Source organism: Ylistrum balloti, unplaced genomic scaffold, assembly GCF_031769215.1.
Source record: "Ylistrum balloti isolate Yb309-2 unplaced genomic scaffold, AGI_CSIRO_Ybal_v1 Utg371076, whole genome shotgun sequence".
Taxonomy (NCBI): Eukaryota; Metazoa; Mollusca; class Bivalvia; order Pectinida; family Pectinidae; genus Ylistrum; species Ylistrum balloti.
This window is the reverse complement of record NW_026782594.1, coordinates 284063-356151: the sequence shown is the minus strand read 5'-3', so window position 1 is coordinate 356151 and position 72089 is coordinate 284063. Positions and strand designations below refer to the sequence as shown.

Sequence of the window (72089 nt, the reverse complement as noted above, 5' to 3'; positions counted from 1 at the left end):
GAGTAAACTTTCGATTTATGAACCAATGAAAACGAAGTACTGATACTCAGGGCCAGGGGCGACAGCAACATGCTGAAGAGCATTGAAAATGCTCTTAGCATAAAAAGTATTATAGTTAATGCTTATAATTTAATTTTAAAGGATAAAAAAAGCTTTCATTAAATTCCCAATGTTTATTCCCTACAAAACAAGTAACCATTCAAACTCGATGACCGTTGTAACAAAATAGAGTTTAGATGTACTGTTACAAAATGTGGTTTCAATATTATACATAATAATAATATTATAATATATATATAACAATTTTTGACTGATAGGTTGAAATAAGTTAGCTTAAACAATAGTTTGTTTAATGTTCAATGGTAAATCAATATAACACATATAGATAGTTCACAGGGGTGTGGATAATTACTTGCATATATACACTTAGGTTGGTATAGTCTGGGCCCCGAGAATCTTATCAGTGGGTGTACAGCTTCGGCCAGTTAATTAATTGGAGACCATCTAGTAACAAGTGAAGTCCATATTGGGGGATGGATGGACAAGCTTGGTCGAGAGTAAGATAAAAGAGTGGGGGGGGGATCTTTAGGTTAGAGCACGTGACCTTTGGGGAGCACACCAGATGGACAGTTCTGATACGAGACAACACAAAGTACTAGTATGAGTATATGAACTCTGTATGTTGATGAGATGTTGCTTTTGTACATTAACATTATTATTATTCAACATGTAGTAAACATGGCTATTACCAACAAGTATGTGTGTTTACGCCTACTGTGTTACACCGTGTGAAAAATATTTATCGACTGACAAATGAACACAGTTGTTTTTGTTTGCTGCGACCAATAAAAAAACAGCATCAACTGGCGCACTTCCATTCATAGCGAGCTGAGGCAAAGTTAGCCAAGTGAGTCGGATTTAATGACCAAAATGAAAGGTACAGTTGTTGAAACTTAAGTGACACATTACAACAGACGATGAAATGTTACTTGAGAGTAAAAAGTCTTTTTATTCCTGATAACGCGAAACTGAGCGACCGAGTTGAAAATGTCGTTCACGTACTTTTCTCCCCCATGAGAATTTCAAAAAGTTGGCAAGTATGAAAAGATAGTATTTTTTATTAAATTATAAAAGGGGTAAACGCAGGCTATTCTTGTTACCTCCCCTTGATCAATATTTGTTCACAATGTGAACTTCTGGTAGAACCGAATGTAGTTCATACTTTATTTTTTATGTTATGAGCTGATAACATGAAAACATGTAGCCAATGAAAATGCTTGTTACTTGTGAAATTAAGTTATCTCCCTTTGGATCATTGTCTTCCACCGGTAGTTGGCCCTAATGACCTATCTGTTGCCGGGCCTTTAAGACTAATAATAATATTTGATTTGTACAGGTATATGGTGTACTTCAAGGATCCATTTTCATCCTATAGAGACAACCACCGAGATGAAGTTGTCCTTGCCCGTCTTCGGATGGGTCATACATACCCTACACATTCATATATGTTGAAAGCCATTCACTGTTATTTTTTTTAACTGTAGTGACCTTCTGTCTACTCAAGAACATTTTTATCGTAACATTACATTCTTAAAACCCTTTTTGAAACTGTTGAGATTTGCAAAATTCTACATTACCTGAAAGATGTTGGTCTATATAATAGACTATGACATACCATTGAAATCTTTAGTGATAACATACCCATTTAAGATTTTTAACATTTGTATTTTACATTTTCGTTTGTTTAATATTATTTCCTTTTGGATCACTGTGTATTTTACCGTTTGATGGCCCTAATGACCTTTTATGTGTTGACGGGCCATTAAGAATGTAATAATAATAATATTAATAAAAAAAAAAAAATCTTCGTTATCAACAAAATAAATTGCCTGCAACACATATATATATATAATAACCTTTTAAAACCAACAAGGATATCTATCTTCTACTTGCCACAGAACATTTACATACAGAGAAATCCAGGCTAATCGTCTCGTCCTATGGAAGACCAATGAAACAAAATCTGTTGAACTACTGCTGTGGTATAAAACTGTTGCTGTTTTCTGTGTAGAAGTACAACACAAACAATAAGTAACTTTGTGATCATACATGTTTATTGTAGAAGTTTTAATCAGTATTCTGAGAAAATGACGGGTGTGAGCTGACATAGTTGCTTCTTTGCCATAACACATTTACTTAATTGCTTGGCATAACACATTAACTTAATTGCTTATCATAACACATTAACTTAATTGATTATCATAACACATTAATTAATTGCTTGCCATAACACATTAACTTAATTGTGTATCATAACAGATTAACTTAATTGCTTGGCATAACACATTAATTAATTGCTTGCCATAACACATTAATTAATTGCTTGCCATAACACATTAATTAATTGCTTGCCATAACACATTTACTTAATTGCTTGGCATAACACATAAACTTAATTGCTTACCCTAACCCATTCACCTAATTGCTTATCATAACACATTAACTTAATTGCTTGCCATAACACATTAATTAATTGCTTGCCATAACACATTAATTAATTGCTTATCATAACACATTAACTTAATTGCTTGTCATAACACATTAATTAATTGCTTGCCTAACACATTAACTCTCTTGCTTACCATAACACATTAACTCTCTTGCTTACCATAACACATTAACTCTCTTGCTTACCATAACACATTAACTCTCTTGCTTACCATAACACATTAACTTAATTGCTGTGGATGACATGTAATAGGCATCCAATATGTAGCTCAGTAACGGGTACAGTATGTACTACAAGGAGAACCTGCCTCAACATGACCCTGGCTGCTCGTAGGACGATAATCCAAGCAAAGAAAGAAGCAAATAAGCAGTAATGAGATAACATGCTGCAACACAGTGTATGTAAAAACATCACCATACTACACTGGAAACCTAATTCCTGCAGAGTTCAAATTTTGAAGCAAGTCATCATATGATCTTGACTGTGGAAATTGCATTTTCAATTGTTTCTATTGGTCTTAAAGCTTTAATAAATAAATGTAGCTGTATCCATATTTGCTGAATATCATTTTACAGATATTAAAGCAAGATTTCTAGGGGAGATAACCTCATTGAATATTGGTACAATTTCTGTAGAAATGCCATGATCCTGTAAATACAGTGCTCTGTCTGTGTTAATCAGCCCCTCCAACACTGGCTGCATAAGGTACTGAAGAGCCTGCAACAGAATGGTACACCTGTACATCAGAATGGTATACCAGGTAGCCCTCTTGGAATGGAAAGATAAAAAATACATCTATTCTTGGAGAGGAATTATCCAATTTCATATAATAAAGAGAAAAATTGAGGAAAGAAGGGGAAATATATGTAAAGAACAAAAGAAGATGAAACAATGGACGACACTAAGAACTGAGATCTTACAACCTTCGCTTGGAATTTGACCCACGATGAGGATGAATTTCTTCATTTTAATTATTGATCATTGTACATTTGTAAGACTGTTTTTGTATCAGGACAAGTTTTGTAGAAGCAAGTTTTTTCTCCACATAAACATTGGAAAAGCTCTGTTCTGCAGCCCAATTGAAGTATGATTTTAATGTGTCTGCCGAATGACGTGTAATGATGTTTTCCTATTAAAGTTCCCTTTGGAAACTCAACAGACTGAACCAAGTGATGTAAATGTAAATATAGTTATACCATTTCAGTGCATTTGTCACTAAGTTCAGTAATTATTGATGATACATCATTGTACTAATTTACCATGGAGAGATAATATATTCCTTAAGGAAAGAGTACTTACTGTCAAAGGTTCAATGTATTTCATTTTGTCTTTATTTTCCTCAAACAAGCGGAACAGTTCAGTCTTGTCTATTCCTGAAACAAAACATTTTTCCACTATCTTCAATGGAATAAAATTGTGAACAGTACATTTATATATATCTTTCGACTAAAATGAATACGGAAACCGTAGTCTGTCTTTGAAGAATAATTTTTTAAACCCCAAATAATCTATTTAGTATATTATGTTATTGTATTTATTATTTATTATATTTATTTAATCACAATTAACAACACAATACTGTATAAAATGTTTGTGGGTACTTTCAGGGTTGAAGTCCAAGTCATCATTTTGACGGTAACAACTTTCACTGACATCACACTTTTGTTTCAATGTAATTCTTGTTACATTTTATTATGATCATGTCTATATCAATAAAAACAACAAACCAGTGATACAGGCCCTATGGGTCTCTTGTTATGATTATGCCAATAGCAAAAAAAAAACCCATTAAACCAGTGATACAGGCCCTATGGACCAGTTGTTTCAGTTATATCTTTACAACAAATTGACTACAAATTTGGGCAGATGAAAATGGTTTTGAATTTTCACAATCAAAAACTGGATGCATTTTTGTCCAATGCGGAAACAACACGACGATCCAAGTCTGTCTCTCTGCAGTGTACCCATTTCAGCTGTTGAGCAAACGAAATTATTAGGTGTAACATTGGACAGGAAATTGTCATTCCTTCAACACATAAAATACCTTAAAGCCAAATGCCTTAAGGCAATGAATCTTCTAAAGGTTGTGTCCCACACTGATTGGGGATCTGATAGAAAAGTTTTGCTAAGACTCTATAGAGCCCTTATTAGATCATAATTAGACTACGATTCCATTGTGTATGGATCTGCTAGACCTTCATATTTAAAATTATTAGACACTGTTCATCACCAAGGTCTCAGGCTCGCTCTCGGAGCTTTTAAGACCACACCTACAGCAAGCCTCTATATAGAGGCTAACGAGCCTTTACTATATAGTCCTCAAAATAAATTGGCTTTGCAATACACCATTCAGCTAAAGTCAAATCCTGCCTTTATCCCTGTATTTGATCCCAAATATAACACCTTGTTTCAAGACAAACCAAAAACCATTCCTTCATTTGGTATTCGAAAATCCGCTCTTTTACAAAACACAAATATTAATGTAAACCAAATTCAGCCATTTGGAACGATAAATTCCACCCTGGCTCATGAATTCACCTGAAGTTGACTTTTCACTTTATGAAATGGTTAAATCAGACACAGACAGTTACACCTTTCGTTCATCCTTCTCGAAATTGCAGTTAAAATATAAAACATTTCTACATTTATATACTGATGGTTCAAAAGATAATGATAAGGTTGCCACGGCCATGGTTTCACCAGATGAAACCTATGGATGCTGACTACCGAACAATGCCTCAATATTCTCAGCAGAAGTGCGAGCTATCTACCTCGCCCTTGAATATATTCAAAGAAACAAACTAATGAGAGCTGTTATCCATTCAGACTCTCTTTCTGTTCTACAAAGTCTTAGCAATAGAAATATAGAAAATATTTTCATTCGTAATACATTAATACTATATCATGACTTTGCCTTTAACTTTCGTATTGCTTTTTGCTGGGTCCCTGCGCACATGGAAATACCAGACAAAGGAAGCTTCATTGCTACCACCTGTTGTTTTTAAAATTCATTTTACCGATTTTAAACCATTAATTAAACAAATTTTAATAGCTCAGTGGCAGAAGGAATGGAATACATATACCAAAAACAAATTGCACTCCGTTAAACCTGTTATTGGTGAATGGTCTCTTAGACTATAGAGACAACCACCGAGGCGAAGTTGTCCTTGCCTGTCTTCAGAAGCGTCATACATACATTACACATCATATATGTTGAAAGGTGAAGATAATCCTTTGTGCATAGGATGTGATGAACCATTCACCATTAAACATTTTTTATTGGACTGCACTGACCTTCTATCTACTCGAGAATGTTTTTATCATAACATTACATGTCTAAAATCCCTTTTTGAAACTGTCGAGATTTGTAAAATTCTACATTACCTGACAGATGTCGGTCTATATAATAGACTATGACGTACCATTTTAATCTTTTGTGTTAACATACCCATTTAAGATTTTTAACATTTGTCTTTTACCTTTTGGTTTGTTTAATATTATTTCCTTTTGGATCACTGTGTGTTTTACTGTTTAATGGCCCTAATGACCTTGTATGTGTTGACGGGCCGTTAAAAATGTAATAATGATAATAATCTTTACAACAAACATTTTGTGTTATATAACATACATATCAAAATATATCACAACTGATTAAGATGTTTTATCTAAAGTCATACAACTTATTTTAGATTCACACAAAGTTGAACATTAAGTACCTGGATCCTCTCCTGCTTGGTATTTAAGACGACTGCAGGCAGCATCAACATACGCTGTAAACGAGATATAGTCAGACTTTCTTGCTATCTTCCTGAACATTTTATCACATTTCTCTGTATCTGTAACAAAACATCACAGTCTGTAATACAACATCACAGCCTGTAACACAACATCACAGTCTGTAACACAACATCACAGCCTGTAACACAACATCACAGTCTGTAATACAACATCACAGCCTGTAACACAACATCACAGTCTGTAATACAACATCACAGCCTGTAACACAACATCACAGTCTGTAATACAACATCACAGTCTGTAACACAACATCACAGTCTATAATACATCAGTCTGTAATACATCACAGCCTGTAACACATCACAGTCACAGTCTGTCTGTAACACAACATTACAACATCACAACACAACATCACAGCCTGTAACACAACAACACAACACAGTCTGTAACATCACAGCCTGTAACACAACATCACAGTCTGTAATACAACATCACAGCCTGTAACACAACATCACAGCCTGTAATACAACATCACAGCCTGTAACACAACATCACAGTCTGTAATACAACATCACAGTCTGTAACACAACATCACAGTCTGTAATACATCAGTCTGTAATACATCACAGCCTGTAACACAACATCACAGTCTGTATTACAACATCACAGCCTGTAACACAACATCACAGTCTGTAACACAACATCACAGTCTGTAATACAACATCACAGTCTGTAATACAACATCACAGTCTGTAACACAACATCACAGTCTGTAATACAACATCACAGTGTGTAACACAACATCACAGTCTGTAACACAACATCACAGTCTGTAACACAACATCACAGTCTGTAATACATCAGTCTGTAATACATCACAGCCTGTAACACAACATCACAGTCTGTATTACAACATCACAACATCACAGCCTGTAATACAACATCACATTCTGTAACACAACATCACATTCTGTAACACAACATCACAGCCTGTAACACAACATCACAGTCTGTAACACAACATCACAGCCTGTAACACAACATCACAGTCTGTAACACAACATCACAGTCTGTAACACAACATCACAGTCTGTAACACAACATCACAGCCTGTAACACAACATCACACTCTGTAACACAACATCACAGCCTGTAACACAACATCACAGCCTGTAACACAACATCACAGTCTGTAACACAACATCTGTCTGTAACATGACATCACAGTCTGTAACACAACATACATCACAGCCTGTAACACAACATCACAGTCTGTAATACAACATCACAACCTGTAACACAACATCACAGCCTGTAATACAACATCACATTCTGTAATACAACATCACAGCCTGTAACACAACATCACAGTCTGTAACACAACATCACAGTCTGTAACACAACATCACAGCCTGTAACACAACATCACAGTCTGTAATACAACATCACAGCCTGTAACACAACATCACAGTCTGTAACACAACATCACAGCCTGTAACACAACATCACAGTCTGTAACACAACATCACATTCTGTAACACAACATCACATTCTGTAACACAACATCACAGCCTGTAACACAACATCACACTCTGTAACACAACATCACACTCTGTAACACAACATCACAGTCTGTAACACAACATCACAGCCTGTAACACATCATCACAGCCTGTAACACAACATCACAGTCTGTATTACAACATCACAACATCACAGCCTGTAACACAACATCACATTCTGTATTACAACATCACAGCCTGTAACACAACATCACAGTCTGTAACACAACATCACAGTCTGTAACACAACATCACAGCCTGTAACACAACATCACAGCCTGTAACACAACATCACAGCCTGTAACACAACATCACAGCCTGTAACACAACATCACAGCCTGTAACACAACATCACAGTCTGTAACACAACATCACAGCCTGTAACACAACATCACAGTCTGTAACACAACATCACAGCCTGTAACACAACATCACACTCTGTAACACAACATCACAGCCTGTAACACAACATCACAGCCTGTAACACATCATCACAGCCTGTAACACAACATCACAGTCTGTAATACAACATCACAGCCTGTAACACAATCTGTAACACAACATCACAGCCTGTTACACAACATCACAGCCTGTAACACATCATCACAGTCTGTAACACAACATCTGTCTGTAACATGACATCACAGCCTGTAACACAACATCACAGTCTGTAACACAACATCACAGTCTGTAACACAACATCACAGTCTTTAATCTAATATGACATACAGAAATATTCTAAGTATGAATTCAAGTGATATTAACTCACTTGCTAAACCTACAAACAATTAATTATCGAGTACTGTTCTTTAACTTTTCTGATAATTTGAAGTCACCTCATTATTACTTCATGGAAAGTCACTGAAAACAGTGACCTTGACCTTCACATCTGGAAGCATACCTACTTGTTATTTACATGGTTGACTTCTGTATAATCTACACTTGTACAAATTATGACACATCTGAATTTGACCTTGATATTTGACCTTACTTGTACATGTGTACAGCTCTAGGATAAATTAGGGACTGTATACTATTATCAATAACACAGTTCCTGAAGACTTACTTGAACTTGTGTACAGCTCTAGAATCCCTCGGTAACCAACATTCTTTGTGTGATAGTCATGATCTTCAGCTGTCTGTTTTCCCCAACGACCTCTAAAATTGTTTTCAAGTCAAAAATGATTGATTTACTAGATAAGAGGATGTGATACTAGCATCTCGTGTCGGTACATTCATTCTATGTAGTACAGAGGAGTCTTGTATCGGAGGAAATTTTCAGAATTTAGAAAATATTAAACGAATACAAATTAAGAAACAAATCTTTTTACTAAAGCATATTGAAGATTTTTGGATCATTATCTTATAACTTAAAAGTTATTATCTCAAATTTTTAGTAATCATTAATTTTGATTAGAATTTTGACAGCACAAATGGTTGATGGTTTCTCATGTGATGAATACATAAGGTTATTTTGTTTCAGTAAGAAAAGAAAAACAAAATACAAAAAAAACAAAAAAAAATCATGGAGTTTAAAAAAAATCCCATTTCGAAGCCTCTCTCTGAAGCCATGGTTCATTTTAGTAAACAATATTTCTTGTTTTATATATCTTATAAAAAAAGTTGCATCATTTTTATCAGAAATCAAATAACCTGACATTCCCAACATTACCTACCTGGTCTCCTGTGCTGCTAATCGCAAAGCAAAGGTGTTGATACCCCACAAGGGGTTATCCCCCTTTACTTTGTTGTATATTTTACTTGTTGCTGCACTCATAGGGAAATTGTACAGAGTCTCGTTTTCAGCTGAAACAATTATTATTGTTATAATTACATTCTTTACAACCCTTCAACACATAATAGGTCATTAAGGCCATCAACTGGTGAACAACACAACAATCCAAAAAGGAAATTAAACCTAAAATGTACAAGACAAGAATTAAAAATCTCACATAGTTATACAAAAGAACTACCAACAAATACATATACACAAGACATTAATAGACTAACATATATATTCTATTACCATCATTTGGGTCACAAAGAGAGAACTTTTTGCCCTTTAATATGTTACGGTTTCCAAACTCAATAGACACTTACCTTTGACCTTCATTCTGTGGTAACAGCAGCTGACACAACACAGCCCCCTGACAAAGTCCAGGCACCTAAAATACTCCATCATGGTAGGTGTGAGGTCACCACAGCAATGTAGGCCAATCATCAGTGCTCGTGGTAAGGTCAAGGTCAGTGGTTTATCCAGCTTTGTTAATGTCAGGTGCGAATCTGGCGTGTTGCCATCCCTACACTCACATCCTAAAGTTAAATCCTTGGACTGATGCATGGCATCAGCCTTAGTATCAGGTTGACTTGATTCACATTCGGGTAGAAACTCCTTCTTATGACTCAAAGATAAATTGTCAAGATCAGAATCCCAAGTTTCACATTTTTCACTGTACATGTCCCCTGTTTTAGTTTCATTGTGATTGTACTGAATATCAGATTTACATTTCTGACGATGTGTTGAAACATCCTCTACACACCTATGTCCTTCAACTGTCACTAATGGGGGTCGTCTCAACACCAAATCATCGTGAACTGTAATCTTGTGTTCCACTGGCTTGTTCTTGTCTACACTATCACATTCCTTGCTGTCTGTTGGTACTTGGTCACAATTTCTGCACACTTCTGATTTACTTACAGTGTCCTCACTACAACAATTTTGTAGTTGACAAGTGTTGTACACTAATTTTGAAAATTTATCCATATTTTCCTGGCCTTTTTCCAGCTCAAAGGTAACATTGTGTATTCCATTCTGGTGACCTGTAAAAGAAGTATCTCTTTAATCCATTACATTCATTAAACAAACCTTTGTTTATTTCACCACAATTGTACAACAAATTGATCCAACATGTACTGATCACTCTTGTTTGCCCAGATGACAACATGAAAGTGGTTTCACAGTGGTAAGAAACAGAAGAACCTGTTGAAAACTCCTATGGTGGGGCAGGTGACCATATACATTTTCATGTCTGTTTCAGGAATCAAACCCTGGACACATTTGTGAAAGCTGAGTACATTACCACGGCATCCTCTGACATATCTCAATTCAACTGATATAGACTATAAGACACACAATACGACTTCGCTACAGGACAGATATACATGTAGATAATGGAAGGGAATAACAATGTCTAGTAATGTTTCTCACAGAAAACTCATGCTTTATCTCACAATGTTACACAAGAAAAGTATGACTACACAATAATAAAAGAAAGCAAGTTATCCATTTCCTGAGTGATATATCATTGATATCAGTTCACAAAACAGTAATCAGTGACAGAAATACATTGAACGTCCTCTACTACTCCATCATCATTCTATATTTTTGTGGGTTTTTTTTTTTTTGTACAGTCTAACCTGTATTAAACGGCCACTGTGGGGAAATTATGAAAATGGCCTTTATAGAGAGGTGGCCTCTTAATTGAGATTCCTTATTTTCGAACCCAAGTTGCAGCAATTTGCACACTGATATTTGAATACAGTTTAATAATCAGGATTGTCACTGTCTTCCTGTACTTGGCAGTTTGTGGTTTGGTCTGAGTTCATTTGCTGCTCATATTTTGAAGTGATTTGCCACAATAGTGATAATATGCCTGTATTGTGTTACCAGTGACATAAATGAAATCAAACTCAATATAATATACATGGTGAATTGTGTTTACGTGCCATCAGCTGTTTTCTTTGTAGGAATGTTCACGTGGTCGCAGTCAAAAAAGCTCGTCAAATGACTTGTGGTCAAAACGGCCGTTTAAATGAGGTTTGATCACGAGTTTGGGGACGAAAAAGGTGGCCGCTGGCCGCGTTAGAAAGGTGGCTGTTAAATTAGGTATCATTAATGAGCAAAAACGATTGGGAGGGTCTGAATACGGCAGGTCTAACTAAGGTGGCCGTTATAACAGGTTAGACTGTATCTTGTAAAGGCAGGTAAGTCCATACATCAACCTATATATCATTAGTTACATTTATCACCCCGTGAACAGTCAGGTTTCAATTCTCATCAACAAGTAATGACAATGGGCATGAGCTTACTGACTAAAGAATCTGACTAAATTCTCTTACCTGTAACAGCCCTTCTCTCCGCTCCTGAAGTGTGACATTGCTTACTCTCAAATCCAATGATGTTGTAACCAAATTGTTTTTGTAGTATTTGTCCCAGGTAGCCCTGTCAAATAAAGGCTACAAGTATAAAAACATTTTGTTTGTTGTCCCTTTTATACATATCAATTTCTTTCATTTTGTTCAAGATAAATTTAAAGTAGCAGTTAATATGGTATAACCTTGATAAAATATTACGTAACTTTGATATATGTAGTGACCACTACAGCTAGAATTTAAACTGTTTATTCCTACAGAAAACACAAGGACCCAGTTGATTTAGAATTAATGAGTCTTTAAAGGAAACTTTCAATTATCAAACAAAATTTGGACTTCTTTATCATTTAGCAACTGTAGATTTATTATCATAATTTTTGTGTTTGTGTTACTTTGAAAGTCCTTTGACTTTTAAGTGGCAGAATCTAAATTTAAATTGAACTTGGTAAATTTTCAGCAAGCTTTGATCCATCCGCCTATTAGATAATTTTGTGTATATATTTTACAATAAATGTTGGTCATTTTCCAGACGTTTTTTTTTTCACCATTTCACTTGACATTAACCTGATCAAGAAACTTTTATCCCTGAAAAACAAGACAGGTGTAAATTTCTCTGCAACAATGTGCTACTAAAAGCTATTTTCATACTGGTACTATCAACGGTCAATTCAGGAAGTTTGCAATTATCTAAGAGCATCTGCAACCTTTGAATTTGCTTGGATGAATTAAATGGTACATAACATGGATTTTTTTCACATGCTTTTACAGAATATTTATGTTTATAAGCAAAGGTTGATCAATTAATAGTGGTACTATGACAAATCAACAGTCTGAACCAATATTTATGAAATTTATATGTCCTCTTATATTCAAATTTAAATATTTTATTTCTTCAAATTAATTTTCTAGTTTTATGTGAAAATTGCAGAAGTTTTGACCCACAAAAATAAGTAGATATACAGTAATGCTGTAAAAGGAGCTGTTTGGTATACTCCAATTTCATATTGTCCTGATTCAGTGTGATTATCAACATTTTGAATGGAATGTTCTACAATGGGTTTTCAATTTTAATGAATAAATATTATGTATCACATTTACCAGGCCCGACCCGATATCCAAGATGACATCACAATTAGCTTGGCGTGCCACATCATGCACCACTGCTGACATTAGAGACACCTCATGCTGTTTCTTTGGTGTCATGCCTCGACACATATCCGGGCTAATGATAACAGGGGTCACACCATTCCTCTGTGACCTTGGTAGGGATAAGGTCAAGGCTGTTCTGATGAAATTTTTCAGAGAGTCTGGCCATTCTTCCTGAACAAAATATAAAATTTAAAGTGTAACATAAAATATCAATATTGTCAAATGATTAGCTTTCAACATTACAGCATGAAGTCAAGACTGATGATAAGCTCAACTATATATTATATATCAACAGTTTCATTGTCCTGTAATAAGATGACACCCCCCTCCCCTCCCTCCTCTGTCCAATAAGTACCATGTCAACCTTCTGGGCTTATTACGGGACAAAAATAGTTATTTAAGTTATAAATGTAAAACAGTGACATGACTTTTCAAAAAATGTGATATCTGGCTTTAATTTTATCACATGATATTGTTGTTGAAATATTCAATGCTTTACAATCACTTGTTTCATTCATTGTCATCCTCGATACTCCGGTTTGCTACAATCACTTTCACCCTCTGCACCCCTAGAACTTGTCATGATAAAATTTAAGATTCCATGCGACACCTTGTGGACAGGACAAAATGACAAGTCTTTGATGTACATCAAATGAATATGGAGGTCACATAACGGTACATTGTATATTGAATGTTTCACATTGCTCCTTTATAATCTTTAAATGGAGTATATCCGCCTGTGATGGGTCAGTTTTTTTCACCTGAAACCAATTCAATTACTTTGTCTTTGCCTTCAAATTTGCTATGACATGTTCCAGGGGTGCAGAGAGTGAAAGTGTTCGTAATCCCTGTAGTATTGTATTCATTGTAGAGTAAAAATGTTTCTCATAATGGCTTCTTTTTATGGTCATAATGTGTATCTCATCAGCACTGTTGTTTTTTTATGTTGTGTCTGATCTGTATACATTGCATCTGTACCTAAATCAATGTAATCCAAGACATAATGAAGAGAATTATCAATATTTACCCTGATATATCCATAAGGTAATTTGTTAAGATCTTCTGTTGACAGTTGTAGCAGAACATCGGACCACTGAAGTAGAAATTGGTATAAAATAGTCTCAGACCTATGTATACTGTATAACAAGGTTTTATCAGATATCAAGACACCACGCTTAGCTACGAACTTCTGACATTGAATGATCTGACTCATACCAGTGATAGGAACCAAATCCATTTCTCTGAGGTGATAATCCAGGGCAGTTTAATTGCACCATTTTAGAAAACTCTGTGTTTGTCCTAAGATTACCCAATTCTCAACGCAAGCTTTTTCTGTAGGACCCTATGCACTAATGAAGAACAGCAAAAGCTAACCTGTTCACACTCAGCATCTGACAGGAAACTAAGGAATCAAACCTCAGTCTGTGCCTTGATAATCCACAATTCTACCAACTAACTCCATGAGTCACACTCCGTCAGCTGAGCAACACTGTTTAACACTATGTACATGCCATACTGATCTGATCGTTTTACAGTTTTTTATAAACACTTCACCAAGAAGGATTTCAATACAACTAAGTCTTGAGAAAGAAGCAGATATGTAGGGTTTATTTTAAATACTCTCTCTGTGGAGCATGTCTTTTTTTGCTCCATTTAATGACTGATCTGTTTAGTTAAAGGGTTTTGCATCCACTATTAAGTACTTTCGTCCCTAAGGACCCTATGAACTCAAGGCAGCTAGTAGCATAGACGGTCTCTTAGCAATTGAGCTAACTGGTCGTCTATGACCGACCAAGTCCACGTCCGCTGCAGTTGGTAAACGTCATTGATATATTCAGTACTCTATGCTGATTATCAGAAGACGTTTTAATTTGTCCACTGGTATGGAGTAAACTACCATGTCTTAAAAACCTTGAAACTTAACATTATTCAGTTATTGGTAGGAACACACGTGGTTTACGTCTCCTGCATCTGTTAATCGAGAAACAACTGTTGACCGAAATTCACACTTACCTCTCTAGGTATTTTGTCCCAGACTTTATTCACGAAGAATTTCGTCAGCTGGAAATTATAAACCCATTCGTACTCTACAAGAAATTTCAAGGCGAGTTTGTGATTGGAAGTTTCCATAATCTGTGTGATTCCGCTTGAGTCAGTGTGGTAACGTGTGTTTTCACGTGAGTCAATCAAATAAGTCATAAATACAGGTTTCTCGGTGTGTTATGTTTCAGGTACTGAAAGAAGTTGGTTATGCGACATGCTAGTGGGGAAAGTTAGCAGAAGAATTATTACAAGCGCCTGGCTGATGTAGATGGTGAATACTAATATATCAAGCCGGATAGTAATCCGGAAATATCTTATCTCAGTTCATTGATCGAATGTCACAGACTGTAACAGAAGTTTAATATCATTTGTTAACATTAATAGATGTTACTTCGTGATGTCACTTACCTAAAATTATCACTTACTTATATTTTGTTGAATACTAAATATTTCATTTAGTTTGATATTCAATTTAAGATGGGTGTAAACATACTGAGACGAACCCTCAGTTCGTTACCAAATAATTATATCGAAAATAACTCGTTTCAAAATAATAGCATAGTTTCGAAGTACTATTTGAAAATTGGGGTTATACTGACATTATTTTTATTTTTAATTTCCAGATTAAGAAAGATCGTCGATCCCCCGGTAGAACCATTTGGTAAATTTCCGATGACGTCACAAATGACATTATATATATATAAACAATAGTTTACTTTAAGGATGTACTCTTCTGAGAAGAAAAGAAAATTCTAGTTATATTCTTAAACGTTTGGTCTCTCTCTCTCTCTCTCTCTCTCTCTCTCTCTCTCTCTCTCTCTCTCTCTCTCTCTCTCTCTCTCTCTCTCTCTCTCTCTCTCTCTCCTCCCCCCCCTCTCTCTCTCTCTCTCCCTCTCTCTCCCTCCCTTCCTCCCCCACTCTCTCTCTCTCCCCCCCTCTCTCTCACTCTCTCTCCCCCCTCCTCATCCTCTCTCTCTCCCCCCCCCCCTCTCTCTCTCTCTCTGGGTAAGGATATGATACTTGGAGGTTTCGGGGAAAAATATGTGAAATGCTAAGTTTTCTTTTGAGATAACGAACTTAAAAACTGCATAGCGACCAAAAAATGAAGATGTTCTAAAGTGAATCAAATCCTTTATTTTACCATAATCTAGTATAGGCCATTTCAAACAGTTATGTTTATAAAGAGTAATCTTCAAGAAAACTTTTCATGATTAGAAAAGAGGGTGTCTCGGTGCTTTAATTTTTGCAATTTTTTTACCAAATAACCAGTTTTCCAAGAGCAAGAACCAAGATGAAATATTTGTTCTCGGACTCTAAAAATCCATGAAAATTGTCCAACTACACAAACTTTACGAATCTGAAAGCTGTGATTTGTGGTGAAAATTCATGCAACATTGATTTTCATTCTTTCGAAGATTTCCAGAATTAAACTCAAGGAAAGTACCTTGGCAACAGCAAACATGGATATTGTGCACGCTATTATTCGGATCTCGCCGTCAAAAATGTAACCCACGAATGAAATTTCTTCGAGACATCATGAAAATCGCTATTTTCAAGTTTATATTACGTACAGTTATAACAACGTGTCTAAGAACACCGACGACCAGATATTATGTTGAAATTCGTGTGATTGTTGAATTATTATTATTACTTCTGGATGTCGCGTCCTTCGAAATAACTGACCATCTGTACTCATATAAGAAGGTATGATCTTTTCATTCAACAGATACATTTTAACTGAAATGTAACATTTTTGTTTGTGATTTTTAACACGGATGTTTACGCTATCGCGGGTTGAAATTCGAAATAAGTCGATACCCCCTCCCACTTCTCTCTCTCTCTCTCTCTCTCTCTCTCTCTCTCTCTCTCTCTCTCTCTCTCTCTCTCTCTCTCTCTCTCTCTCTCTCTCTCTCTCTCTCTCTCTCTCTCTCTCTATATATATATATATATATATGTAATCATGGTTGTACGGGTCAACGAGTAAAAACCTACTAACTCTATATCAGTAACTTGATAAAATTACGCTTGATAAGCGCTAAGGGGATGAAACCCATAGTATCCAGTAGAAGGGGATGAAACCCATAGTATCCAGTAGAAGGGGACGTAATCCATAGCATCCAGTAGAAAGGAACGTAACCCATAGTATCCAGTAGAAAGGGACGTAACTCATAGTATCCAGTAGAAAGGGACGTAACTCATAGTATCCAGTAGAAAGGGACGTAACCCATAGTATCCAGTAGAAGGGGACGTAACCCATAGTAATCAGTAGAAGGGGGCGTAACTCATAATATCCAGTAGAAGGGGACGTAACCCATAGTATCAAGTAGAAGGGGACGTAACCCATAGTATCCAATAGAAAAGGACGTAACCCATAGTATCCAGTAGAAGGGGACGTAACCCATAGTATCCAGTAGAAAGGGACGTAACCTATAGGTAGCAGTACACAGTTTCTCGGTGTGGCCATGGGTGATTTTTTTGCTCATTAGAATACCCCATTATAAAGGTTTTAATTAAAAATGAAAAAAACATCCTTGCTAAAATTGGTCCTGTCATGTTAAAGTGGACAATGTGGGGTTTCATTTTTTTCAGGATAATATTTTAGCTTTGTGTTGGAGATTACTATTTGGGCAGTCTCGAATCTGTGTCTACGCACCAAAAACTAGCTTTACAGGAAGTGAAGTTTTCATAGTGTTTACATGTGGTCATGTTATGAAGAATTTCCGAGTTGGAATTTGCTGAAATGTAAGTACTTTGTTACCATGACAGTGTTGTTGATTGTAAGATAGGTGATTAGAATTAAATTTCTCCTAGAAAGTTGTAGTGTTAGGTTGGAATTAGCAGTATTTTGCATTTTTAGCATTTTTTCAGTAGGTAACCATGACAATCAAATGTCAGAAATCAGAGGAATTTTTTTTTACACAAATTTCATCTCTCTACTGTAAATGTAATTGTTATACAGTTTATAAATATATATACATGTAATGATGTATTTTTCATAACCAATCTGCTATACCTGTATATCTCAAACATGACAAATAATTTCAGGAAAAATGCAGTATCCAGTAGAAGGGGACGTTACCCATAGTATCCAGTAGAAGGGGACGTAACTCACAGTATCTAGTAGAAGGGGACGTAACTCATAGTATCCAGTAGAAGGGGACGTAACTCATAGTATCCAGTAGAAGGGGACGTATGTACATGGAGTCGTCTTGTTCATTGTGTATCCACACATTATATTACTATTATTATATTCCCAATTTATTGCTGGCCTCCAAAAGGGATTGTAAAGTTCTCTGCACATGTAACAGCTGGGTGCAATCATTAGTATGAAATGTGTGACAAATACAAAAAACATATTTTTTTTTTCATATTTCGTATTCAGTCTTTTAAGATAACAGGATGAAATTGTAGAATACAACGTAAAGCTCTCTATTTACTGGCAAGGTTCGGTGTCCTGCATAACATCAAACTATCGCTATCAATGTACTATCAATCATATTAAACCATTAAACAGTCTCTGTATGTTTTGTCTTATGTTTAGTTTCTGTGTGTTTCAGTTAGGTTTGTATCGTTCAACACCATTTTGGTATTTGCAAGAACTATTCTAACGTTCAATCCGTTTTTTAAACAAAAAGGGACGAAAAAGTAATGCTGACTAAAGATAGCGAGCTAATCTCTGACTGTTCATGTATGTAACCTATGTCGGTGTATTATGTATCCTATGTCGGTGTATTATATATCCTATGTCAGTGTATTATGTACCCTATATCGGTGAATTATGTATCCTATGTCGGTGTATTATGTATCCTATGTCGGTAAGTGTATTATGTATCCTATGTCGGTAAGTGTATTATGTATCCTATGTCGGTGTATTATGTATCCTATATCGGTGTATTATGTACCCTATGTCGGTGTATTATATATCCTATGTCGGTGTATTATGTACCCTATGTCGGTAAGTGTATTATGTATCCTATGTCGGTGTATTATGTATCCTATGTCGGTAAGTGTATTATGTATCCTATGTCGGTGTATTATGTATCCTATGTCGGTGTATTATGTATCCTATGTCGGTAAGTGTATTATGTATCCTATGTCGGTGTATTATGTATCCTATATCGGTGTATTATGTATCCTATGTCGGTGTATTATGTACCCTATGTCGGTGTATTATGTACCCTATGTCGGTGTATTATGTATCCTATGTCGGTGTATTATGTATCCTATGTCGGTGTATTATATATCCTATGTCGGTGTATTATATATCCTATGTCGGTAAGTGTATTATGTATCCTATGTCGGTGTATTATGTATCCTATATCGGTGTATTATATATCCTATGTCGGTGTATTATGTATCCTATATCGGTGTATTATGTATCCTATGTCGGTGTATTATGTATCCTATGTCGGTGTATTATGTATCCTATGTCGGTGTATTATGTATCCTATGTCGGTAAGTGTATTATGTATCCTATGTCGGTGTATTATGTATCCTATGTCGGTGTATTATTTACCCTATGTCGGTGTATTATGTACCCTATGTCGGTAAGTGTATTATGTATCCTATGTCGGTGTATTATTTACCCTATGTCGGTGTATTATGTACCCTATGTCGGTGTATTATGTATCCTATGTCGGTGTATTATGTATCCTATGTCGGTGTATTATATATCCTATGTCGGTGTTTTATGTATCCTATGTCGGTGTATTATATATCCTATGTCGGTGTATTATGTATCCTATGTCGGTGTATTATATATCCTATGTCGGTGTATTATGTATCCTATGTCGGTGTTTTATGTATCCTATGTCGGTGTATTATGTATCCTATGTCGGTGTATTATGTACCCTATGTCGGTGTATTATGTACCCTATGTCGGTGTATTATGTATCCTATGTCGGTGTATTATGTATCCTATGTCGGTGTATTATGTACCCTATGTCGGTGTATTATGTACCCTTTATCGGTGTATTATGTATCCTATGTCGGTGTATTATGTATCCTATGTCGGTGTATTATTTACCCTATGTCGGTGTATTATGTACCCTATGTCGGTAAGTGTATTATGTATCCTATGTCGGTGTATTATTTACCCTATGTCGGTGTATTATGTACCCTATGTCGGTGTATTATGTACCCTATGTCGGTGTATTATATATCCTATGTCGGTGTATTATGTATCCTATGTCGGTGTATTATGTATCCTATGTCGGTGTATTATTTACCCTATGTCGGTGTATTATGTACCCTATGTCGGTGTATTATATATCCTATGTCGGTGTATTATGTATCCTATGTCGGTGTATTATATATCCTATGTCGGTGTATTATGTATCCTATGTCGGTGTTTTATGTATCCTATGTCGGTGTATTATGTATCCTATGTCAGTGTATTATATATCCTATGTCGGTGTATTATGTATCCTATGTCGGTGTTTTATGTATCCTATGTCGGTGTATTATGTACCCTATGTCGGTGTATTATATATCCTATGTCGGTGTATTATATATCCTATGTCGGTGTATTATGTATCCTATGTCGGTGTATTATGTATCCTATGTCGGTGTTTTATGTATCCTATGTCGGTGTATTATGTATCCTATGTCGGTGTATTATGTACCCTATGTCGGTGTATTATTTACCCTATGTCGGTGTATTATGTACCCTATGTCGGTGTATTATTTACCCTATGTCGGTGTATTATGTACCCTATGTCGGTGTATTATGTACCCTATGTCGGTGTATTATTTACCCTATGTCGGTGTATTATGTACCCTATGTCGGTGTATTATATATCCTATGTCGGTGTATTATGTACCCTATGTCGGTAAGTGTATTATGTATCCTATGTCGGTGTATTATGTATCCTATGTCGGTGTATTATGTATCCTATATCGGTGTATTATTTACCCTATGTCGGTGTATTATATATCCTATGTCGGTGTATTATGTACCCTATGTCGGTGTATTATGTATCCTATATCGGTGTTTTATGTATCCTATATCGGTGTATTATATATCCTATGTCGGTGTATTATGTATCCTATATCGGTGTATTATGTACCCTATGTCGGTGTTTTATGTATCCTATATCAGTGTTTTATGTATCCTATATCGGTGTATGATGTATCCTATGTCGGTGTATTATATATCCTATATCGGTGTATTATGTATCCTATGTCGGTGTATTATGTATCTTGTTATAAACAATTATTTTCATGGTCTTGAATGCCCGAAACATGCCATTTTAGCACCACAAATTATAAATTGATGCATTTTTTGTATATAACTAAGAAAAGTAACCCATTATCTGAAATATGCAGAGGACATGTTCGAAAGAGAGTACGCGTTTTCTTGTGACATCAGTTTTCAATTTAGGTGATATTAACGATCTAATTGAGAAACCTAACTTTTCTCTGAGCGATGTAAAGCATGTCTTGTTTGATACTAATATCATGTGACATAAAATTTTCTCATTGGTATAGTCAATGAAAATCAATCAACTGTATAAGCCTTCAACATAATAGCAGAGGCCATATTTCGTAATTCCGCACAAGAAAACCGCTCCCGTGTCTAAATTTATGCAAACTCGGCTTGATCTTTCAAACGTTTGACGTTCGGTGAGCACGAAGAATCACGAATCACCATTCCGGGGATTCCGGTTTACCTCAAATTAAAGAAGAAAATGTAGGCGTCCAACTCTTGCTGTCGTTATAAGGTTTGTAGAGAGGTGTGTAGAATGTTTAATAGCAAGTGATGCATAATAGCTCTAATTGCAGGTGTGACTTACAGGCCTATCTCTGATTCGGTCACTTTGTGTTCCTGATCCCAGAATATGAAAGAATAGTTGCGAGCGCGAGGCAGCTGTCTAAAACATCACTTCCTTTTCTCGACACCTCAATATCTGTTATTACTATAAATTGTATTGGCTACTATGAGTTTCTGTCGTTTTCAAAGACGAGCAAAGCTTGTCAAGTTTTGAGATATCGACCAACAGTGGCTGTGAGGGTTTGTCCCGAACTTTATGTACACTATACTGCTGTGTCGATTCGGATTTGTTACCCAGTCCCCTTTCCAGTTTCATGAACTAGGATATTTCTAAAGATATAGATGATACACTATTTAAAAATTGAATTTTCATGCCATAATTACACCCGCACAATCATTTAAATTCTTACTTAACAATCAACTGTGGTACAAATGAGAGGATATGCAAAGTCAAGGACTAAGGAGACTGAAAGGGGAGTCAAGGCTAAGGGCAAACCTCAATAATGTTTTAATTTTAGAAATATATACATATACAAAATGGTGTATTCAGGGACCATTCAGTGGTATTATTTGCATTTCAAAATGACCACAAAATGTTCATTTTAGTGGAATCAGAAGAACAGAAATTTGCATAACTTATATTGACATTTTATTGACGAGGGAAAGGGGAATCTTATGAAGAAAATGGGAGATTTTTATGGAGGAGAAATGATGATAAAAGGCAGTAAAATGAAACTACATTGGGCCCTGTACAGATATACACTACATAACTGCTATCTCAATAGTAAGTCCATGTATACATAAAACCATGCTTTAGCAAATAAGGAAATATTTCTGTATGCAGTAGAAATAAAAGGATTGTCTTCAATGTAATGTGATCTCTATTACTATGCTTCGTCTACAAAATACAAATCCAGGTGGGTTCTTTAAAATGGAAGCATTAAGCATGAAAAATGTATGTACCACCACGGACTTATATAGTGTATATAAGTCCGTGGTACCACAAACTTGATGTAATACTTATACATGTAAAACATAGTGAGATGGGGACACTAATAATGAAGGCAACAATCAATAAATACTATTTTGCTTGCATCAATGTCTGACATTGAAGACAACAATGCATCTCTTCAGATAATTGTACTGAACACAAACATTTCAATTCAAGTGTTCTTCTAACCTGATACATACATATATAACCTGTCCCCTGGAATGTTCATCACCATACACGTATCTTTTGGATCAATTTTCAGGTTGGTAATCATATAATGACAATGGAATAGAAATTCTTATAACACAACCAGTAAAACCTAATGTACAAAACAGAGCATTGCTCAACTGACTACAGCACATTGTTACCATCTTGTGTTTTTTTTGGAGGGTGGGGGGTCTTTAATCTGTTTACAATCTTGTCACACTGTTTTAGACCTTAGTGTACATAGGATTATAGTACAGTTAAAAAAGGTGGTTGATTCTTTACCATCTTGTACACTACGTACGTCAGTGCAAGTACGCTCCACACTGGTCATTTGTCTGATGAAGGTGACTGTGTAGATCTCGTACACTATGTATGCCAGTGCTAGTACGCTCCACACCGGTCATTTGTCTGATGAAAATGACTGTGTAGATCTCGAACACTACATACGCCAGTGCTAGTACGCTCCACACTGGTCATTTGTCTGATGGGGGTGACGGTGTAGATCTCGCACACTACGTACGCCAGTGCTATTACGCTCCACACTGGTCATTTGTCTGATGACAATGACTGTAGATCTCATACACTATGTACGCCAGTGCTAGTATGCTCCACACTGGTCATTTTTCTGATGAAGGTGACTGTGTAAATCTCGTACACTACGTACGTCAGTGCTAGTATGCTCCACACTGGTAATTTTTCTGATGAAGGTGACTGTGTAAATCTCGTACACTACGTACGTCAGTGCTAGTATGCTCCACACTGGTCATTTTTCTGATGAAGGTGACTGTGTAAATCTCGCACACTACGTACGTCAGTGCTAGTACGCTCCACACTGGTCATTTGTCTGATGAACGTGAAATGCTACACTCTAATCTTCTACTGGTTGTGTTATAAGAACTTATATTCGATATACATATCTTTATTGCAATGAAACATAATTATTTCAGAAATTTGTGCAGATGTCAAATAAATAAAAGTAAGTTGTATCTAAATAGTATAGTGTAAATCTCTCTTGGATCTCCCAGGCATTGGATGAATGAGCAGAGAGATAAGAGAAAAACTTCATTTTTTTCAAATATGATAGGAAATGAATTCTGCCTTATATTGAGCATATTCATAGAAATTGATATTCTTTTTTCAATCAAAAACGTTAGATTTTGTACGGAATTATTTTCGTACCCTGTGTAACATATAATTTTTTATTCAGCTCGATAACCTGACAATATGCTGGCGTCAATCTCAAAAAGCAAAGATTGAAGACGTTCATTCAAAATTCTCCAAACATGGCTGCAGAGCTGTCCGTAGATCCTTTGGATCTAGCTCAATCTGGCGGATCTCCAAAACAAAATTCAACAGAACAACCAAAGACCTGGGATGTACTACGTCAGAATGTCCAAGAAAAAAGGAAACTTTTAGTAGCTTTAGTGAGCCATATACCAACGTCTTTTTCATTTCGGGTTGTAGACACTCCAACAGGCCAAAAAACTCGACTTTATTTTCTAGGTACACCACAAAAATGTCGAGAAAATACGTTAATGTATGCTGATTTGCCAAATGAAATAAGGGAGGTAACTCCTGTGCTGAACTGTAGGTCTTTATTAGACTCATTTCAACCATCACTTCCAAGTGCGCAATTGTCTAGAGAGGAACAGTTGATGAGAGAGAGAAAACGCCTCGGAATTTTTGGAATCACGTCCTATGATATGGTTGAAAATGAAGGAAAATTTGTTTTTCCAGCATGCAATTCACTTTTTGTGTGCATGGACCGTGATGTTATGGTAAGTGGTTAAGTTCCAGGTTTTGTTGAAATGTCAAAAGAATATGCACAAACAACAGACTGCACACAAAAACCATAAAACAGTTATTCAAAACACAGTATCTGAAAGATGTAATTTATCATCTGTAACATAAACATTTATCATTCTGTTCAAGAAATGAAGATGTTTTCTTTGCTTTCTTATCAATAAATGGGCCTGTTATAATTTTGATAAAGTACAGGAACCTTGCAAAAGGTGGTAAAATGGTGAATAATGAGGTCCTTCCACCACCGCCAAAGTGTCCTCAAGAAATATGGAAATAGATATATATATATATATATATGTAGGAAATTGCAGTTTGAGATATTTTATGAAACATGTAACTTTTGATGAAAAACCAAGTCAAGTCTGCTATGCACTATGTTTTATTATCAAAACATAAAAACCTGAGATACATACACAGGATTCCTGATAACTTGGGTACATACACAGGACTCCTGATAACTTGGGTACATACACAGGACTCCTGATAACTTGGGTACATACACAGGACTCCTGATAACTTAGGGTACATACACAGGACTCCTAATAACTTGGGTACATACACAGGACTCCTGATAACTTAGGGTACATACACAGTACTCCTGATAACTTAGGGTACATACACAGGACTCCTAATAATTTGGGTATATACACAGGACTCCTGATAACTTGGGTACGTACACAGGACTCCTGATAACTTAGGGTACGTACACAGGACTCCTGATAACTTAGGGTACATACACAGGACTTCTGATAACTTAGGGTACATACACAGGACTCCTGATAACTTGGGTACATACACAGAACTCCTGATAACGTAGGGTACATACACAGGACTCCTAATAACTTGGGGTTCATACACAGGACTCCTAATAACTTGGGTACATACATAGGACTCCTGATAACTTGGGTACATACACAGGACTCCTGATGACTTAGGGTACATACACAGAACTCATGATAACTTAGGGTACATACACAGGACTCCTAATAACTTGGGTACATACACAGAACTCCTGATAACTTGGATACATACACAGGACTCCTGATAACTTAGGGTACATACACAGGACTCCTAATAACTTGGATACATACACAGGACTCCTGATAACTTAGGGTACATACACAGGACTCCTGATAACTTGGGTACATACACAGGACTCCTCATAACTTAGGGTACATACAAATGTGTCCTGATAACTTAGAGTACATATGAATTTGATGATATCATTGGATACTTTTGTTTATGAATGAATTCTGAAATTTATCAGGAAGTTAATTTCATATATCTGATTTACCTCCCTTTGTAGTCAGAGGAGCTTAATATGTGTTATTAAACTCCTTTTTATAGTCAGAGGAACCTGTACTTCCACGAGCCATTAATACCAGTTGTTGTCGAGCTCGACTGGATCCAAAGATTTGTCCTCGCAACCCCAACCTCATCTCTTTTATCCATAGCAACGACCTCTGGGTCAGTAATCTCCAGACAGGACAGGAATGCAGACTCACGTTTGCTCATAAAGGCATGTATCACTTTATCATCACAAAAAGTTTCTCATTTTTTAAATCAATGTAAAGACTCCAGTAGGTCATCACGGTAATACTGAAGTTTACTTTATGCTATATTACTTTTGCTGATGGTCACTGTTTGACCAGAGAATCCCTGTTTTGGTTCGATATTCTGTCCGAATTAGCTCTATAAAACTCTAGCACAAAGTTAAATTCAGATAAATAATGATCCTTGACTTTTCAATAGTTTGATATCATTAAAAGAATGAAAATTGTTTTGTATGTCCATCCATTTGTTCGTTCATTGTCATTTTGTCCAGAGCAAAACACAAAAACTATAAGAGGTATCAACATGAAATTTCATAGGTAGATAGATCTGGATGAAGTCAAGTACAAAGTACAAGGACCATAACTCTTTTTGCATTGTTTGGGAATTAGTGCCCTTTGTTATTTTTCATCTTTAGATTTTGTCTCATTCAGGGAGCATAACCCTTCTCTGACGGCCCCTGTTTTCTGGAGTTTTCTATTGTATACTTTCTTCAGTGTTACTTGAATGTTTTTTTTTTGTCTAGGATTGAGTCGTCTAACAGATGACCCTATGAGTGCAGGTGTACCCTGTTTCGTAGTTCAAGAGGAATTTGACCGGTATACTGGATACTGGTGGGAGCCAAAGCCAAAAACTTCTAGTAACTTTGATCAGATGTCTCGTTATCGTATCCTGTATGAAGAAATTGATGAAAGTGGTGTGGAAATATTAAATATTTTTGCACCAATGACTGATACACAAGGGATTGACGAGTATCGATATCCCAGAGCTGGTAAGGGTTATCTCCACTTTTGATGCTATTAACAGACACAAAAAGCAGTGATATTTGTATGTGTTTTAGGTTGAATCAAGAGAAATATAAAAAAAATTATAGATGAGTCGAAAAACTTACAGGCACTGTGGGCTCTCACATAAAAAAATGTCACAGGTACTGTGGGTTCTCAAACAAAAGTCACAGGTACTGTGGGTTCTTACAGAAAAGTCACATTTACTGTGGGTTCTTACAGAAAAGTGACATTTACTGTGGGTTCTCACAGAAAAGTCGAAATCTCAAATACCGGAGTCATAAAATACTGTTAAAACTATGCTCTAGTAGATGTAAACATGATCTATCTCTCCATCATTGTGTACAGCTTTTGTATTTTCTGGATTGAATTATTCACTGTACAACTTAATCGATAGGAAGAAATCTGATGTGAATGTGTTGTTCTCAGATCATGTGTGTTCATTGATTTTATTCAGGAACAGACAATGCTGTGACTGCCCTGAAGCTTGTGGAGTTTGAAGTTGGGATTGATGGTCAGGTTTGTATCTCCCTGTAGTGATATAGGAGCCATTTTGTTATATGTAGGTTTTATTAAATTGAAGGTCATGAGGGTACAGTCCCTAATGTTATGAAAATAAGTACTCCTGGTCATTACAATAGTTATAGTTTATTTATTTTACAACAACTGTGAAGCAAGTTTTCCAAACTTATATCAATCACTCTTGTTTGCTCGGATGGAAACGCACGAGTGGTCTTAGTGTGGGAGGAAACCAGAATACCAGGAGAAAACCCACGTGGTCGGGCAGGTGACCCCATACCTTTTCACATCCATTCCGGGAATTGAACCCCGGATGGCTAGGTGAAAGGCGAGTGTGTTACCACTGTGCCACCCGACCACCCAATAGTTTAAAATGAGTTGCTGTATGATCTAACTCAGCACCTGTTGTCAGTATAGTGTGACTGCCTTACTTTTTGTCCAGTTGTAACTGCTATTTACGGTGTTGACAGATACAGGACAGTATGATAGAGAAGGAACTATATGAGCCATTATCCACTTTTTTCCCGTGGATGGAGTACCTGATTCGTGCTGGCTGGACACCTGACTCAAAATAGTAGGTCTTGCCTGATATGTAATCCAAAATCCAAAACAGATAAAATCTTGGGAGATGAAATTCATGAATCGTCTCGAAAAAGTATTGTTACTTCTCCGAAATGGTGGATAACCTGCAGTATTTCATGTAGTTATGATAAGTTTCACCAACATTTTCCAGTATATATCCATCCACATCGAGTAATCTTTTATCTTTTGTGGAAGTTTCAGAAAATTCTATTTTATATGTCTATAATACATGTAAATTACCCAGGTATCAGTGTCATCATAAGGATGGTTGTAATTAGAAAAAGTCAAGATCACAGGGTCAGAAGTCAAGATTTCTTATTGTCTTAAGTAACCAAATACTGTAATCAATTACATGTATGGATGGTAGAATGGAATGTACAGAAAGTAGGTTACTGTGACCTACACATCACATCAAAAGGTCATGATATCACACCAATATATAGGCGAGGAAGCACAGAATTCTGAATAAGTTCATGTTTCTGATGTTTACAGTAGCTTGTGTATGGTAACAACTGACATTTGAACTGGATTTGTTACAGCGTTTACGTACAGATCATGAACAGACAGCAGACACGCTTAGCACTGGTGTTGATACCACTAGAGTGTTTTATCCCGGTGACCTCTGAACCAGACATGGAGCTCAACTACTATTATGAATGCACCAATAATTATCCCCCCTTGCAAGTTATATATGAGGACACATCCGACATCTGGGTCAATGTAAGTAGAAATTTTATACTAGTTATAATGGATAATTCTGTATCTCACATCTCATAATATTACAGGTCCTACCTTGAAATTTCACACATAGTTGGCTTGATAGCAATGGATTGCCTATTTGTGTGTTGTAGTATTTGAAGATACTTCATGATGTTGTGAGAAGGTTAAGATGTATAGTATTAGGAGTAAAAACAATGCATCATAGACAAAACCAGCACACAAAGAATAAATAAGTTTTGATGATATTATTGGACAGCATGGATTTTAAAAGTAATTTCAATTCTTTATATTCTTTATAGGTGCACGACATCCTCCACTTTTTCCCACAAGAAAATGTGGAGGAGATTTCCTTCTTGTGGTCAACAGAACAGACGGGATACCGACACCTGTACAAGGTGACCTCCAAACTACTTACCTGTGATAATCCCTCGCCACGCAGTGCCATGGAGGTCATTGACAACAGTCATGGTGGGTACATTTGTCAGGTAGAAACAAAAATCACATATGTATAAAAACGTGCAGTTGATACAAATGTGTATTGAAAATGATGACAGCCTTCTTTTAAAAACTGGCTATTACACTGAAAGTTGATTCTTAATAAATTTAGGATCTTGAATGTGTTTTCATTTAATGACATTTTATTATATAAATTTTTTTTTTTTTTTTTTTGAGAACCTCGGCAAACAAAAAATAAAACTTGGTTTGTTTTGACAGGCCAGCTCAAGGCTGACATAGCTGAACAGGTGGCCTTGACCTGTGGAGAATGGGAAATTCAAGGAAAACAGGTAAATGTATAAAACAGTAAACACATGTTTATGTAATTGTAAAATTGCTTTATTTTATGCCTGTAAAGTGGTATGAAACTTCAGACAAGATTCCAGAGTAAAAGTGATCTGTTCAAAGGAGTTTGCATTGAATTCATTATATGTGTTTGGGATTTCACTTGGTGTAGTTACAATGTTGGTTCTGAAAGGGAAAATGTAAACAAAAACTCTGTAGTTTTACTATTCATGGTCAAGCCCTTTCCTTTCTTGTCCAGTTCTGTCTCTAGGGACCAATAGAAATATAAACTTCTATTATTCAGATTTATTTTCAGTTATTAGTCTGCCACACGTTTTTTGTCATATCAGCAAAGAGTGAAATGATGGCAGCTTAAACGACAGCTTAAACGACAGCTTAAACGGCAGCTTAAACGACAGCTTAAACGGCAGCTTAAACGGCAGCTTAAATGACAGCTTAAATGACAGCTTAAACGACAGCTTAAACGACAGCTTAAACGGCAGCTTAAACGGCAGCTTAAACGACAGCTTAAACGACAGCTTAAATGACAGCTTAAATGACAGCTTAAACGACAGCTTAAACGACAGCTTAAACGGCAGCTTAAACGGCAGCTTAAACGGCAGCTTAAACGACAGCTTAAACGACAGCTTAAATGACAGCTTAAATGACAGCTTAAACGACAGTGACAATCTTCTTGTATACAGTCATTGTTTAATGCCACAAAAGGGATTTACTATGTTACATTTAAGAAATGATCTTGCTGAGATTTTGTGAAAATTGGTCTTTTCAGATCTGGGTTGATGAAAAGAGAAGCCTTGTGTATTTTCTTGGCCATAAGGATTCTGTATTAGAAACTCACTTGTAAGTATGCAGGTAAATCCTGCCATGTTGTAGTACTGTAGTATACCAGCTGTACAGCCAGGTTGTACTATACCTTGAAATAAGTCCTTCAACTGTGATGTTTACTGGCAGTAAATTAACAGAATCTTAATATTATGGTTGAATTAGTCTGATAAGATGACCTTGTATATACGTCTTTCAGTATAATTACGGACCAATGCTATTTCATTTTTCTTCAATATCCCTAGTGTTCACTCAGAGTCAGGATTTGTTTGTTTGCCCTATAGTTGAAGTAACAGTCATTTGTTTTAGTTCAACTGTGTAAATTCTGTCCACAAGTTTCAATAGATCATAACAATGGATAATTCTTATTTTCCATGACACTGATGATAGTTGGTCTACAGCTAAACATCAGTCTGTTTATGGTATCTAAAATTTGTGTGGAACAAACTTTAAATTTTCTTGAAAAGATGAAAATTTCATTAGCATTTTACAAATTCCTACAAAGGCTTGTAACATCCATCAGAGAAAAAGACAAAAGTTTAAGGTTTTAAAGTTGTTATTTTGTGCAGTTTTACCAATTCTATTTATAGATATGCTGTGTCATATTTATCACCAAAAGAGCCGTATCTACTGACAGAACTTGGCTACTCTCATAGTGTCTCCTTTAGCTCCGTGAGTATATAATGTCCCAGTCCTTCAGTTATGTAGGTATATAATGTCCAAGTCCTTCAGTAGGTATATAATGTCCAAGTCCTTCAGTTATGTAGGTATATAATGTCCCAGTCCTTCAGTTATGTAGGTATATAATGTCCCAGGCCTACAGTTTTGTAGGTGTATAATGTCCCAGTCCTTTAGCTCCGTAAGTATATAATGTCCACGTCCTTCTGTTATGTAGGTATATAGTCCCAGTCCTTCAGTTATGTAGGTATATAATGTCCAAGTCCTTCAGTTATGTAGGTATATAATGTCCAAGTCTTCAGTTCTGTAGGTATGTAATGTCCCAGTCCTTTAGCTCTTTTAGTATACAGTGTCCCTGTCCTTCAGTTCTGTAGGTATGTAATGTCCCAGTCCTTTAGCTCTTTTAGTATACAGTGTCCCTGTCCTTCAGTTCTGTAGGTATACAATGTCCCAATCCTTCAGTTCAGTAAGTATCTAATGTCCCAGTCCTTCAATTGTGTAGGTATCCAATGTCCCAGTCCTTCAGTTGTGTAGGTGTATAATGTCACAGTCCTTCAGTTATGTAGGTATATAGTCCCAGTCCTTCAGTTCTGTAAGTATATAATGTCCCAGTCCTTTAGCTCCGTAAGTATATAATGCCCCAGTCTGTCAGAACTTGACTTTAGCATAAGGCTGTATGACCAACTAAACACTTACATTAGGGTTGAAATGTCCCAATCCACATAACAGACCCATGTTTGATTTTTTGTCAATACTAATAAAAAAGCAATGAAATTTATAAGTTGTGAAACCTATCCATCATCAATATTTCTTGAATCTTGAATCAATTTATGAAATGGTTACACTACATAAATTGATAAGACAACCCTAATGTAAGTCATAGCATCTGGCATTAGACACAACCTTTCTGAAGAATAATCAAAACAGTGACAGAGAAATACTAAACAGGAAAATGGAAGGCAAAGGTGAATTTTTTTCAGTACTAGCTCAGTATTTACATATTATCTGTTACCACAATGGTCTACATTTGTGATCTAGATGAAAATATTTTTATATTTATCGTTCTGTCACCATTTTAGGAATTGTCTTCATTTGTGACGGTGTACAGTTCGGTACAACAGACACCAATCAGTAGTGTCCATCGTGTCTGTCACCGTGACAACGGTCAGATGTATACAGAGACGGTGGGAATAGTCATGCCTTCTGTTGGTAAGTATTCATATGTATTGGTATTACCTGTAATTTCTCTCAAGGTTATTGGTATCATATAGAAAACATCTTCAAAGGACAAATATGTGTCTACAAATGTGAAAACTGAGGGCAAAGTTTAGCTAATTTGGACCTGTACTGGAGAGCACTTTCTGGGGGAAAGATATTTTTTCACAAATGTAAAAGCTAAAAACATCTTGATGTCCTTATCATTTTACAGGGGTGGGGGAGCTTAGTAAATCAGGCCAATGTAGGTTGGATCATTTTTTTAGACTCTGTATTGTGAAAAACTTACTGACACAATTTTTACTTACAAAATGTATTTTATATTGGAAATGTGATGATTGCTATGTTGACTTTTGATAACATGGTATCTGGAGGATAATTATATCTCTGACTGATACGGTTTAGAATAAATACAGGTAGTTAATTTTTTTAAATCATCCAGTATTGAAAAGTATTAATTGAATTATAGAGTTAGGGCCCTACCCACCATGTATGCTGACATTTATTTTGGTCAATTTTCATTCTCCTCTATGGCCCCCTAACATTATAGGGTACTACCATCAGTGATGAGACCTGGAAATGTGACATCTGTATGAGGTTCGTTCATTACATGGCTATACAGTATCTAATTCCAATCACATGACTGTATCAAGTTTCTATTCTCCTTTAAATATGTCCTGAATTAAACACCCTCGTTTCCAGCCTGCCCGGAGTATCATCCGCCCAGCCTGTTCAGCTATACCAGTGTGTGTGGACAGACCATGCATGGCTTGTACTACAAACCTCATAACTTCCAGCCACGTGTAAAGTACCCAACAGTCTTGATGGTGTACGGAGGCCCACAGGTTCAACAGGTCACCAACTCCTTCAAAGGTCTCAGGTACATTTGCCACTTATTGTATACAGGTACTGTAGTATCTTGGACAAAAGCGACTCATTGTTTTATGTTACATAAATATAGTATTTCAGCTCCTTTGGGGTGTGGTAGGGGATCTCAACCTTGGGGAGAAGATTATTCAATTGCCAAACCTTGCTGAGGGTTTATAACGCTAATCTTTCCCAAAATCTCAAAAAAAAGGGGGAATCAGTGTCTTAACAATTAGTCAAGACAAGGAAATCTGGAAGTGTGAATATACCTGTCCAGCCCAAGGAAAAATAAAATGATTTCTGTGTAAGGTTAGATAATTTTTTAAAATTAGTTCTGATAGCAACAAAGCATCATAGATGTTATGGAAAATTTTAATTTGAAAAACACAACGTGCTCAGATTAGGTTGTAAAAACAGTTTCTTAGAGCTTTGAGTGTTTATATATCTTTATCGTATGTACAGCTTTCTGTGGTGTAGTTGATTCCAATCAATGTAGATATAGTGTAGTCAGTTGATGAATAACCAGGAGAAAGTTTGTTGTCAACTTCTAAATCACAGAGCCAGTCTTGACAATAAACTCTTACACTGCTTTTCAGATCGTTTGAGGTAAAACAATTTATTTGTTTGATAATGTTTGTATCATTGTGGGTGACTGGAAGAAATTTTGAAATTTGTTTTATAATTGTTGTAAATGAAGTTGACTAAATCCGAGTTGTGTTTGTACTACAGATTTCTGAGGCATCACACATTGGCTTCACAGGGTTACGCTGTGGTTGTTATCGACGGCCGGGGGTCCAGTCATCGTGGACTAGACTTTGAAGCCCATATTAAGAAAAGACTGGTAAGATAAACTCCTCCCTAACATATCCCTGACTACAATTGATTGTTCCACATAGAAATATGTGTCTGAGGGGGCCAGGATGGACACTCCAACCTCTCTCTCTCTCTCTCTCTATATATATATATATATATATATAATTTTAAACATGTTGTGATAGGAAATGTAAAGGAGTTACCAAGATATTTGCAATGTTTTACCCATAGTTACACTTGTCATTCCTTCTGCCTGTCAATAACACAACATTACGATGTTTGACGTTGCTCAGGGTACTGTAGAGATAGAGGACCAGGTAGAGGGACTACAGTGGCTTGCCTCACAGGTGGATTTTATAGATATGGAGCGAGTGGCCATTCACGGCTGGTCTTATGGTAGGTGATCAGCAATTTTTCCAGTGTTCTAAAAGTTTCAAAACCTATAAATAATTATTTCTTCAATCTTTTAGTAATGTCAATAAAGTCTGTTTGCATGATTTCAGTGAGATATAAAGTAGTTTTAACACATCACGTTATACTATACAAATTGATGTATAATCGACAGTTATCTTATTTAATAATTATATTTAGTTTGTAATAACAGTTGGTTAGAGATATCAAGTATTTATAACACATCATGTTATGCTTTGTAATTAATCTACAGTAATAAATCTGATCACCTATTGATTAATTGTATGTTTACCATCATCAGATGGTAGGCTATTTAAATCGCTCTGCGTCCGTGATCTGTCCATTTGGGTCCCTCCATTAAGAATTTTTGTTAATTGATATTTCTTGAAAAGTCCTGGATGAAGTTTCCTCAAATTGCATATGTTGGTTCCCCTTAATTTGTAGTTGTGCCTGTTCAATTATGGGTGTGATCAGCAAAAAAAAAATTGCTAAAAGGTGGCCATCTTGGATTTTGGCTAGTAAAGATTGTTATTGCCATTATTTAAGAAGTACTGAATGAAAATCTCTCAAATTTTATACGTATGTTTCCTTTGGTCTCTCTTTGTGCTCATTTGATTTTGGGACTGATCAAAAGAAACAAAATGGCTTCCAGATGGCCATTTTGGATTTTGTAGGTAAAGATTATCATTGCAATTTCTGCAAAGGAATGTTCAAATGTCTTATCATTAAGAGCAAAAACAGAGAAGAGAAAAGAAGGGAAAAGATCCATCTTTTAAAGAGCATAAAAAGATCAAACAATGGTGGGTGCACAAAGATCCCTGTGGTATTTCTTGTTGTTTCATGTAAACAATTAAATTAATATTGTGATTTTACCATAGATTAACAGAAACATGACATGAATCCCAAAAAGTTATTCAATAGTTAATTTGATAATAGATTCTGCTGAAATTAATTTAGATAACATTTCTAAATATAGCTTGATATTTTAAGAAATAGCTGCTGTACTTGTCATGTTGGTGAATGCTTTAGCAGATGAATTTTGTAAAGTGTATAATTACCTTATGTTACAGGCGGCTATCTGTCTCTCCTTGGTTTAGCCCAGAGGCCAGATATATTCAAGGTAAACCTAATCATATTTCCTTCTTTATAATAATTTTATTTCGTTTTTTTTTTGTGATAAATAAATAAAAATTATCCATTTAGCTCCCTGTTTGTATTCTGATTAATATGGAGTGATTTTTAATGAATCTATTACAAGATAAAAATACATCAACTGAAAGTATTCTCAACATTAACAAACTTCACACAATAAGTAGTTAATATACTTTTATTGCTAGCCAACCAGTTTTACTATTTACAACACGTGTTGGCATAGTTACAAGAATTAAACCTAACTATACCATGACACGCTGTAACTGGTGAAACCAGTCAGCCAGCAATAAAAGTTAACTACTTATTGTGTCAAGTTGGTTAATGTTGAGAGCACATTTACCTCGTGTCTTGTTATTTTAACTATTGAGTGACTTCCTGCATAACTTACAGTATCAATTCAACTACCTATGAACCATACCTATATATTGGATCGGTGTTGGCTCTTCCACCTCCCCCCCTTCACCCCCCCCCCTGTCTTTTTGTTTTTATAAGATTATGCTACAAACACACATATTTTATGGGTAATATTTTTTGGTCTACTACAGTGTCTGTATGATGTTTTTATAGCAAATTGTTTTTGTAAATATGTATATTCCTTTTTACCCTTATCAGTAAAAATGTCATGTGCTAAAATTTGACTGCAGTTAATCATATATGTTTATGGTATACAAAAGAAATGGCTCTACCTGACAGGTTGCTATTGCGGGGGCACCGGTAGTTGACTGGAAACTATACGACACTGGCTACACAGAACGGTACCTAGACATCCCAAAGAATAATTCCAACGGATACCAAAAGGGATCTGTGTTACATTACATACAGAGCTTCCCTGATGAGTAAGTTATCTCCCATTCCTCACTCTGATTTACGGATTTTACAGACATGTGTAATATTTGAAATTACTGTACATTGTGAATTTATCTGTCAATAAGCCCAGGTCTGGTAATAAACAAGGCAGGGGCTATCAGCAGATTTACCACCAAATGGTTTTCCTTGTCTTTAGATAAGTCCACCCAGAAGTCAGAGGTGTTTATTGTAGAATAAATGTTGTTCTCAAAGAGGATTTACATTTCCAAATGTGCACTAGCAGCCCAATCAAAACACAACTTGAGATCAAAATAATTTTAACACTGCATATTGATGTTAAAAAAACCACACCATTTTATATCTCTCTGTGCTTTACATGTTTTATATCTCTCTCTGCTTTACATGTTTTATATCTCTCTGCTTTACATGTTTTATATCTCTGTGCTTTACATGTTTTATATCTCTCTGTGCTTTACATGTTTTATATCTCTCTGTGCTTTACATGTTTTATATCTCTCTGTGCTTTACATGTTTTATATCTCTCTGTGCTTTACATGTTTTATATCTCTCTCTGCTTTACATGTTTTATATCTCTGCTTTACATGTTTTATATCTCTCTGTGCTTTACATGTTTTATATATCTCTCTGCTTTACATGTTTTATATCTCTGTGCTTTACATGTTTTATATATCTCTCTGCTTTACATGTTTTATATATCTCTGTGCTTTACATGTTTTATATCTCTCTGTGCTTTACATGTTTTATATCTCTCTGTGCTTTACATGTTTTATATCTCTCTGCTTTACATGTTTTATATCTCTCTGCTTTACATGTTTTATATCTCTCTGTGCTTTACATGTTTTATATCTCTGTGCTTTACATGTTTTATATCTCTCTGCTTTACATGTTTTATATCTCTCTGCTTTACATGTTTTATATCTCTCTGCTTTACATGTTTTATATCTCTGTGCTTTACATGTTTTATATCTCTCTCTGCTTTACATGTTTTATATCTCTGTGCTTTACATGTTTTATATCTCTCTGTGCTTTACATGTTTTATATCTCTCTGCTTTACATGTTTTATATCTCTCTGTGCTTTACATGTTTTATATCTCTCTGCTTTACATGTTTTATATCTCTCTGTGCTTTACATGTTTTATATCTCTCTCTGCTTTACATGTTTTATATCTCTGTGCTTTACATGTTTTATATCTCTGTGCTTTACATGTTTTATATCTCTCTGCTTTACATGTTTTATATCTCTCTCTGCTTTACATGTTTTATATCTCTGTGCTTTACATGTTTTATATCTCTGTGCTTTACATGTTTTATATCTCTCTGTGCTTTACATGTTTTATATCTCTCTGTGCTTTACATGTTTTATATCTCTGTGCTTTACATGTTTTATATCTCTCTGCTTTACATGTTTTATATCTCTCTCTGCTTTACATGTTTTATATCTCTGTGCTTTACATGTTTTATATCTCTCTGTGCTTTACATGTTTTATATATCTCTGTGCTTTACATGTTTTATATCTCTCTGCTTTACATGTTTTATATCTCTGTACATGTTTTATATCTCTGTGCTTTACATGTTTTATATCTCTGTGCTTTACATGTTTTATATCTCTCTGTGCTTTACATGTTTTATATCTCTCTGCTTTACATGTTTTATATCTCTCTGCTTTACATGTTTTATATCTCTTACATGTTTTATATCTCTCTGTGCTTTACATGTTTTATATCTCTCTGCTTTACATGTTTTATATCTCTCTGTGCTTTACATGTTTTATATCTCTCTGTGCTTTACATGTTTTATATCTCTCTGTGCTTTACATGTTTTATATCTCTGTGCTTTACATGTTTTATATCTCTCTGTGCTTTACATGTTTTATATCTCTCTCTGCTTTACATGTTTTATATCTCTCTGCTTTACATGTTTTATATCTCTGTGCTTTACATGTTTTATATCTCTCTGTGCTTTACATGTTTTATATCTCTCTGTGCTTTACATGTTTTATATCTCTCTGCTTTACATGTTTTATATCTCTCTGTGCTTTACATGTTTTATATCTCTCTGTGCTTTACATGTTTTATATCTCTCTGTGCTTTACATGTTTTATATCTCTCTCTGCTTTACATGTTTTATATCTCTCTGCTTTACATGTTTTATATATCTCTGTGCTTTACATGTTTTATATCTCTCTGTGCTTTACATGTTTTATATCTCTCTGTGCTTTACATGTTTTATATCTCTCTGTGCTTTACATGTTTTATATCTCTGTGCTTTACATGTTTTATATCTCTCTGTGCTTTACATGTTTTATATCTCTCTGTGCTTTACATGTTTTATATCTCTGTGCTTTACATGTTTTACATGTTTTATATCTCTCTCATGCTCTCTACATGTTTTATATCTCTCTGTGCTTTACATGTTTTATATCTCTCTGTGCTTTACATGTTTTATATCTCTGTGCTTTACATGTTTTATATCTCTCTGCTTTACATGTTTTATATCTCTCTGTGCTTTACATGTTTTATATCTCTCTGTGCTTTACATGTTTTATATCTCTCTGTGCTTTACATGTTTTATATCTCTCTGCTTTACATGTTTTATATCTCTGTGCTTTACATGTTTTATATCTCTCTGTGCTTTACATGTTTTATATCTCTCTGTGCTTTACATGTTTTATATCTCTGTGCTTTACATGTTTTATATCTCTCTGTGCTTTACATGTTTTATATCTCTGTGCTTTACATGTTTTATATCTCTCTGTGCTTTACATGTTTTATATCTCTCTGTGCTTTACATGTTTTATCTCTCTGTGCTTTACATGTTTTATATCTCTCTGTGCTTTACATGTTTTATATCTCTCTGTGCTTTACATGTTTTATATCTCTGTGCTTTACATGTTTTATATCTCTGTGCTTTACATGTTTTATATCTCTCTCTGCTTTACATGTTTTATATCTCTCTGTGCTTTACATGTTTTATATCTCTCTCTGCTTTACATGTTTTATATCTCTCTGTGCTTTACATGTTTTATATCTCTCTGTGCTTTACATGTTTTATATCTCTGTGCTTTACATGTTTTATATCTCTCTGTGCTTTACATGTTTTATATCTCTCTGTGCTTTACATGTTTTATATCTCTCTGTGCTTTACATGTTTTATATCTCTCTGTGCTTTACATGTTTTATATCTCTCTGTGCTTTACATGTTTTATATCTCTCTGCTTTACATGTTTTATATCTCTCTGTGCTTTACATGTTTTATATCTCTGTGCTTTACATGTTTTATATCTCTGTGTGCTTTACATGTTTTATATCTCTCTGTGCTTTACATGTTTTATATCTCTCTGTGCTTTACATGTTTTATATCTCTGTGCTTTACATGTTTTATATCTCTGTGCTTTACATGTTTTATATCTCTGTGCTTTACATGTTTTATATCTCTCTGTGCTTTACATGTTTTATATCTCTCTCTGCTTTACATGTTTTATATCTCTCTGTGCTTTACATGTTTTATATCTCTGTGCTTTACATGTTTTATATCTCTCTGCTTTACATGTTTTATATCTCTGTGCTTTACATGTTTTATATCTCTCTGGCTGATGTTTTATAGACATGTTTTATCTCTCTGTAAAACATGAAGCTTATGTCTTATAAATATTTCTTTTAGTTCAGAATTGTTTTTTTTCCATTACAGAGAGAATCGACTGCTGGTGATCCATGGATTAATTGATGAGAATGTTCACTTCCAGCACACTAGTACACTAATAAATGCTTTAGTGAAGGCATGCAAGCCTTACAGCCTCCAGGTTAGTCTTAGAAAAAACTAGATAAGTCTTACAGTTCCCAGGTAAGTCTTACAGTCCCCAGATAGGTCTTATAGTCCCAGATAATCCTTACAGTCCCCAGATAATCCTTCAGTCCCCAGATAGGTCTTATAGTCCCCAGATAGGTCTTATAGTCCCCAGATAATCCTTCAGTCCCCAGATAATCCTTACAGTCCCCAGATAATCCTTACAGTCCCCAGATAATCCTTACAGTCCCCAGGTAAATCTCAAATTAAGTCTGAAGCCTCTTGGTAAACCTATAACAGAAACGGAAAAACATTACAATTTCTTGTGGAACAAAACATTCTTCATCACAATTTTACCACTCACACCACCTTAGTCCCATTACTTACCTCAATCTCTACCTTAGTCCCATTACTTACCTCTATCTCTACCTTAGTCCCATTACTTACCTCTATCTCTACCTCAGTCCCATTACTTACCTCTATCTCTACCTTAGTCCCATTACTTACCTCTATCTCTACCTCAGTCCCATTACTTACCTCTATCACCACCTCAGTCCCATTACTTACCTCTATATCTACCTCAGTCCCATTACTTACCTCAATCTCTACCTTAGTCCCATTACTTACCTCTATCTCTACCTTAGTCCCATTACTTACCTCTATCTCTACCTTAGTCCCATTACACACGTCTATCTCTACCTTAGTCCCATTACTTACCTCTATCTCTACCTTAGTCCCATTACTTACCTCTATCACCAACTAAGTCCCATTACTTACCTCTATATCTACCTCAGTCCCATTACTTACCTCTATATCTACCTCAGTCCCATTACTTACCTCTATCTCTACATCAGTCCCATTACTTACCTCTATATCTACCTCAGTCCCATTACTTACCTCTATATCTACCTCAGTCCCATTACTTACCTCTATCTCTACCTTAGTCCCATTACTTACCTCTATCTCTACCTTAGTCCTATTACTTACCTCTATCTCTACCTTAGTCCCATTACACACGTCTATCTCTACCTTAGTCCCATTACTTACCTCTATCTCTACCTTAGTCCCATTACTTACCTCTATCACCATCTTAGTCCCATTACTTACCTCTATATCTACCTCAGTCCCATTACACACGTCTATCTCTACCTTAGTCCCATTACTTACCTCTATCTCTACATCAGTCCCATTACTTACCTCTATATCTACCTCAGTCCCATTACTTACCTCTATATCTACCTCAGTCCCATTACTTACCTCTATCTCTACCTTAGTCCCATTACTTACCTCTATATCTACCTCAGTCCCATTACTTACCTCTATCACCACCTCAGTCCCATTACTTACCTCTATATCTACCTTAGTCCCATTACACACCTCTATCTCTACCTCAGTCCCATTACACACCTCTATCTCTACCTTAGTCCCATTACACATGTCTATCTCTACCTCAGTCCCATTACTTACCTCTATATCTACCTCAGTCCCATTACTTACCTCTATCACCACCTCAGTCCCATTACTTACCTCTATATCTACCTTAGTCCCATTACACACCTCTATCTCTACCTCAGTCCCATTACACACCTCTATCTCTACCTTAGTCCCATTACACATGTCTATCTCTACCTCAGTCCCATTACTTACCTCTATCTCTACCTCAGTCCCATTACTTACCTCTATCTCTACCTCAGTCCCATTACTTACCTCTATCTCTACCTTAGTCCCATTACACACCTCTATCTCTACCTTAGTCCCATTACACACCTCTATCTCTACCTTAGTCCCATTACTTACCTCTATCTCTACCTCAGTCCCATTACTTACCTCTATCTCTACCTTAGTCCTATTACACACCTTTATCTCTACCTTAGTCCCATTACTTACCTCTATCTCTACCTTAGTCCCATTACTTACCTCTATCTCTACCTTAGTCCCATTACTTACCTCTATCACCATCTTAGTCCCATTACTTACCTCTATATCTACCTCAGTCCCATTACTTACCTCTATATCTACCTCAGTCCCATTACTTACCTCTATCTCTACCTTAGTCCCATTACACACCTCTATCACTACCTTAGTCCCATTACACACCTCTATCACCACCTTAGTCCCATTACACACCTCTATCTCTACCTCAGTCCCATTACTTACCTCTATCTCTACCTCAGTCCCATTACTTACCTCTATCTCTACCTCAGTCCCATTACTTACCTCTATCTCTACCTCAGTCCCATTACTTACCTCTATCTCTACCTCAGTCCCATTACACACCTCTATCTCTACCTTAGTCCCATTACACACCTCTATCTCTACCTCAGTCCCATTACTTACCTCTATCACCACCTTAGTCACTGTAATCTATTGGAACAGTATCCTTTTCTTGATTGATAGATACAAACATGCAATATATTTCAGTGACTGCTCATAGGAAATAAATTAGGAAATGAACTACTTGACAGTCCACTGTTATCAATAACCAGATATTGAATTCTGCCAAGGATTGTAACCATAAATAAACCAGAAAGTTTTTCTGTGAGAAATGGAAAATATTTGTTAACACTGTGAGGGTGTAAATAGGAACATACTGCAGGCTATGATGAATCAGAAATATATCCTACTGTCTTACTGTTTTATTTACAGGTGTACCCAAATGAGCGACATGGAATCCGTAACCACGAGTCTGCAGAACACTACAAAACAATGATACTGAGTTTTCTTCAGAATCATATATAGCAGAACTGTCACCTGTTTTCTGTGAAAACTTTTCATTCTGTTTAGTCTTTAAAGTGTTGCTATGGAAAATATCTTGGTCTTGAAGGTTTTGTTTCGAGAACAGCCCCCAAATTAAAAAATGAGATGAAATTTGAATATCTAGCATAAAATGCATTTTTTGTTTGCATGTGTGTGTAGGGGGATGGGGTGGTGTGTAGGGGGATGGGGTGGTGTGTAGGGGGATGGGGTGGTGTAGGGGGGGTTGGGGTGGTGTGTAGGGGGATGGGGTGGTGTGTAGGGGGGATGGGGTGGTGTAGGGGGATTAGGGGGATGGGGTGGTGTAGAGGGGGGTTGGGGTGGTGTGTAGGGGGATGGGGTGGTGTGTAGGGGGATGGGGTGGTGTGTAGGGGGATGGGGTGGTGTGTAGGGGGATGGGGTGGTGTAGGGGGGATGGGGTGTGTGTAGTGGCATGGGGTGGTGTAGGGGGGATGGCGTTGTGTGTAGTTGGCATGGGGTGGTGTAGGGGGGGATGGCGTTGTGTGTAGGGGGGATGGCGTTGTGTGTAGGGGGGGATGGCTTTGTGTGTAGGGGGGATGGGGTGGTGTAGGGGGGGATGATGGCGTTGTGTGTAGTTGGCATGGGGTGGTGTAGACTGGATTAGATGTGGTAGACTGGACTAGATGTGGTGTGGGTTGGAAATGTTTTAGTGGGCGGAGGTCATAGGAGTAATGAGAAAGGGTAAGAATGAGAAAAGGAAAGACTGAGAAAGGGTAAGGCCATGTTGTATGGGATTCTATATGAAATTTTTGGAGAATAACAAAAATAATCTCTCCGTTTGAATCATGGTCCTGGCAGAATGATTACATGAACTGCTCCAGTCTTGATCATGGGCCTGTGTGTTGTAAAACAAAAAAATCTCCACTCCGATTTAAATCTCCCAGAAACAGCTTCTGACATGGTACTTTGATAAACAGAATGTGACGGAGAACCTGATTTGGACTTTTGATCCACAAAACTTTTATCATAGGAATACTATAAAATCATGTTTTGTGGATTTTTTAAATGATAATTTTTCTTACTCTCTACATTTTGTAGCTAGACCATTCTAAAAATTAGACATTAACTATTAACATTGAACCATGAACATCTAAATTTGTGGATGAAGAGTCCCACAAAATCATTTAAAATAAATAAGATTTAAAATCCAAACTTTTTTTCGTTTTAGATGAGTAAGTGTTTAATATTCCTGATACGTTCTGGAGATTATTGACGACAATGGTAACTTTGTTATCCTGGAGAAAACTGCAGATAAGGTTAAATTTTTTTGTGTCAAAGGAGGTACATGAACTTACCTCGTATTCAATAGGAGGTACATGAACTTACCTCGTTTTCACTTTGTTATCCTGGAGAAAACTGCAGATAAGGTTAAATTTTTTTGTGTCGAAGGAGGTACATGAACTTACCTCGTATTCAATAGGAGGTACATGAACTTACCTCGTATTCAATAGGAGGTACATGAACTTACCTCGTTTTCACTTTGTTATCCTGGAGAAAACTGCAGATAAGGTTTAATTTTTTTGTGTCGAAAATTGATGGAAAATATCATATCTGGTCACCAAAAGACATATTTAATATTTCTGTCACTGTGCCATTATAAACACAGACTTAATATTATATTGATGAATGATTCAGAGAAACACACACCTTGTATATACTAGTAGGTGCATAAACTTACTTTGTATTCACTAGGAGGTACATGAACTTACCTCGTATTCAATAGGAGGTACATGAACTTACCTCATATTTACTAGGTTTCCTGTTGATTCCATGAGTAAACCATATTCAAGATACCTACCAAAACTTAGGACTACTTTTATATAATATGTTTATAGGAGTTTGTGGATTAATATGCTAAACAAATCATTTGAAATTAAATTGTTTCATTGAAATTTTTCCACTCTGTTCATTAGTTGAATATTTATTCCTCAATGCCTGTTTATAAGATGTGTAATATATTAAAGAAAACTAAAGTAGAAAACTCGGAAGTAGAAAAATTCTGTCAAGATTTGAATTCTTATAATTATGTTGTTATAGAACACTGGTGTATAATTTCTAGTTTTAAACATTACTCAAACTATTTAGAAATCATTTTAATGTTAAGGTCAATTCTAACAAGTTATCTCCCTTTATTATTACTGGTGTTACTGTTATTTTAGATCATCACACTTCTTTCTATAGATAGGATTTTTTTAGATTGGAATTATCAGTATGTGAGCTTTCTGGTCTGTTTTGTCTCTTTAGTGCTATTTTCAATATTCTGTTAACCCAATGTATGAAAGTTGTGTGGTAATAAAGCACATGATGATAGAATTTCAGAAATAGTATATTCAGTGTATTTGTATATCGGTTTGACATTTTAAATGTGGAGGACTACATGTAGACCTTTGAGAGTCTTCACCATCCTGTGTTATAATATATTTTCCTTCAAGAATTTTCTTCAGATCAAACCATTTGACTTCAAGCTTTATTAGATTTCTTTATCATAGTCCAATTTTTTTTGTTAGTATACAAAGTTATTTATAGACTAAAAACAGGCCTATGGTAGTGTAGTGATATTTAATTGCAAAATCTCTAAACCCTCAGTTTAGAAAATCTCTAAAACCCCAGTTTAGAAATCTCTGAAACCCTCAGTTTAGAAAATCTCTGGAACCCCAGTTTAGAAAGTCTCTAAACCCTCAGTTTAGAAAATCTCTAAACCCCAGTTTAGAAAATCTCTGAAACCCTCAGTTTAGAAAATCTCTAAACCCTCAGTTTAGAAAATCTCTGAAACCCTCAGTTTAGAAAATCTCTAAACCCTCAGTGCTGTCGGTGTTCCGTGGTCAAGCCATTCTTATCTTTTTATGCAAATAAATTTTGTTATCAGCAAGATGTTGCATATATTGATTTTTTATTATGCATTTAATTATCAAACCCAGAGATCGTCCAACTGTCTAAATATAACTATCCCTTTATAAGCTCTTATTAGAAAATAAGCCCCATTCTTCATTTTACAGAGTTACCGATTTTAAATTAGTAACCTAAATGGGGTTCACAAGTCCTCTCCAAATCATGTTGCTTAACGTTTATGTTGGGGTTGGGGCAAACATTAATACTTTATTTTAGCAACACTGGAGGCAGGGGGCTTATTTGATGATGAAAACTCTCATGGAACTGTTGTAGGAACTGCCTTCTGTCCAGAGAAGACTCCAGTCTGCAGGTATCAGTTAGAAATGAAAATATTGGGAATCGAACACACTTCCACAGTATTTTATCTTTTACATATACATTTCATGTGTGTTTACACACACAAAGGTGCAACAAGTGCTTTAAAGTGATTAAAACATACAAGATATATTGACTGATGACAAGTTAAGACAAGACGTTCATGCTTTTATTATATGAATTGTAATCAGTTTAATTCCCGTGTCTGTCCAATAACATTAAATCCAAATCAAATCATTGCATGCCTGTAACATTGTAATGTTATCACATGTCTGGAGCTATGTGTGTATTAAAAAAATTTTGAACACTAAATTCCAAATTGGAAAGATGAAACCATATACGCTAAATATTTTTTCCATTTATAAGTATTCAGAACTTGGTGTTAAATGGTTATTGAATGACAATTTTTGATTCTCTTGGCCAGTGTAGTGTTCAATACTTAAGATAGTATAGCACCATCATGTTGTTTTGTCAGAACTTTTTCTCCACATATGAACTGCCTTTTCAAATAACTTGCATCATTTTCAACATTCCATATTTATAAAAGTTGTAATTAATTAGAAAACCAAACTCTATAATTTCAGTCATCGAACTCACTTTTTATCAATGTTGCCATGGTCACAGACTGCATAATAAACCAAGATAAGAACAGGGGCAGTAACTCTGATACTGAAATTGTCAAATTATCTCTTCCATTTAAAGGAGATTATTACTGGGAATTGAGCCATGAGGTGAAGTCTTCTTTACAGTTGTAAGGATTGAAATGTTACTTCTGTGTTATACCCTGTTTTACAAAATATCTACACCTAACTTAGAGAGGAGGATGGACTGAATTAAGGGGTTGTTCCAACCTTCTACTTTAACCTAGCCAAGTGGTGTAACTGAAATTTATATCTTGTCTCAAAATTTCGGATAGTGTTTTCTGTTGGTAAACAGTCATGTTTTAACATATTTTATGTGGAAAGTATTGCCTGTAAATAAATTTTTAAGTGTGACTTTTTGTGTTTTAGTAACTGCACAGTGCAACCTTTTCTGTCTTGTGCTGTTCACTAAATATGTGATTACCATACATGTAAACTGTGTTAAAAGATACCTGTGTTACAGAGACACCAGTTATTGTACAGGTTGTTGTTTTTGAGGGTTTTAAAAACTTGTAAGACTTCTGCATTTTGAGTTGAAAAGGCATTAATTGATATCAATTAACTTAACTGACTGTCCATTATTAAAATTTTTGACACTGTGAATGTGCAGCCAAGTAGAAAGTGCTGATGTGTGTGTCAAGGCTAATTAAAAATATAGACCAGGTTTATACGTAAACATAATCATGGCTTCAAATCGTTCATTTGTAGAGTGTTTATTCCACTTAATCACATAGGGTCTTTTGTCTGACAATATATTGTTTTAACTCTCCATGCATTTCTTGGGAGGATAACCCAGAAAGGAAATGCTGAGACAGATTGCTTGTAAATTGAATTTCAGGGAGATAAGTCAATGTCAGCGTTCCGTTGGATGACACTTTTACATTATATTGTGGAAACGATTCATTTATTGCATAATGAGCTTTTATATCCAAAATGATATTGCTGATCTTGTGGAACAATGAAATGAATAAACAAATGAACTGTTTTGTTTGTGTAGTTGATTTTCCTCAGATGTGGCATTCTTTTATCTTTAGATATCTGCTGATTAACCAATATGCCTGAGGTGAAGAAAGCATGCAGAGCTATCTAGAGTGCAGCGACTGATTTTCAATGTCACAAATGTCAAACGTATTTAACAAAACAAGTGGGCATGTATCTCATGCATGGATATCACAGAAATGAAATGTAGTACTGATCGTCACAACGTGAGCAAGTATAGTGCACGCATTTTTCAGCCAAAACTGTCGTTTCAAAAGGGGATGCGGACTATACGTACGAATATGCCATTCTGCGGGTTATCATTCTCCAGTTATCTGTCCTCAATTTTTGATTACCTCCCTTCACAAAGATTTAGAGTCATTGGTCATAGATGTTAGATTGAAGATAAAAACGACAGAGATTAAAATAAATTTCGAATGTTTCAATGCAATTGAGCTTCATTATTATTGATACAAAAAAACAGCATCACACCTAAGTAACGAAAAGGAACAAAAGCACAAGTTTACAATAGTACATCAGATTCTAACAGGTGCCCTGGTACTTATGACTTGCACAAATGGAAACGCAGACAGGTTCGACGATTTACAGAATCGGGCAGAATTGGGGTAGAATAGTGCCGTTTTAATCATTTTAATAAACTGATTTTGCATTAATACAATCATATGTTAAACATGATGAACAGTTTTAAGGAAAAATGAAGACATATTGCATATAACACTCATATCTGTTCGTGTTGTACAAGACCGAAAGACGATTAACAGGATCGGGCAGAATTGGACTGTTTATATGTAGAATTTGGGCATTAAATTGTTTTAAGTGTAAATATTTTATTCTTAAATGACCATAATTAAAATAATTAAGTTTCATATTTCATAATATTTTAAGCCTTATTAGTTAATAATAAAATAATGAAAATGTTAGTGAATATTTATCAAAGTCCTGCAGTGTGAAAATATGAATACTAATCAAAGCTTAGATAATTTGATAATTAATTAGAAATTGTTCAGTCTAAGCCATTAGATAGTCTATGTAAGGCAGTTGATTTCTAAATCCTGACACAGTTTCAACATGGCTTATGCTCAGCTACATTTTGATTTTCTGGATAATAACCGGGGTGGATTTTTTCTTGTTCATGCAGGGTACAAATATTCAGTGAAATCTCATCATGGCCAGAGGTGTTATTGGAGGTGTGTTGATCGTCAGTGTGGTTCCAGGATTACGACCATTGATCATGTGCAAGTTTTATTCAGGCGAGACCATACACATCGGTCGGCTATTGTTAGAATAACTGCTGCAGCATTTATCGTCGATGTGAAAAAAAGATGACGGGAGGAGGTTAACCCAATTCCGTCCATATTTGACGAGTCTCTTGGTAGTTAACTTGACAGAGAGTGTAATGATTATGTAGTTAGTGTTATTGAGAGCATCCCTACATTTGAAAGTGTGAAATCATCTTTGCAGCCGTGCTAAAGTGTTACCCAAATTACCAGCAACTCAGCAGGACATAAACCGTCAGGATGAGTGGACATTAGCCGGAGACCGTTTCTTGTTGTGTGATGATACAGATCATGGTGGTAATCGTACTCTAATATTTACTACGGATGATAACATGTACAATTTGTGTGCAGCAACAAACATTTATGGAGATGGGACTTTCTGTTCGTGCCCGGGTATGTTCTTCACATTTTATTCTAGTGTTCATGGACAGATGTTTCCGCTAGTGTTTTGTCTTCTCCCCAACAACTCAGAACTGACATATCGAAGGATGTTTAGTTTAATTAAGGATGTCATTCAACAGAGGGTTCAGCTAGTGTTAGCACCAGAGATAGTGATGCTAGATGTTGAAGTGGTTACCCTGGGAGGATGTTTTTATCATTACACAAGTGTATATGGCAGAAAACTCGGGCGTGCGGTTTGGCTATTCCCTACAGAGAGGAGAAGGACATCAAGAGATGAATAAGACTTGCAGCAGTGCTACCGTTAGTACCCGTGCACCAAGTCGAGGATGTGTGGTTTGCAACAGTGGAAGACCTGGATGACGACCGACCAGGAGTCATCCGATTCACTGACTATGTCACAGAGACCTTGGTGGAGACTGATCGCGCAGAATTCAACCATTTTGACAATGACGGAGCAAGAACAACAAACTATGTAGAGAGATGGCACAGCCGCCTTAACAAGTTCTGCAGAAGACCCCATCCCAACATGTATGCTCTTGTACAGATGCTTCAGAAAGAGCAGGCAACCAATCAAATCAATGCAGGAGGAAAACCAAGATCAAAGCGAAGGAAATACCGCCAGTTGGATTCCCAGTTACAATGACTGGAGGACAGATTCAGAGCTGGACAGATAGATGTGGTGCAGTATGCAGACTCAGCCTCTCATCTTATTCATGTGGAGTAATGTGTAAAATAGTTTGAAAAGTTTGTCAATGGATATTTGATAGTGCTTGTATTTTAATTCTGTATCTTAATTTTGTATGTTGGTACTTTTGTCATGTGCTTTAGTATATAATGTAAAACAATAAAATGAAATAAACAAACATAGTGCTTGTACTGTACGGTTATGTTTAAATGATAGTAAATGAATAGTCCAGGAGCTAGAAGGGTCAACAGTAAAATAATTATTTTCTATCAAATTTAACAAATTAAGTATCAAAATGACCTCAATAGAATCAATTAATGATGAAATACGTTACCATGAACCTAAACATAAACAAATAAACAGTACAATTTTAAGAATTCAAAATGTCCACACCAGGTGTCCGATATCCAATGGAAATGTCATAACATGGTAATTCCATCAAACAGTTAACAAGTATACTGTGTGATTACAATTATAACAACGGATGAAAGATAATGGAAGGCCCGAATCTGATGTACTGCCATCTTTTCTGTTGATTCCTCGCACACTATAAGGCTGGAGATAGATGATGAGAAATAATGTTCACAGAGTTCCTTGTAAATAAATATGTTGATGTTTCAGATGAAAAAAGGATTAAACGTAGATTATTCCTTATAATATAACTACTTCATGCCTAATTTCCATACATCAGCGTGATGAAAAGTATGATGAATAATAAAGACACAGTATCATTCATAATCACTCTTCAAAGGGTACCTCGTCAGACAAATCACAAAGCATGATGGTCGTAAGTTGGTGTTTTTGCTGTGGATCGTTGATCGTATACTGGTGGAAGATCCTTCGTCGTTGACCGGCAGTTTGAGTCACAGCGCCAAATATGACGAAAACCTGTTGAATGTAAGGCTGTAGATGTCGTAGAGTTGATAGTGAAGAAGTCCAGTTCGTACGCATGAATTTATGTACAATAACAATAAGTATAATTTTGGTGTCTAAATCAAAGAATCTAAACTTCAACAGAACGAATAGGTTGGACGTTGAGTCAAAGTACAAAAAACAGGATATATCGCCGTGAAATACGGAGTAAGGCTATGAGCTACATATGTGTCAGAAGGTAGATAACTAAAGTAATCGTGGATACCTGTTGACAACTGGATTTACGCTTAATAGTCAGACATCTTTGATAATTATCAGATGAACAGTCACAACGGATATCTGTACATTGTGCGTATATAGATATATGCACAGCGACAAATCCTTTTCCGGTGCAATGTTCTCGAAAAGGCTAATTACATTTTGTCAATCAACAATTTTAATGGTGTTTTTTTGGAAATGGCGTTTTATCTAGAGCAACAAGGAAGGAATTTCCACCCAGTGCATATCTAAGGTAAGACATATCGTTGGTGCATTTTTGTGTTCGTTCATGTATAAATTCATCGAAGATATTGCTACTTCATTTATGCATCAGTATTTATCAATTAGGAATGACAACGTCACCCACAAGGAGAGGGTAAGGAGTTAAATGTGAAGTTTTTTTTCTATTGATCATACCATAATACCATACCCTTTGTCCGCCATTTAAAATCATTTCAAAAATAGTTAATATGTCTCCTCTGTATACACAAGTCACCTCAGAAACATAATCAATGTCGCGCGGACAGTTTACATTGTAATCATAGATAGTATGTTGTTACAGAAATTATGTCAAACATTCTTTAGGTGATTTTGATGAAAAGTAGACCTTTAGATTCTTCACTGACTTGAAATAAGGCTTTTGATGTGAAGATAGCATGATTCATAATGAATGAAAATTTAAGACGAGTGATTCTACAAATTCTTAAGACAAATTGGCGTTGGCGCCATTTCCCCTGCACGGTGACGCACCAACGTACAGCAGTCGCGTCCGCAGCAGAAATTGCCAACAGCAGGCCCCTGTCCATAAATCTTCCTTCACTGAGAGAATTCTTGACTCGAAAAGCATTATGTTGGTTAAGGAAAACATTAACTTTAACCTTAAACTTAATATTATGCTCTCCTATTTAAGTCAAAAGAAAATTAAATAAGTTCAGTTGTTAGATTGACCATTCGTTGGCAGCTAGTAAGAGAACGTCAAAAATCTGCAAACTTTCTGGAACTGAAACATTGAATGATGTATAGATAAAATCTATCAGAGATTTATCCGCCGGTGTACAAGGTCCATATGACGATTTGTGTCATAAATGATGGGCATACTGGTTACTAATGGTCTTATATTCACCTCAACATTCTTTAGCGTCGACTAAAATCAACTGATAGCAAAAATATGCATTTAACTATTACGACAGTGTTATCGGTATTGATAAATTAATTTATATATACACGAATGATACGGATTAATCAGGGTAATAATCAATAAATAGCTACAGAAGATAGTGCTACCTTACGGTAGATAGTATATGTACAATTCATCTACATCACTTCTTTTGCATGAATTGATATCAATCTAATTTCTTAAGAAAGGAAAGTTATAGGGAACAAAATTTGACAAAATCATTCAAGTTCAGCAAAAATGTATTCACGTAATCCGACGTCAACACTGTAATCCAAGGACACCCCTTAATGCCTTAGCTGAAATACACACGTGTGTGAGAAGATTGCCTGTCGTACATGTAACATTAATTTACATTCCAATGCACCAACCTAAATGAGTTAACATCATAGGTGTATTGTCAGATTTGGTTATGCATAAGTGGTATTTACGCGATCTGATACTCAACGTGAAATACGGCATTTCTGTGGGCTCAGTAGACCGGAGCGAGTCAAAGTACAATGCATTCAAGTGATATACGTTGGTTCAACAGTAGGAACAATCTTTTTGATTGATGAAATGCAATTTGCCGCTAATCAAAATGAAATATCAGGAGGAATCAATATTATATGCATTGGTGACCTCTTCAAGCTCTAACCGGTTATGGACCAATTGATTTTTCAGTTTTCCCAATCAGATGTGAATGGTCGTGCATCAAATGTCTGGATAGATCTCATCAGAATCTATGAACTCGGTAAGATCATGTTTCATGCTGAAGATCGTCACTTTGAAGATGATCTTAACAAACTCTGAAAAGGAAAGCGCTACGCAAATTATACTGAATTACTCTCTTCGCGTGTCCTGAAGTCGAGTGATGACAGTGTGTATCATGCTGATGCAACTAGTATATTGTACTACAACAACATAGTTAAGACATATAGCACATCACCCTTTGACAATTACACAGGAGAGAAAGTTGTATATCGATGTACAGATAAAGGTATTGGAGTTGTATCAGATGACTTCAAACAAAGACTCATCGAATGTGTACCTGGCAAAGGTAGGATATTCATTGGACAGCAGAAATATTTAAAGACAAAGGCTTGTTTTAGAAATGTACTGACAGTCAACTTCGATGTACAAGATTGACCGATAAAATCTCCACTTCACTTAACCAGTAGTGGAAAACTGAAAATAATGTGGATGGAAGTTTTAGGTTGGGAAATATTCGTTAAAATTAAATATTAGTTAAAATTTGTTTTTTCTTAGCATGAAAACATTTTAATAAGGTGTTGTCGAATCATCAGTATAATTGTTTCGACCTATTTCGAAAGTATTTTTCATATTTTAAATATTTCAGGTAATTTAAAACATTTCCAGTATTTAGTTATTTCTGTTTAAAATATACGTTTTTACTGGTAATATTATACACAGCGCGCCGGATTTAATATTCATCAGTGTGAGGCTAATTTCATAATGATAACTTGTTTGGTTTGAAACTTTACGGTAATCAAATCGAATTTAATGCGCGGTTACCTCGATGAACACTCTTACTAAAATATAGTACAATAATATATGTAAATTCATCAGTAGGAAAGGGAATGATTTGTTTGATTTGAAAGCTAATCGAATTTTCCTATCTTTAGTACAATCATAACCTGTCTTTCTTAGTGTATCATTAGAATATATAATAGTGTTATCTGGTCCGTTTTACTGATCCTAAAGAAATGGCATATTTAAGTTAAAAAAAATCAAATAAGTTCAGGTGTTTGCCCATTCGTTGGGTGCTAGTGAGAGAACGTCAAAATTCTGCAAACGTTCAGCTGCTGAAACATTGAATAATGAATAGATAAAATCTATCAGAGATTTATCTGACGTTTTACGAGGTTCATGTGATGATTTGTATCCTAAATGATGGGCATACCGGTTACTTATTGCCTTACATTTACCTCAACGTTATTTAGCGTCGAATAAAACCAACTGATAGCAAAAGTATGCATACAACCAATACGGCAGTTTTATCGGTATTGATCAATTACTTTATATGTACACGAATGATACGAATTGATTAAGGCAATAATTAATACATAGCAACAGAAGATAGTGCAACTTTACGGTAGATAGTATATGTGTACAATATGTACAATACATCTACAAAACTTCTTTTGCATGAATTGTTATTAATCTATTTTTAAAGAAGGAAAATTATAGGGAACATATTTTGTTATAACCATTTAAGTTCTGCAAAAATATATTCACATAATCTCACGTCAACATTGCAATCCAAGGGCACTAACTACTTAATGACTTTGCAAAATTACACACACATGTTCATAACCTGTGTGTGTGGAAATTGTGTGACACCAAGGTAACATTTAATTGTTGTAATTATAACATGACTTTATAGACACCTGACTCTAATGAAACACTTTGGTAATTAAAACATTAAAACCTGATTTTACTAACACTTTATTGTATGATCGCCAGGACTATAACATTATCACTTGATTTTACGTACACCTGATTGTATGGACATCCTGTGGTATGACATTAAAACTTGACTTAACTGACACTTTACTCTAAGGACACACTGGTAATTAAAACATTAAAACCTGAACTTACTGACAATTGTACGAATGATACAAATCCACCAGCGGGATCAGTAATTGATAGCAGGATAAAGTAGTGCTACTACGATATGTTTTTGTTCCAAGTCATCTGACACATCCCCAATACCTTAATCTTACATATACAACTTTCTCTGCTGAGTAATAGTCATAGAAAGATGTGCTATATATATGTGTGTGTGTGTGTGGTCTCTACTATGCTGTTATAGAACAATATATGAGTTGCATCAGCAGGATACACACTGTCATCACTCGACTTCAGGACACGCGAAAATAGTAATTCAGTATAATTGGCCTAGTGCTTTCCTTCTCAGAGTTTGTTAAGAACCTCTTCAAAGTGATGATCTCCAGCTTGACGCATAATTTTACTTAGTTCATAGATTTTGATGAGATCTATCCAGACATTTGATGCACGACCATTCACATCTATATGGGGAAAACTGAAAAAAATCCATTGATCCATAACCGGTTGGAGCTTGAAGAGGTCACCAATGCATATAATATTGATTCCTCCTGATGGTTTAGTAGACCTTGTAACTTCATGTCGTCGTAAGTTGAACACATTCAAACAACACATAGATATCTCATCAATAAATGTAGTTTTCAAACTTCCAATCTCCGTACTCAATGATTAATGTTAATAAGAGGTTTGTGATTCAGGCTCTGATTTGCCGGAATCTGGAAGGTGTTGTGTATTGTTGTTCCATCAATCAGAGAAGCTGCGTTTCTTGTTGAGTCTGTCAGGAAGATAGTTGCTTCTTCACATTGGCACTTGCTCCTGAGTTAAAAAGATGCAAAAGGTGAACAGTGCATTGTTAGCTTCGTGTTCTCAGCATTAGCTCCTTCAGTAAATTGGATTAAAAAACCCTGTTAATCTGGTTTCACAGTCCTTAGCACGTGGTCAAATAATACTGACTATTGAGATTTTGAGATTATACTGTTCATCTGAATCAGTTTTCTTTATTCTATGTTCCTTTTTCTGGACACCTTATATCATCACCAACTTCATATTGCGTGAATTTTTTTTAAATGTCCTATCAATATTTACATCTTTGTCTATCGTTCTTCTCTGCATGTTGGACTGTTGAAGCATCAATACATGCATCATCCGCTTCACAGTTTAAAAGAATCTCTTTCAACTTCTAGTTTCTCTGACAACTGTGCATATAGTTCTATATATTTCTTTAATGTATTCTTTCTGTAAGATGTACTTTTCGTCATACATGCAAGAGTAGCCCATTAGTCTACTTTCATTCCTCCATTGGTAGTACAACATTAATCTCTCCTTAATTGGTTTACTCTGTCATTTTTCTTGCTGTAATTGGCAATCGTATCACATTATTAAATTCGATTTTTCCACTGACAGATTTTTTTTTCCAACAGAAGGTTAACGTCATGATCTATGTCTATATTATGTTAGTTCCTTTTTATTCACTTATTTTTTTTTCTCGGGTATAAGATCAAGTCTACCAGACAGATATATTCCTATTGAGGACGTCTTGTTATGTACCTAACGATCACATTATCACACGTAATGTCTTCATAACCATCAACGCGTTGTTTTATTACCTTATCAACTTTGGGAATAAATATAAAACAGAAGTGAGTAAAAGACATAACAGGAAGAATAAAGATAAAGAATAGAATAGAATATCACTTATTGATATGATAAGTTTATATATTGATGTTAGTATTAAGCACAACGTTAAAAACTTAACAGACTAATGAAAAAGCTGAAGACAATGTCCAATATCTGCTTCCCTTATTTAATTCCATTTATCATATTTGCTTTGGTGTGGGGTTAGGGGAGTGGGATGGAGAGTGATGGGGCTCATATTGAATTAAACATTAATATAGGGGATGTTTTCAATACACTTATACCACGACAAAGTACATTCTACGATTTAATAATAAAATATTTTATAATGATCAGCGGAAAATTTCATTTCAGCAATCAGAAAGATTGTTAAAAAAATATTTTCCTACGGTTGTCCTTATACCAACTTGAAGGCAGTGTATTTTTATTTGACTCCGGTTACTGAGCCTATGGAAATGTCGTATGTCACATAGAGTATCAAATTACGTTATACACCTTCCACATTAACTAATTATTGCCTCACAATGTACCTCTTATGTTAACGTCTTTACGGTGGTGCATCGGAATGTAAATAAATGTTACCTGTGCGTCACATAATTTTCACACACACAGGTAGGGCACATATGTATATTTTAGCTAAGTCGTCAAGTGGTTAGTGCCCTTGGATTGCAATGTTGACGTGAGATTATGTGAATACATTTTACAGAACTTAAATGGTTATAACAAAATTTGTTATATAATTTTGCTTTCTTAAAAAATATATTAATATCAATTCATAAAAAACGTTTTGTAGATGTATTGTACATATACTATCTACCATAAAGTTCTATTTTCTGTTGCTATTTATTAAATTTTGCCCTGATGGATTCATATCATTCATGTACATATAAAGTAAAAACTGCCGTATTGGTTCAGTGCAAATATTTGCCATCAGCTGATTTTATTCGACGTTAAAGAATGTTGAGGTAAATATAGTTACCGGTATGCCTATCATTAAGGGGAAAAAAATCGTCACATAGACCTCGTAAACCGTCGGATAAATCTCAGATAGAATTTATCTATCACCATTCAATGTTTCAGCTCCTGACCGTTTGCAGAATTTTGACGTCCTCCCACCAGCTGTCAACTAATGAACAATCTAACACCTGAACTTATTGAATTTTCTTTTTACTTAAATATCAGTAGAACGGACGAGATAACGCTATGATATATTCTAATGATACACGACAGGTTATGAACAGAAAGATTTCGAGTGTTACTTTTTACAGGACATTGAGCCTGTACTTAAGATAAATATTAATTCGATTAGTTCCTTTATGCCTCACACTGATGGTTTTACAAGCGAGAAATATTACCAGCAATTAACGTATACTGTTAACAATGTTCAACCTTTCGAGTTGGGAAAGAGAGAGAGAGATGAGAGAGAGAGAGAGAGAGAGATAGATGTGAGAGAGAGAGAGAGAGAGAGAAAGAGAGAGAGAGAGAGAGAGAGGAACAGAAAGAGAGAGAGAGAGTGAGATCTCTTGTTTTTTACAATTAAAAAAGAAATAAGAATCAAGTTATATGCAATGTACCGGGAAAGTAGTGCTGTTATAAGCGGTATTAATGCTGCCCTTGTAACAACGTTATGTAGTATGTGCTGTCCTAACATAACCGTAATTCACAGTTAGATAACAAAATAACAAAGGCTTTCGTAGACTATATACAGTTCACTTTATTTTTAGGCAAAGAACCATAAACATCCTTGACCAATCAACCTTAAACTGACGACGATGACAATTACAAGAATGCGATAACACGCTGTGTCTGACTCCGAAGACACAAGGACAAGGTTTGTAAGAAGCGACTTAATATGAAGTATTGTCTTTTCTCTTCTTTCTAAAAGCATCAGTTTACCACAGTAATCATATTAATTTGAATATATCATAACAGGCATAAATAACACACATGAGTCTACATTCAACGAAATAGCTCGTGTCTAATAAACATCAGATATTTTGCATAAAAAAGTCAAAAAAAGAATCATTCATGTTCACCGAAGTGGCAACAGAAGGAATTTCAAAAGGGAATGATTATATATGTTCCTTTCATTTGGTTATTTGTTCCTAAATCTGGCTTCCATAAAAATGTATATAGTTGTGAAAACTCAATCGTATACCTGTGATATGAGTATACTCTTGTTAAGACTCAATGTTGTACCTCGGATATGAGTATAATTTTGTTAAGACTAAATCGTGTACCTCTGATATGAGCATACTCTTGTTAAGACTCAATCGCGTACCTCTAATATGAGCATACTCTTGTTAAGACTCAGTCGTTTACCTCAGATATGAGTATACTCTTGTTAAGACTATATTGTGTACCTCTGATTTGAGTATACTCTTGTTAGGACTGGATCGTGTATCTGTATCTCTGAGATGAGTATACTTTTGGTAAGGCTCAATCATGTACCTCTGATATGAGTATACTCGTGTTAAGACTCAATCGTTTTCATCTGATATGAGTATACTCGTGTTAAGACCTAATCGTGTACCTTTGATATGAATATACTCTGTTTAAGACTCAATCGTGTTCCTCTGATATGAGTATAATTTTGGTAAGACTTTATCGTGTACTTCTGATATGGGTATTAGACTTACGTTGAAAATGTAACGGATGTATTTAATTTACAAAAATACTTAAACATTGTAATTTTTTTTCTATATTGATTAAAATAAACCAACGTCAAAAGGTTTAAAACAGAGGACATATGAATAGACGAAGTTTTATAAGGGAATTTCTACAAGATATACACAAAGAAAATATCACCTTTATATGCAATTTTAGAGATGGAACATCACGTTGAAGTACTCGTCCGTGATGCCAAGTTCTTCAATTCAAAGTGATTTATCGTTTAAATTAAAACCATTTACATTGAATACGAGATGAAATATCAATTCTAAATCCGAGAAGAAAAGCTCCAGACTAATTATACTGAAGTGCTCTCTTCGCGTGTCCTGAAGCACAGTAGGGACAGGTAACACATTTCTTTTTGACAATTACTCAGGAGAAAAAGTAAGGTATTTGTGATGTGTCAGATGACTTGAAACAAAATTGTATCGAATGTGCACATGGCAAAGATGGGAATTTAATGGGCAGAAATATTTTAAGATAGGTGCTTGTTTTAGAAATGTACTGACAGTCAACTTAGATATACAAGATGGACCGATAAATTGGGCTGGAGTTGTCACTCGCCACTTCACTTCACCAGTAGTGGAAAACTGAAAATAATGTGGATGGAATATCAGTGTGGAAATTGGGTATTGATTGAGAAAGAATAGTAAGCAACTTTACAACCAACTGAATCTTAAAGACTTGACTCCAATAACACGAATTATAAAACAATTCTTATATAGAAAGTACAAAAATGAAACACAACAACGTGACCAGTTTCACTTTCAATTGGCTTGTGCAAAAACAGTACACAGATGCAAAGATGTATGTAATAATATACCCATCTCACTTCTATCTTTCTTGTCATTTCGGTATGGTTTCACTGAAAAGAAAATGTCCTTCATGTATTTCCTTCTTATAGTAATACTGTGCACTGACGATCAGAACTTTATTATCTGCTGTCAATATATGAAACAATCCTATACGAACGGTAGGAAGGAAATCTGAAATTTAGTAGACGTGTTTTTTACAGATTTATAAAAGACTATGCACTTTAATCAAACATGACTCTATATGTAAAGATCTTTACAGTCATTGCTATCGACCAGATATCTATTTTTTCCGTCCACTTCTTTACCTTCCAACATCAGACATGCGCATACAAGGGGATACTTTTATCTTCTTAAAAGCTGACAATACAGACACCTGATTCTAAGAACATGCTATTGTAATTAAGATATTAATACCAACTCCGAGAACATCCTGTGCTTTAACATTAAAATCTGACTTTATAGATACATGACTTTAATGAAACGCTGTGGTAATTAAAACATTATAACCTTATCTTACTGACACCTGATTGTATGGTCATCCTCTGAAATAAGTTTAACACTTGACTTTGCTGACACCTTACTCTACGGGCACACTGTGGTAATTAAAATAAAAAAATCCTGAAGTTACTGACAGACACCTGTTGTACGAGTGATACAAATCCACCAGGGGGATAATTAATTGATAGCAAAATAAAGTAATGCTACTTTATGGGGATAGTATATATACAATACATCTACGAATCTTCTTTTGAATGAATTGATATTAATCTATTTTTTAAGAAAGCAAAATTATACGGAACAAATTTTGTTATAACCATTTAAGTTCTGCAAAAATATATTCACATAATGACTTAGCTAAAATACACATATGTTCCTAACCTGTGTGTGTGAAAATTGTGTGACGTACAGGTAACATTTATTTACATTCCGATGAACCACCGTAAAGACGTTAGCATAATAGGTGTATTGAGAGGCAATTATTGGGTTATGTGTAAGGGGTATTACGCAGTTTGATACTCTATGTGAGATACGGCATTTCTTTGGGATCAGTAGAACGGACCAGATAGCACTATGATATATTCTAATGATACACGACGGGTTATTATCGGAAAGATTGCGAGTGTTCCTTATTGCAGGACATCTGAAATTGTACCAAAGATTAATGAAATATTACCAGTAAGTGACGTATACTTTGAACATTGTAAGAGTGTTCAACCTTTCGTGGTAACCACTCATTAAATTATTGATATGGTGACTGTTACTTTATAAACACCACAACGAATTGATTACCGTAACGTTTCATAATACGAGATTGTGAAATTCTGTTATTGGAGTTTTATAAATATGTAGTATTATTTACATATGTTTTTTCATATATGAAAAATCAGGCTTCGTTATGCAGGCTACGGATTTAGGTATACCTATGTGTCGTTTCTGCCTTCATCAATTCAGAAATACCTTAAATACCAGAAATACGGAAATATATAAAATACCAGAACTATCTGAAATACCAGAACTAACTAAAATACCAGAACTATCTGAAATACCAGACATATTTGAAATACCAGAACTATCTGAAATACCAGACATATTTGAAATACCAGAACTATCTGAAATATCACATCGAATGTCAACTAGACTGATACTTCATTTGACAACGCTTTTTTACGCTTAGAGATGAGTTCATGCTTAAATTATTAGAAAACAAATTAAAACCAATATACCATTAACACAAGGCTGCCAATAGTTTTGTCAGGATTTCAGGAATCTACACCATTTGATTCACCAAAAGTCATGTATTGATTTTAACAAAGACTTATGTGACATTAAGGGCCAAGTTTTTTTTTTCAAATTTTCATTGACATTAATACTGGGAACTTTCAGCACAATTTTAATGTTCAAAACAACTTTGTTTATAAGAAACCGATTAAATATCTAAACAGAAATGACCACAGTGACATTAAATATGGCTGAAGGCAATTTCTCTTCGTAATTGTTTCTGAATTTAATAACAAGTAGCTCACCTTTGGGATAATGAGAAGAAACCGTTTAAATGTTTCATCTTAGTAACAAGTTATCTAAATTTATCCTTAGGAAACAACCAGCCACATACCATGATGATATGCCTTCTACTTGGCGTTAAAATGTATAAAATCAACGTTTTTGACCGTCTTGGTAATTTAATTTCGCAAACTTTTTAAAGTAATGCTAATTGGAAAACAGCAGAAAATAACAAACACAGTGATACCTAGATGACGTCTACCATTTTCTTATTTTTTTTATATTTCTGTTTATTCAGTGATTAATTTGCCCTTATCAGAAACGTTTGTGATAATGATTGGAATATAGTTGCACATTATTATCTCACCATTATTAAAAAAAAAAAAATGGCCGACGGGCTTTCATCTGGCGTTTTATTGAAATTCATAGCATGTATTTTTTACCCATGTTTGCCTTCCCTGTATTTACTGATTTTTCCTTTGATTTTGGGACTGTTTATGAAATCAAAATGGCTGAGATGCGACCATCTTGAATTTGGACTATAAATGGATGATTTGAGGACAGAACAAAAAAGAAAAAAAGACGTTTGACAGACGGACACCTTGGACAAATCTTTGGATAATACTGGGTTAATCTTTCCCAGCCTACTGATGAGAGAGGCAAATGGCTGGCTGGTGTTCATCTTTTATTTCACAATTAAAGAGTATTATCACTGTTATTATCAATATTTTTAAAAAGGAATTTTGAAATTCAATATAGTTAAGAACAAGAATAGAGAGGGAAGATAAAGATTAAATTATGACGAAACACAGATAGGCACTGAGATTTCTCTGGGATCTCTTGTTTTTAACAATTCAAAAAGGCAAATAGGAATCAAGTTATATGCAATATACCGGGAAAGTAGTGCTGTTAAAAGCGGTGTTAATGCTGCCCCTGTAATAACGTTATGTAACATAACCGTAATTCACCGTTAGATAACAGAATAACAAAAAAAGGCTTTCGTAGAGTTTATACAGTTTACTTTATTTTTAGACAAAGAACCATAAACATCCCTGACCAATTAACCTCAAACTGACGACGATGACAACTACAAGAATGCGATAACACGCCGTGTCTGACTCCGAAGACCCAAGTACAAGGTCTGTAAGAAGGGACCTAATATGAAGTATTGTCTTTTCTCTTCTTTCTCAAAACATTAGTTTACAATCGATCAGTATACAACAGTAATTATATTAATTAGAAAATATCATCAAATGCATAAACCAAATGGATAAGTCTTAAGTCAACTAAATGGCTCAGGCCTCATAAACATCAGATCTACTACATACAAAAAGTAAAGGAAGGAATCATTCATGTTCACCGAAGTGGCAACAGAAGGAACTTTAAAAGGGAATGACATAGATGTCCTTTTCATTTGGTTATTTGCTCCAAATCTGGCTTCCTTAAATATGAAAATATATATAAAAAAACCATATTTATACCTCCATTACAGCATGTCTTCCTATTTACAATTTTGATATTCCCACACAGAATTCCATATCAACAAGTTAATTTCATCATTGTTCTTCTCTAGAAGACCTCTTGCTTTTGTGATTTGTGATCCATTGAAAAACACCTTACATTTTGATTTTTTCCTCTATAAACTGACTGAAACTATGCTCATGCAAGAAACCCAGATATTTCACTGCATTATTGGCCTATTTTTTGTCATTTGCAAAAGATCATAATTGAATAATCATTGTATTTTTTGAGTCTAATGACTTTTCATATATTGTAAGAACCTCAAAAGAAAGTTAGTGTGTACGCGATCGGTGCCATTGGATATCCATGTCTAGCAGATCTTGATAATTCAAAATATAGTGAAGTGAACACATATAACACCCGTGAGCTTGGGGGGAGAAATGAGCCAAATAAATCCACTTATCAACCTCAAAATGACCACGATGACTACAACCAGAATAGGATAATACACTGCCTCCGCAGGCCTTAAAACAAAAAAAGACAGTCATACTTATTTTTGATTGTTCACATTTTAGTATTTTCTTTTTTAACTTTATTTCTAGTACTAATTTTGGCAGAAAATTGAGGAGTCTATGCTTTATCTTCTATTCCCGATTCGTCATCATCCATGTTTTGAGAAATGCAATCAATCAGTTATTTTCCCTAGTCTGGCCAGTTTTCTATAATATCCTTGCAAATTGATTTAGTTATTTGACAAAAACGACAAATTTGGTCAAATGATTAATTTTGACCCACGTTCAAGGTCACGCTGCAAAAGGTCAAGGGCACTGATATTATCACTGTAGAATGTTGGCATGAAGTGCTGTAAGACCTTTTAAATGTTATCCTTGAATCACCCTTAAGATCAATATGTCGAAATCCCCAAAGGAATTATTCTCAATAATATTAAGGCCAAGGTTATTAATATTATTAGCTCTGTAACATGATGAAATAAAAGACAACAGAGATAGTTCAAATTTGAATCCACTCTTGATAATAAACAAATGAAATAACATAGGCATTGATTATTTATCTGGCATCAATATTGCAGTAGGATCATAGGACAACTGTTCAATGATTTACATAATGAATATCGTTTTCTAATGATTTTCTGCATTTTTATATGAAATTTTAAATCTTTTATCTGTTTGATTAGGTCCAATTCCTGTTATTTACCATATTGCATTGTAATTTGTGATAATTCGATACAACAGTTTATCTGAAAGGTGTGGAGGTAAACATAAGATCATCAAAAATCATATATATTGATATATAACTTATAAATTAGTGAATGTTAAATCCAATTACCCAGAAGGAATATGACTTCCCCAATTGTATTTAATACCATTATATCAACGTGTCGAAATTCTCATTACAGCAACGCTATTAACTAATCTATATAGAAAGCCAGCTAAACCATCACTTGATATGGCCTCTGGATCAAACAGAAAAAAAAGTAAGTAATTTGTGGATGTTTCTAGCAGTGAACAAATACTTTTAGACTGTTAGGTTACAATACTCTGATAATAAGGTTACAATACTCTGATAATAAGGTTACAAGAGAACGTTTCTGAGGTGACTTCTTCACATTGAGACTTGTCATTTGTCCGATTTGTCTAGATTTTCCAGTTAATTGGTTATCTTAGCATCCTTTACGGGTAGAACGCGATGTAAAATATGTCCAAGTTTGATATATCTAGTGTTGAGCTGGTTCTCCTGAGACATTGATGGCTTATTTGAAAATAAATAAAATTTACGTTCTTTTCTGGTTTCTAATCGGAGAAATAAAGCAAATTCTTGTAAATCCTACATCTTCTGTAGAATAATTGTGATTGGGTCCATATTGGGCCTGAAGCAGGCTTGTGAAAAGGGGGATCAGCTTTGTGTAAACTTTGAGTCCTTCTTCTGGGTCGGGAGAGGCGGGGACCGGTAGATCATATTAAAGGAAAAAAAATCCACCTGTAGGAAAAATTGGATTTTGCCCAGATTTGCCGTAACATCCTTCGTGGGAATGGATAAGGCGTTTATCAAAAAAAAAAAAAGTACGTCTCGGCATAATTCTAGATCGGGAGGGGAAACTACAGTAAGTTCTCTGAAATAATATTTGTTCTGTATGCAAAACGGAAATTTAGTCTTAAGCATTCTAGACTGAAGGATAATCATTAGTGAACATTCAATGTATTGTCTGCTATCCCATGTATATTATTTAATAACAGTTTATCTAAAAAAAAATACATCATTGTCTGTAATAAATAATGATTTTTAGGAAGCATTAGTTCTACATTTCTGTTGATTATTTGTGATATGCATAGATGATTTTCATAATATGAGACTTCATGCTTTTGTATTTTATGTTATCAGAGGAAAGATATGTGAATTAGCAGTTTATTCTTAATGTCAAAGGGTTTTCACAATATATGTTTCCGATTGACTGATATACCATGTACATTCTATAGTAACAGTATCAATTGAAAAAGTACATCATTGTCTATTCTTTAGTTGTTTTTTCCCGATCAATGCTTCAGCTACATGTGTTAGTAATTTTACCGGCTACTCGTAGGGTACTTGTTTGTTTTTATAATTAAACGGTGAAAGTGGTCATGATGTTGAAAAAGAAGTTAATGAACATTTTTATCTTAAATTAATTGACATGATGAACTTTCCTAACGAATCCGTGTTTATTGTTCAATAGTTGATTGTGATGTGTAATAATTTACTCCTACATATGATTAATACGTATAAATATGTTGATTTCTTTCCCGCAATGAATGATCCTACCAACAGAACGTAAGTAGTCATTTTGTTATCATTGTTTTAAAGAATTTACTCTCCTTTCCTCCTTTTTCCATTTGATGACTATGACATAACAGTAACACATTCAAGATAATTTGATTACTCAGTGTATGAATTATATGTGTTATTGGAAGTTTGCATAATTTGCTCAGTTAATAGGTGCTCGGCATGTATATGAATATCATTGAATCATTTATATGCTGATATTATTTTGGAATTGATGATGACGTGATTTTATTGCAAATTGAGATTTTTGAAATGCTAATTTTGCATATTCAGACTTAGACTTAAATCAAACAAATTTCATTTCAATAATTTCAATTTGACATGAATCATTTTTTTGATTATCAAAAAATTATATATAACATTATTAATCTATGACGTTCCCTCATTCCTTGTTTATTGCAATTTGATATTAACTTGACATGGTAACAGTAATGTCAATGATACAATAACGTCTATAATATATCTACTGAAATAAGCGATGAATTAATATTTCGTAAATTATTGATATTCAAGCAGGATAGGTTCTATATTTCTGTAGTTTTGGTTGCATGCATACATGATTTTCATAATTTGAGGCTTCCTGCTTTTGTATTTTATGTTATCAATGAGAGGATATGTAAACAATGAATTATTTTGTAATGTATTGGAGTAAAGTCGAAGATGGATCCTAGTGTAGTTAATTTGAATTATCTTATATCTTAATTGAGCGGTTCATACACATAGCAAATTAGTGTGTTGTTTAAAACGCTAAAATTGAAATGTCACTGACAATTATCTAGCTAGAAATAAAGACTTGAATTGTATGCAACTTAAGATAAAATATATGTGCAAGTACGTCAACTCAAACCAATCATTGTAGCTCATGGTAAGGCGACATATTTAAGCCCAGAAAGGAAAATGTAGAATCATACTTAATAACCAAAATTAGTAAAGTACACGAAAGGAAACGACAAGATAAAAATATTTAAATTTTGAATTAGATTTTCATTCGCTGACATCCAGTATAAGGGTTTTATTTATTTCCTCAGAACGGTTATTTTTAGGCTCGCTGATAAAGCGTTCTTCACTATAACGACACGTAAACAGAATTCCATTTGAAACATCGATAGCAGAGAGCAAAATCGCTAACGAGCATGAATTATCGACAACTTCATACCAAAGTTACATATATTTTGTGTCTTAGTGAAACACTGCTAGCATTAGAATAAATATACTGTCATACTCGAATTCTCTATATAGTCGGAAAGCTAGCGATACAGATTATTTAAACACCATTTAGTCTTTATTTGTTTTCTAATGCAATTTTTTTGCAGTGTTTGCTTCTCAATATTCAACAATCATAAAATGATAGTTTTCCTATTGAAAAATGTTCCTTTACATTATAGGTTTCAATATATGCATCTGTATAAAAGCATTGTTTGAGAATCCTACTGATATAGAAAAGATATTCCCTTTATATCCTACTTAGAATGGATTGAAAACATTGATGTGAAATTACCTTCATCATTTATCAGCACATTTTCATCAAGTCTGGTTTGGATATACATTCACTGCTTATACAACAACAATATAAATTACACAGATGCATGCTGTTAATTTTATGCCCGAGCAATTTCTCTCTTAACATTAGCTCCGTTTTTAAAAATCTATTGTTTAACCGTTTACTTTTCTAACAAAGTGTAATCACGTACATGTAAATGTCATATATATTACAAGAAGCCCGGGGATTTGTTTCACTTATCTGTCGTTTGGTGACCATTTCCATTGTTAGTATGTGTACTGTATATAATCCTATATTTTCAGGAGAGCTTAACTACAACAGATATTTAGCACTGTTTAAAGGAGAAACTGAAAGTTATCGACATGTACGCGTAGTATTTTCTGGCAGGGATGCTGCCGGAAAAACTACCGTATGCCGCCGTCTCCAGAAAAAAAAAGTAAATCTGAAGTTGCGCAGACCAACCATTGGTGCTGATTTACATCCGGTATGGTTCTCCATTGACTGGAAATTGAAAACCTTGCAGTGTAACAATCGATCTCCGAGTACATTGATAGACGCACGAATGGGAGCGATGATGACCAAAACAGCAACATTAGCTAATATACAGACAGGTAGTTGGCTAGGACTTTGAGATAAATTTATACATTAAATGATATGACGAAATTAATGTGATGTACTGTATGTCTCTGTGGAGAAACGATTTGAATCTCCGGATTTCACCATTTTGCGAAAAACAATATATAAGTTGATATTCAACATTAAGCATGATACAGATAATGATTTGTTCAAAATTTTTTACTGTACAAAATTTCTTTGGGGACAATACGATGTCTGTAAAAGTTTCTTCGTTTTGTGTCTATCCCGATTTTCATACAGTAGATTTTTTGATAGTTAAAATTGTCGTAATTACATTATTGTTTCGGATCACTTTTGATTTTTTTTTTCAATTGCCTCTTACGCCCGAGTCCTATAAGGACGACACATCCTTATGATGTATTTTACTTCATTGTTTGGCTTAACTGTGTCTAACTCAAAAGTTAAGATGTTATTTGCTTGTTTGTCTTTTGTACCATCATTGGTACGTTGATCTTTAACAATAATATGAGCGAATTTAGGAGATACCTTGTACAGGTAATGCCTGTTATCCAATCATTTTGTATTCATGACAATGAGATAGTAACAAATTAGAGGTAAGGTTTGTTAAACATAATTATATTCCCCAGTTTACTATTACATGTTCCATAGCTATGAAGAAATACGAGAAATGAAATGTCATATTTTGTCATCACTTCAAGACACAGAAACAGAGATGTCGCCTCATAGTTCGACACACGGAAAACGAAAACGAAGTGATGATGAGGCAGGAACACTCGATATGGCTTCTCAAGACATCAAAACAAAACAGGTATCGCACCAAAGAGAAATAGAAATTGCAGATGAGGCACAAATAGTCCACGTGGCTTCATCTGATACCCCGTCTGATGTGGTGTTCCTTTCTTTATGGGATATGGGTGGCCATGCGCCGTTTCAAGCTTCACACAACATCTTCATTTCATCACACGGAGTATACCTTTTAGTCTTCAGACTAACAGATTTCATTAGAGACAAGCTGGAAACTGGTAGGTGAATTGACCTTCTCTGTATGTTATATTCATGATAAACATAGAAACACTTTCTTATTGCTTGAGCTTATTAAATATGTTCTTACTATGTAATTAGAATAAAATACCATTACATTTTCCTAATTTCTATATCTCTAAGCAAAATGTTCACCTGTCTGTAGAAACGAGCATTTTTGAAATGTGTGTGTTACACATTTTAAAGTATGCATTTTAAATAATCGTAAGTATTTTTCATATATATAACCCGCAGGCTAATGATTTGCGAAACTTGCAAATTGTGAAGCTTAAAGTATATCTCACAAGGAGCTCTGTTAGCCATACTCTTCTTTATATTTTACTTATATAGAACGTGTCCCTTTTATCTTGACATTAGAAATGGATATGAAAACAAAAAAGATTGTATGGTACAAAAAAAAAAAAAAAAAAAAGGAAAAAATAATAAGTTGCATCGTTATGGGCAACGGTAACCAAAGATGACTTCGAAACAAGTATATGGTTTTTGAGTTATAAGAATAAAAGCACCGTTCGTGGAGTAATGCTAATTGAAAACCAAGCAATATAAGTAGGAATCGTCTCTCAAGTTGTTAATGGGCAAATAGAGCAGTAGAGACGCAAGAGGAAAAAAATATGTAACGGGAGAGAATATCATTCTAAGCGTTAGTCCCTGTTTTCGAAGAACCAGGAATTGTTATGCATACCTAAACGTAATTAATTATTACTGATTTGGTGTGAGCAATAAAACGGGTATAAGTACATATAGTATGATAAAGCCTTGAAATGCAAAGGTCACGGTCATTATGTTTATCTGCGTATTTATGTCAAAAAAGTAATTCCGAAGGATCGACAATAGTAACAGCAATATAAAATATATAAACGAGAACAAAAGATAAAAAAACAACAAATAATGTACGTTTTTCCTGAATATAACGATATAAGCCAATAAATCTGGTTCTTATCCATACATGTTATATCAGATTTATCAAAGGTATCTTAGAGGCAATCGTAAAATTTGCAATCTTGATTAACTATCAACTGATATTGTGTTTGACTAATCATGATTCCAGTGATCATTAATAGATAATTGACAAGCATAATATCATGATGACGTAACACCTTTACCACTAGTGGTATTCGGGAATAATAATAATGATAATAATAATATAAGCAACATTTTCACAATTTGACATTTTTGTGGATTAGTTGGAATGTAATTTTTATTGACGGCTAGGTCGAACAAGACGAGATATTTGTTGTGATTATTTTGATGGCTTAGGGTTTACCATACAAATCAGGTGGTTTTAACAAATTTGTATCTGTAATTAATCATACTTATTTCTTACGTTTTAATTTTTTTATATATCGTGATCGGAAATAAAATTCAAGATTATATTGTTTGAAGGTTTAACATATTTTTATATACAGATCGGCTTAAAAACTGGGTTCGACTGATTGGTACATATTCCTCAGTTACGTTGAATCCTGAAAAGCTCAGCATACATTCGCCGCCAATAATATTTGTTGGCACATTTTTGGATGAATTGAAGAAAAACAACAGGGTAAGTGATACTATTTTCAAATGAAATCAAAATACATCCAACGTGATGATTACATAAAGTACTTACATCCATCATAAGTATTCATCATGTAATATATTATAAAATTTCAAGACAGAAAATGCAACGTACTAAATGCATGTATTTTTCAGATATAGTATAGTTTATCTATAATTTGTATCGTCAACAAACACACCACCCAAACTGGTTATTTTTGTTGATTAACTTCTCAATATTTTTTTAGATAAAAATAATATCAACTTACTAATATTAACACATATTTATTATTACTGCAGAACTACGGAAAACAAGTAGAAGACATAGGGTTCAGCGTCTCAAGATTTCCCGAACTGTCAGCGTTCAACTTCGTCAAATTCTGCACTGTCGATAATAGCCTTGGCGATGATCATGAAGAGCTGGAGGTATTGCGAGGTTTCATCACAGAAGGGGCTGAGCACCAAGATCAGTGGGGCAGAGAACTACCTACTAGATGGTTAAAGCTCGAGAAGGATTTACTTGAAGCAAGAGAGAACGGACAGAAAATATTGAAATTGTCGGAGGTGATTGAAATGAACAAAACTTCTTTTGCGCCGTTGTCAGATGAAGATGAAATCAAACTTGCGCTGGCGTGAGTATGTCTTTAACAAATATCGTTGGTTTCTAAACATATTGTAGTTCTGTT

At 35.0% G+C, this 72089-nt stretch overlaps 3 protein-coding genes across 5 annotated transcripts in view; 2 read left to right on the top strand and 1 right to left on the bottom strand.

The window, feature by feature from the left end:
• Nucleotides 1-2146: 2146 nt before the first annotated feature.
• Nucleotides 2147-15338, bottom strand: LOC132560549 (probable methyltransferase-like protein 25). 2 transcript variants are annotated; one of them, XM_060225214.1, is made up of 10 exons: nt 15124-15338; nt 14138-14203; nt 13060-13281; nt 11929-12031; nt 9910-10629; nt 9486-9615; nt 8876-8967; nt 6226-6345; nt 3809-3882; nt 2147-3226 (listed from the first exon to the last, which is right to left on the bottom strand). In XM_060225214.1, the coding sequence occupies exons 1-10, from the start codon at nt 15307-15309 to the stop codon at nt 3074-3076; spliced, it is 1866 nt and encodes a 621-aa protein (XP_060081197.1). In that variant the 5' UTR covers nt 15310-15338; the 3' UTR covers nt 2147-3073. The 2 variants fall into 2 exon arrangements, with proteins under 2 accessions (XP_060081197.1, XP_060081198.1); XM_060225215.1 differs by lacking the exon at nt 14138-14203.
• A 6448-nt stretch (nt 15339-21786) lies between these two features.
• LOC132560537 (dipeptidyl peptidase 9-like) lies at nt 21787-43378 on the top strand. 2 transcript variants are annotated; one of them, XM_060225202.1, is made up of 19 exons: nt 21787-21875; nt 24331-24901; nt 26274-26445; nt 27004-27249; nt 27720-27781; nt 28252-28355; nt 28903-29083; nt 29383-29551; nt 29798-29868; nt 30654-30724; nt 31297-31378; nt 32464-32593; nt 33302-33479; nt 34196-34307; nt 34573-34675; nt 35761-35810; nt 36536-36678; nt 40360-40471; nt 43102-43378. In XM_060225202.1, the coding sequence occupies exons 2-19, from the start codon at nt 24407-24409 to the stop codon at nt 43192-43194; spliced, it is 2574 nt and encodes an 857-aa protein (XP_060081185.1). In that variant the 5' UTR covers nt 21787-21875; nt 24331-24406; the 3' UTR covers nt 43195-43378. The 2 variants fall into 2 exon arrangements, with proteins under 2 accessions (XP_060081185.1, XP_060081186.1); XM_060225203.1 differs by having other exon boundaries at nt 21813-21887.
• A 25417-nt stretch (nt 43379-68795) lies between these two features.
• Nucleotides 68796-72089, top strand: part of LOC132560545 (uncharacterized) — a 7457-nt gene continuing 4163 nt past the window's right edge. The window contains exons 1-4 of the mRNA XM_060225211.1: nt 68796-68843; nt 69528-69851; nt 71277-71410; nt 71704-72035. Of these exons, the coding sequence (XP_060081194.1) occupies nt 68804-68843; nt 69528-69851; nt 71277-71410; nt 71704-72035 (830 nt within the window). The 5' untranslated portion in view covers nt 68796-68803. The remainder of the gene's footprint in view (nt 68844-69527; nt 69852-71276; nt 71411-71703; nt 72036-72089) is intronic.

Coding starts and splice junctions, on each gene's coding strand:
- LOC132560549 (XM_060225214.1), bottom strand. CDS start 15,309: ATGACTTATTTGATTGACTCACGTGAAAACACACGTTACCACACTGAC. Junction 9,616..9,909: donor CCACAGAATGAAGGTCAAAG/GTAAGTGTCTAT, acceptor TAATTGTTTCAG/CTGAAAACGAGACTCTGTAC. Junction 3,883..6,225: donor CCAAGCAGGAGAGGATCCAG/GTACTTAATGTT, acceptor GTTTTGTTTCAG/GAATAGACAAGACTGAACTG.
- LOC132560537 (XM_060225202.1), top strand. CDS start 24,407: ATGGCTGCAGAGCTGTCCGTAGATCCTTTGGATCTAGCTCAATCTGGC. Junction 27,250..27,719: donor GTATCGATATCCCAGAGCTG/GTAAGGGTTATC, acceptor GATTTTATTCAG/GAACAGACAATGCTGTGACT. Junction 36,679..40,359: donor ATACAGAGCTTCCCTGATGA/GTAAGTTATCTC, acceptor TTTCCATTACAG/AGAGAATCGACTGCTGGTGA.